The sequence below is a fragment of the Chenopodium album genome, chromosome 6 (genome assembly GCF_948465745.1).
Source record: "Chenopodium album chromosome 6, dcCheAlbu1.1, whole genome shotgun sequence".
NCBI classification, from domain to species: Eukaryota; Viridiplantae; Streptophyta; class Magnoliopsida; order Caryophyllales; family Amaranthaceae; genus Chenopodium; species Chenopodium album.
The window spans coordinates 73,382,724-73,454,000 of NC_137839.1; the positions used below are offsets into that span (position 1 = coordinate 73,382,724).

Below are 71,277 nucleotides of genomic sequence, written 5' to 3' on the forward strand. Positions count from 1 at the left end.
ATTTATTTCAAAATTTATTTAATGCGATAATAATTACACTTTTTTTAATAAAGAATTGACAACTATTTTTAAACAAATAATAGCTATTTAATCCGTGCAAAACACGAACTAAGGGTCTGTTTTCTTCAGCTTAATTTCATTTCAGTTCATTTCAGTTCCAATCAGTTCACTTCAGTTCTTAATTATCTTCTCTCATAAAATATTCATTTCAGTTCAGCTCAGCTTCAATCAGTTCAGTTCAGTTTAGTTCAGTTCAACTCAGTAAATCAAAACAAACCCTAAATTAGTTAATAATTTTTTTTTAAAAAAAAAGGAGGGTATGTATAGGTTTTTCCAAATTTATAGTGTGGTGCACACTTTCAAAAATATACTCGTACTTGAAAGTTAAAACATGAAACATATGATTAATTTGTGTAGTAGTAGTTGTGTGGACTTTAGATCCATGCATGCACGGGGGTCGTCATTTAACTTATGAGTATGTAGTACGGCTGTACGGAGCATACATTGTGTTTAATAGCAATAAATAAAAGAAACAACATGTTTTGTTAGCATGGACTTTTGATCCATGCACTGGGGTCATCATCTTATATACGATTACTATACTTGTATTTGTGTTCATAACAATGAATAAAAGTCCAAATCAACAAGTTTTAATTAATTGTGAAATTGTTCCGTGTATCCCATGGTTTTAAAAAATGAATCGTATACCTTTCAAAATTTTCAAATGCACTATGTACTCCTGATGAGGTTTGTAAATATATAAATGCACCAAATACCCTAATCCTTTAACAAATGGACGTATTATTGACTTATCAAACTAAAATCATACACACACTGACTCGCTTTTAGATAGTTAGCACTTTATATACAGTAAAATTGTCTAAAACCATAAATTATATCAAATTTTAAACTCCGTCGATCATTTTATATCCTACACATTATAGCATTTAGGGTGTTAGAATTTACTTTATTAATCAAATTTTTATAATTAAATTGTTTAGCACTATAGGGTCTATAGCTTGTAGTATATACGAAGTATTAAATTGTACTCCGTATCATAGATGTTTGAATTTTGCATTTTGTTCATATATACATCATTGACTATATTCTTCACATATGCATTAGGAGTAGATAGGTAGTAAATTATTATTTTTGTAAATGTAATAATACTTGCATTAAAATGGTAGTTGGCAAACATTTTAATAATTGGGATAGTTGCACGTAAAGTATGTATATCTGAAGATAATGTGTAAAAAATAATACTCTGTACGGAGTACTAATTAGTTTAATCTACGGTAAAAAATAATTAAAAACTAATCATTAAAAGAGAACGGATGGAGTACGATTTTAATTTAGAAATCATCAAAACATAACCTTCTTTTAGAAACGAATGAGATTGTACTTTTTTTTTACGTCAACTAAATATGATTAAGTATTTCCTATAACTTCGAATATCGTTGAAAACACTTTTATGTTTCTAACATTTATCATGCACAAGTACATAGGGGTGAAAGTAATACGAATTAGGGTTTGTTCACATTTACTAAATTGAACTGAGCTGAACTGAACTGAACTGAGTTGAAATGATTATTTTATGAGAGAAGGAAATTAGGAGCTGAAGTCAACTGAACTAATTACAGCTGAACTGAACTGATTGGATCTGTACTGAACTGAAATTAAGTTGAAGTGAACAGGCCCTAAAACATAATCGAACCAAATACCAAATAGAATTAGTAATTTGGTTTGGATAATTTGTTTTGATGCAAATTGGATCGGATTAAATTTTTTAAAAATATGGATTATGGTTTTGATTTGATTTAGGGTTTAAAAAATTGAAAACCGAATCACAAACCGAAATATCGACCAATTCATAAAGCACATTTTTCTTACAAAGTATCCCAACTCTTTTCCTCTTTCATATATAAATAAATAAAATAAAAATCTTAATTCTCAATTCTCCTTTCTCAGTATATCACTCTCTCACAAATAAAGAATGTACGTCGCAAGAAAATGTTGAATGATTGCAAGAATTTTTTGGGTGAAGTTTGGGTTTCGGGTTTGAATGTTGCGAAAGAAGGGAACAAATTTTGGTTTTGATTGGATTATAATTATATAACCAAATGAATTCGGTTTGGTAAAGACTGGACGGAATATTAATTCGGTTTGAATTTGATTTGAGAAATCTAAAACCAAATTAATTCGGATTGAATCTAATTTTGGCTATAATCCAAACCGCAAATCAAACTTTCAATTCACACCTACAACAGTACATATATATATACTCAGTATTACGTAGTAATATCATGAATTACTAATGTAGGTTTGCAAATGCATAACATATATATATATATATATATATATATATATATATATATATATATATATATATATATATATATATATATATATTACATCAATTTAGCTTTGTCACAATGGTAATGTATTGAGTTTATGCAAAAAGTCTTTGCTTAGTTTTTAAATGAAACTAGCCTTTTAGCCCGTTCTATGCACGGGTTCATATTTAGGTTATTACATATGTAGGTATGTTTTTCAGTAGTTGAAACTTTTGATATGAAATACGAAGTAATTGTTTCATTGCTAAAACTTAAAAGGAAAAAAAAGAATGAGGGTAGAACTGGGGAAAAAGATAAAGGAATTTAGTTACATATATATACATGAAGATTATAGGATATGAAATGACATATTGGTTTAAGTTATATTTTAAGTCTATTAGTTGAAAAGACAATTTTAATATAATTCAATCCATATGTTTATGTGATTAATATTAATTGGCTCAACTTTATTTTATTACGATGGAAATGAAACACTTCATTTTCTTAAATGAATTTGCAAGTTATAGAATGTATAAAGACTTAAACAAAAAGATTAAAAGGGGTGACATGTGTCATATGTGGTAGTGAGTGACTTGTGATGACATGTGTCATATGAAAAATTATGGTTAGTGTTTTTAAATACTAAGTATAGATATAGATTTTATAGAATATTCTTATTTTATGTATTTGATTGGGTGGCAACATAAAATCAATTGTTAAATTCTTTGTTACTCAAGCTTCGGTTGCATTTTTCAAGAAGAAAGTTTTGATGATAATAATCAATCTCTATATTTCTATTGAAATAATAAAATCTTTGAAAATTAAAGTACCGCAAGTACTAAATGCAGTACAAAATAACCTAAATGCATAAATTAATTAATAATACGAAAATAATAAAAAGACTAAAATACCCTTTTCCAAAATGAAAAAAATTGATTCGCTATTTCATCGGGCTTTTAGTTTTTACATTTTTTTTATTTTGCAATTCATTTACTCGCCAATTTGTTTAATTTCATTCATTATTTCAGTCACCATTTTTTTTTAAATTCATTTCATTTCACCATTTTTCTTAAAATGATTCAATCCGAGCCCTAGAGACGAATAAGTCGTTCACCGCTCATAAACCATCCGATCTTATGTTTTTTTGTTTAAATTTTTTTTGTTGAATCGTTGTAATTTTTCATTTTGAGTACCCCGTCTATGTTTTTCGAGGGGGTACTATTTACTCCCGGAAATCTTATCCGGGGGGACTAAAGACCCCCGGAAATCTTATCCGAGGGGTACTGAAGACCCCATGAAATCTTAGCCAGGGGATATTGGAGACCCCCGGAAATCGTACAGGGGGCTGCTTGAGACCTTCGAAAATCTTAGCTGTATAACATGGAAATTTTATTTCGTTTGTTTGTTTGTTCATCTATTACAGTACATAATTTTCATACCTTAAGAAAATGTCGTAGTGCACTTCATTATTGTTTATGAATTTGTATAGTATTGAATATTAAATATGATTCAAGATTGAATACGTTAGAATATGGTTGTAAATTAAATAGTAGGGTTGATTATATAGTTAGGAGTGTACAAGATTTAATTTTAATCATTTTAAAAAAGTGTAAAGGATTAAGTTAAAACAAGGATAAAATTGGAATATAATTTTTTTAAAAAAGCAAATTATTCTGCATTTAGTTAGTAATCTATATTCTTGAAAATTTTAATAGAAAAAATTAAGTTAAATCACGCATAAAAAAATAAGAAAATTTAATTCAATTTTAGTAGTAATCACCGTGCATTGCACGGAATCTAAACTAGTTATTATTATGTTATTATTTTATACTAAAAGACACACCAACAATGACACATGTTATTTCCTGTTGCGTCCCATATTTTATTTTATTTGTTTTTTTAAGAAAATCCAAATAAAAACAAATCTAATATATATATATATATGGGAGTTTTTTCCCGAGTTTTTAGAGAGCCACATAGGATCTAATTTTCTTAGTGTGCCATATAGGATTATAAATTTTAGTGGTAACCAATTAAATAGGAGATTATTAAAATCTTTTATAATTAAATAATTCAAATGTCACGTAAGCAAAATTGGCGAATAAGATTTTCCAATTTAAATTAATTAAATATAAAATATTATCTTTTGATATTAGGAATTTTATCTAAACATATAACAAATTTTAGCATGTAAATATATGTATAAAAATAATTATTTTAAAAAATTCAAACAAACCGTGCATCGCACGGGCTTCATCTAGTTTTATACATAAATAAAAGATTGAATGCGTCCTAATATTTATTGTCGGCTACTCCCTCCATTTTTAAATACTTGCTCAACTTTCCTTTTTCGGACATTTTTAAATACTTGCTCAATTTTCTTATTTGAAAAACTTTTACGATATTTAATTCATTTTCTCTTTTCTAATTATCTCCACTACTTTTGTTTTTTACAATTTTTTATTCTTTCACATACCCCACTATCTCCATATTTTATTACTTTATCCAATTATTCCTAAAACTCTGCGCATAGAGAAATGAAAGTATTTAAATACGGAGGGAGTATAAACTTAAGTATAAAACAAAATTTCTAATTTACATAAATAAAATATTTGATGTATGAATGTATCTTTTCACAATACAATACAATATATAGTCAAATACATATTTTAAAGGAAAATTTAGAAATAATAATCCCAACTTTGCTCCGTTTTGTTTTAATAATCCCAACTTTGGATTATTCTACAATAATCCCAACTTTGGGGGGTATTTTGTTTCTTCAATCCCTCTAACCGATTACCGGTTAAAAAGGTTATTTTCATTTATTTTTTTCATAAATGCCACGTGTTGAGTTCTAATTAGCCAAAAATATTGAAAAAAAAAAAGAAGAAGAAAACCCTTCCCTGACCACCCAGCCCCACCGCCCACTACCCACTGGAAACTCAATCCAGCGGTTCCAACCACCCTTATCCCCCCTTACCCACCGGAAAATCCACCCAATTCTCCCGCCGGCCAGACACCCCTCCCCCGGTCCCGTCGCTGCACTCCCCTTCCTTCCCCTTTAACCACAACCCCCATTCCCGGAAACCCCCTCTCTCTCCTCGGAAAATAACTAAAATCCACCTCCGCTACTCTAAAAGCCTACGAAACCCCTCCCCTCACCCTCGAATCACCTGGCCCAAGTGATTCGAGGGTGGTGGGAGGGGTTTCGTGGGCTGTTGGAGCGGCGGGGGAGGATTTCAGTGTTTTTTCGAGGAGAGAGGGTTTACGGGAATGGGGGTTGCGCGACTGGACACTGGAGGGTTAGGGTGGGTTCGCCGGTGCGGTAAACAAGATTTGGGTGGGTTTTCCGGTGAGGTCAGGGGGATTGAGGCGGTTGGGGTATGGGATTCCGGTGAGCAGTGGGCGGTGGTGGCGGGGTTGGGTAGGGGTTTCATTTTTTTAAAAAGTTCTTTTTTCTTTTTTAATTTTTTTTTCTTATTTTGGACCAATCACAATGTGACACGTGTCACGTAACTTGTGATAGCAGGTCATTGACTTTTGTTGACCGGTTTGGGATTGAAGAAACAAAACACCCCCCAAAGTTGGAATTATTGTAGAATAATCCAAAGTTGAGATTATTAAAACAAAACGGAGCAAAGTTGGGATTATTATTTCTAAATTTTCCTATTTTAAAATATTTGTTTGATAAATAGACAATTTTTTAATTCATTAAAATATTTACATATGTAAATTTACTTTTACAATTTTAATTTTAAAGCACGGGTTGAAACGCAAGTATGCATAACAGCATAATTATGTAGACGATTGTATTATTGGTGGAAATTGTGATGAGCTTAGAATCCTCTGGAATTTTTTGGATACGGCGTATCATGACTGTGACTGAGTGGAAAAAATTGAAAGGAATCAAGACACTCCATCATGCAATGGACCAAATGACCAGTGAGAGACGTTTGCTAGTTGAATCTCTTTTCCATTTCCATTTCCATTTCCATTTCCATTTCCATTTCTATTTCTGTTTTTGTTTTTGTTTATTTTTAAAATTTATTACGTATTTTTTTCTTTTTGGAAAGGAGATTTGCTAAAGCATTTTTTGTTTGTTCTTTTTTGGCCACAACCAACTGACCCAAGTGCAATTTTGACAACACATTTATTTTTGACAACACATTTATTAAATAAGGTGAATGAGTGAAAAAAGCCAAAAAAAATTCACATTTGCTACCTTGGGTATGAAATGGGGATGGGCCGGGGATGGATCCCGTTTGGCAGGTGGTGGGACGGGGACAAGGATAGGGATAAAAATCATGCCTACTATGCGTGATGGGGCGGGGGTGGATTTTAGGTTGTACCTAGGGCTGTCAAACGGGTTGTATCGTGTCGGGTTCGTGTTTGTGTCGATGTTAAACGCGTTGAAAAACCATTGACCCAAACCTAACCCGTTTATTAAATGGGTTGAAAACCCTTGACCCAAACCTAACCTGTTTATTAAACAGGTTATTATCCGTGTAACCTTTTACCCACATATTGTAACAAACTAATTAATATTTAATTCAAAAATAAAAAAAGTCTGACATCATTAAAGAAACTACAACAGTTTAAGGGTCTGTTCTCATTGACTGAACGCAGCTGAACTGAACTTATTAGAGTTGAACTGAACTGAACTGAGTTGCACTGAACTGAAATGAATATTTATAAGAGAAGGAAATTAAGAGCTGAACTGAACTGAAATGAATATTTTATAAGAGAATGGAATTAGGAGTTGAAGTGAAATGTACTTATTAGAGCTGAACTGAACTGAAAATAAACGTATGAGAACAGGCCATAAAGCTAGAGGTTTAGAAAAAGATACCACAAGGATGTAAAGCTTTTCGCCAAATCAACCGCCAAAAATTAAGTTACCAAAATATATAAATGGAGTCAAGGTAATTTACAAAATTATAAGTTTTAAATAAAAAAATTTAGTGTTTTTTTACTACTTAATTAATAGATTAAGCGTGTGACGAGTTGACGTTCAACCCATTTATATAATCGGGTTATGTGTGTCTGTTTCGGGTTGAAAATTTCAATCCAAACCTAACCTGTTTAATTTTGTGTCATGTTCGTGTCGACCTAATTATGTAAACGGGTCGAGAATTCTTGACCCAAACCCGTTTATTTCATGTCAGGATCGTGTCAGGTTACGTGTCGTGTCAGTTTTTGACAGTCTTAGTTGTACACGCCCCCATCCCCACTTCATTACCCCCACTGGCCCCATACACACATCAATATATTATTACATACATATATATAGAAAGAATTATATAAAAATATATACTTTTATACTATTAAACTATTTTATATAAAAATCATGTAAAATAATATAGTAAAAGTGTAATACTTTGTAATAGACTTATATTATATATAACAAAAAAAAAGGTATAGTTTAACAATGAATTTTTTAATCATTATTATTTAGAATAGTTGTATTTAAGAGGTGGGGATTCGGCAGGTCTTAGGTGGGGATTAGATGAGGATGGATATCCAAGTGGAGGATGGGACAGGGATGATTTTGGGATTGTATCCGCCAGAGTGGGATGAGGATGAATTTTGGACCCGCTGCGGGGATGGAGGTGGGGATGAAATTGTTAGGTTGGATGGGGATAGGAAAGCCAACATTCTCCCTGCCCACTTGACATACCTACCCATACCTCAAACCCTAATATCTCAATTTTTTGAGGTTTCAAGATTACCATGTAGGTTAGTTTAGCTCATACACATTTTTCAACAATAATTAAAAATTAAAATACTCCAGAGTTGAACCAAACACATAATAACATTACAAACAAAGTTTCAACAGTACATCATCGTGAGTATTATTCCCGTTTTTCATCCACTGTATATACAACTCAAATGCCATATTAAAGGTAAGGGCTTGTTATTTTAAAGGATCTTGCTAGTGAATACCCCTGAGGTGTTGGATAACCCTTTACGTACATATTTTCTAAAATGGTATTAATTTGGAAATACATGCTAAAATAACGCGTAATATTTCAAGTTAATATTTCTATTTTTAATTATCTAATCCAATGTCCTCGAAATGTTCATTAATTTTTGTCTATTTTAAATAATAAGCCAACGTTGAAAATAAGGAGTTAAGTATAAAGTTAGGATCACTTTTCACCATTTTGGACTTCCTATTTTTTTTTCACCTTTTGGAACCTATAATTAACTATTGGGTCACCTAATCCATATTTTAATTCAGTGGAAAAAAAAAAAAAAAAACTCATCAATCCCTTCATCAAGGATTTTTTTTTTTTTAAAAAAAATAAAAAATAAAAAAAATCAGTCCCTTCAGTAATTTTTTTTACCAAAAAAAAAAAAAAGAGGAGTCCCTTTAGTAATTGCAATGAATATATAAACAAAGAAGATAGGTCATGACATCTTATCTTCCAAATTTCTAGATGAAATAAAAGACAAAAAAATTCAGTTGTAATTATCCAAAATAAAAGTCGCGGGTGTTTTTTCTTATTTTTTATTTTTTACAAGGGATACAAACAGACTAAATAGTAATACTAAAACAAATAAAATTAACCGCCGCTTCCCCCGCAATTTGATGAGCACGAAGAACACGTTGACGATCCGCTTTATGGACACAACAATCCTGAAATTTCAAGCCTAGTTGTTGAATCTTGCGAATGAGCCAAAGGTAAGCCACATCACCTCGTCCATCCCCCCGCAGAAGAGTAACCAGATTAACGGAATCAGTAAAGACCGTGACAGAATGCAGCTTTTGATCGAAAGCCCAGAATGCAGCTTTTGATCGAAAGCCCATTGAATCCCATACAAGCAAGCCAAAGCCTCTACATGTAAAGGAGAAGAAGCAACCCCGAAGTTACTTCCTCCAATAATGCAGTCATCCAACGGGTCATCATTATCCAAACACCAACCCATCCATGTAAAGTCGCGGGTGTTGCAGCAGGGTTTAGCCTTGGAAAAACATGAAATTGATGGACATCCAAGCCTAGCAAAGGGTGATTATTTTCTAGCTCGTCCATGTTAATCCTACATACATTCACCAAACACAACATATGTTAAAGGTCTTACACTAACACTCTATTTTCAACTAAACCCTAACCACAGATGATCTAAGCAAGTAATGCACCCTAATTCGAACAATCACCAAACAAATATACATAATCTATACAATTATTAACACATCCAACAACTAATTTCAAAAGATCTTCGCACAATTCAAGCAAATGAGTTTATATCACTAGTAGAAAATATGTATTGGCAAGCGGTTCAAACCCCCTAATGGGAAGCGGTTCTGAACCGCATGCTTTTAGGGGGCTTGCCATTAGCCTTTTACATGGCAAGCGGTTCAGAACCGCAGTGAATGGGCAGCGGTTTTGGCGCCAAACCGCTGCCCATTATGGCTATAAAAAATATATTTTTTTTTTTTTGGTGTTTTTCACTAAAATTGATACACGAACAAACTATATGTAAAACCAATAATATTTAGATAAATTAATTGATTGTTGTAACTTATAAGTATTACATTTCATAAAAAAAAAAATTAATACAAGTAATTAAAAAAAATAATACAACAGCTTGATAAAAAAAAAACAACAACAACTCTTGTTCACTTGCTCCACCACCACCACCGTCCACATGCACCACCGTCCACGCACGCGCACCACCACCGTCCACGCACGCGCACCACCACCATCCACCAAATCCCAGCCATTTATTTTCGCGTAAAATGACCCCCACCATCCATCAGATCCCAGCCCGTTCGCCCACCAAAACCCCCACCAACACCAGATCCCAACCTACTTCGCCCACCACGACCCCCACCAAAACCCCCACCAACACCAGATCGGCCTGAAACAAATCAATTCAACCACACATCACCATAAAATTAAAAAAAAACTTTAAAAAAATAAAAATTACCATGAATTCCACCATAACCTCGAAATTGGCGAGAAATTTGGGTTTTAAGGGTCAAATTCGACCAAGAAAACTCTAGATCTAGAGTTTTATGGTCGAATTTGACCTAAAAAACTCGAAAATTATGGTCTAAACTCGAATTTGCTCGAAAAGGATGGTCTATGCTCGAATTTGCTCGAAAATATGGTCGAAAATTTGCTCGAATTTGTTCGAATTTGCTCGAAAATATGGTCTAACTCATGGAGATGGAGAACGGAGATGAGAGAAGAAAGAGAAGGAGATGGAGGAGAGCTGGAGAGAGGGAGGGCGTGAAAATGGAAAGGAGGAGGAGATAGAGCGTGAGAAATAGAGAGGAGGAGGAGAGAGAACGTGAAAACTGAGGGGAGGAGGAGAGAGAGCGTGAGAATTAGGGTTTTTTAAAGAAATGGCAAGCGGTTCATGTTCCAAACCGCTTGCCATTTACAATTTGGCAAGCGGTTCACCCTAAACCGCTTGCCATTTGGGGCTTCCCATGACATTTATTCTACTAGTGTATATATATATATATATAAACCAAATGGACTACCTTTTTTACTAACTAACCCTTAGTTACTTTTTGACCGAAATTTAAGGCTTGTTTATATTTACTAAATTGATTGGAGTTGAACTGAATTGAATTGAATAAAACTAAAATCAATATTTTATGAGAGAAGGAAATTAGGAGCTAGACTGAACTGATGAACTGAACTGAACTGAAATTAAGCTGAAGTGAATAGACCCTTATCTTAAGTTCCCAAATTGTAAAACAAAAAATTAAATAGTCCCAAAAGATGAAAATCTTACAAAGATTGACTCTAAATTTATACTTGACTATGAAAATAGAGCCCCGTTCACTTCAACATATTTTAGCTGAAATGAAATTATTTTTACTGAACTGAAATTATTTTTGTTGAATTAAATTATTTTTGCTGAAATTAAATTAAATTATATTTTTGCTGAAATTAAATTAAATTAGTTTTAATTTCAGTTCAGTAAAAATAATTTCATTTCAGTAAAAATAAGTTCAGTTCAGTAAAATTCAGTTTTCTTAAAGAAGAATTATTATAGAAAATCAGTAAAAAATAATTTCAGTTTAGCAAAAATAATTTTAGTTTAGTAAAATTAATTTAACTTCAGTAAAAATAATTTAATTTCAGCAAATATAATTTTGTTTCAGTAAAAATAATTTCAATTCAGTAAAATTAATTTAAGTTCAGTAAAAATAATTTAATTTTAGTAAAAATAATTTCAGTTTAACAAAAATTAGGTGAAGAGAACAGGACCTTAATACTCCGTATTATTTTTGTAAGGTGAAGTGAGCAGGGCCTAAGTCCAAAAAAAATAAGAACTTATTTTTAATGAAAAGAAATTACTTTTACTGAACTGAAATTATTTTTAGTGAAATAAACTGAAATTATTTATACTAAATATTCAATATTATTTTATAAGGTGAAGTGAGGAGGGCGTAAGTCCAAAAAACATATGGATGTATGGATCAATGACTGCTACTATGAGTCTATGAATATTGAACCTTTGAACCAACCACCATTTCTCTATTTCGTGGGAAAACCGAGAAAGGAAAGGCTTAACTCCTAACTCGTTGTTGAGGGCCATTAAGTTAAATGACAAAAATGCCCTTATTTGCCTCCATCGCTCCTCGGACCACCCTCCCACTAATTCCCCTCTTTCGTCCCTCTTTCAATTTCTCTAGGGCTAGTCAAAATCTTGTAGCAGGAATGAGAAATTTTGAAAAAAAAAAAACCCTTAAATTTGATTTGATTTTGAGTGATTGATTTTCATTATTTGAAATTATATACAAAATTATTTCTTGAATAGAGACCCAAAAAAAAAAAAAAAAAAATCCAATGAAAGAGATAGGAGATATAATTCCTCAGCAATGGACATCACCTTGCAGCACCCAATGCACCCACAAATTTGCTGCTCTTACCCAGATTCCCTGTAATTCCATTTCTCCTTTTGTTTTTTTTTTTTCTCTTTAATTTAATTATTTTATTTTAATTTTGATTATTTTTTTGTATTCTTGTTCTTTATTTTGTTTAATTCCTTGAAATTTTTTATGGGGTTTTGTTATTTTTTGATATGGATTGTTAAATCATTTTGTTGTTTGCTGGGATAATTTTTGTGGGTTTTAGATTATTATGACAAAACTGAGTTTAACTTTTCATGTTCTGTTGTAACTTATAATAGTGGTGTTTTGGTGATTTTAAAAGTTATTGCTAATCTATTGAAATTGGGCTAATCTTTTAAAATTGGGCTAATCTTGTATCCACATTATCACTTGTTAGCTGGAAGCAGCTAAATTTTTGTTCTGGCGAGCTTATTTGGTTGAATTACATGTATTTTGAGAGTAAATGTTCTTGAATGATCAATATTGAAAAATTGAAGATAGGAAATCCTTTTGTTAAAAATATGTGTGTGCTATGTTACTCGGACGTGGAAACTCACATTAGACATGAGTACGTGTCAAAGTGCTAGACTTGACTATATTATGAGAATGTATGATTTTATTGATCCAATATGAAGTGTTGAAATGCCCATGTACTTGAGGTAAATTGAGTATCCGAGTAACATAATGGGGATGCGAGGTATTGGTTTTGTTTAGGATGTTGTACCATAGATATGGTTTTGAAACCTGCGGGCTAATCTGCTCATGTGCCATTATGGTTCCTCATGAACCCTATGTGAGAAAATTATCCTGTCAATACAAAATTATTCTTCCTTGAATATTATGGTTTCACTAGTCATGGTGGAAGAACATAGAGTGTTATTACTTGGATGATAGATTGATAGATTCGTTGCCATACGTAAACCCTTGTGTCTTTCCAGTCATGATTATGTCCATTCTGTTTACCTTTTCTTCTTAGTTGCTATAGTCATCTACTAATCTGTATGATCTTTATCTTTTTTAGTGCTTTTATTTCTATCAAAATCTCTGTGCTGTCCATTTCCGTATAAAGTTATTGTTATTGGTCATGATGAGTACATGAATTCTACTGGTTTATTGCTGGTAGTGCTGATTCTTATATAGGAGCTTCACTGCTTCAGTGTATTAATATTGAAGATTCTGTATTTCTTTCGGCTATGGTAACATTAAAACTGAGATGCAACAAAGACTTAATCATGTCATTGTTTAGATTTGTTCATGTAAAATTTGAACTTAAATCATTATGTAATAATGCAATGGGTTAGTTAAGGCTTTTCCTCGTTCTTGCTCTATGCTGAGAGTTGGATTATAATGTTACACGTTTGCATGTTTCAACGAGAACACCAAAAGAACCTGGTTCAGTGGTGGGTTTGGGAACAAATTTAATGAGGTAAAGTAAATACATGGAAATTTTTAGAAAAGATAATCCACAGGATTCTATAGAAGATGGCACTTTTAAGGAAAACTGAGTAAAAGTATAATTTGTTTGGTATAGGGTATTATTAAGTTAAAATATTGAATTCCTTAGTTTTCCTCAATTTCTCCATCACTTCTTTTGAAAAAAACTATGGAAAACAAAACAAGCAATATATTACTTGTATATTTACCTACATCTGCTCATTTTTACTTTTCCATACTTTCCTTATCAACAACCAAACATTGTAAAGTAAGAATCCTCACATTTATTCACTTTGAAAATAGTATGGTTAATTGGTTATTATATGTTTCCATTTGAAAATTATATATTTTTCTAAAGATTCTGGATTTTTATTATGTATTTGTAAATTTTCATTTGAAAAAAACCAAACCAATGTGAGATTGCTGAAGCACATATAAGTTTACGACGAGGAGGCTGAATTAGAAGTTTAAACATTGTTAGAGTGTGATACCAATCATACCATCACACACAAATGCAATCAGCATTTATGATCTTAGATTCACAAAGTAGAAGTTACATGTTATATACACCTCAACTGATTAAATGCTGAATCAAAATAATTTTGCTGAAAATAAAATATTTTTTGTTGAACCCTCGCCTAACTAGACTCATTTTGCTAAATAACTTAAACTTATTTTTATTCATCATTTAAGTTCAATGCATGAAGTCCATGTTCTTTTTAATCTGTTCTTTAACAAGTACATACTTGTGTGTTGTGTATTAGGGTCTATTTGTTTCATTTTATTTTAACTTACTTTATCTTATCCATCTATAACTAATACTAAAATAGCGCTGACATCATCCTATCCTAAAATTAGACACATATCATGTTGTAATTAAAACATTTCCCTCTAAAACTATAAATGATGTCATCATTTTATGATTTTTATTTTATAAAAATTCTTGTCAGTTATATTATTATTTGTATCAATTTCTGAAAAATAGTGTATTCTCTCTAACAATAATAATTTAAATTTTCTTCCTCAAATATACCTTTCATCATTTAATTTTCTATAAGCTCTATTTTTTTTTTTTAAAAAAAAAAAAATATTTAATTTATTATTTGTTTTGGGAATTTTTTTTGTTTTTAATTTTGATATGAAATAAAAAAACAAATTTAGAAAATTTATTGATTCAAATCGTGCATCGCACGAGACTAATCTCAATCAATCTGAGCCTTAATCCCATAAGCGGGGTCGGCTACATGAACCAAAAGTGATTATTACGTGTAGTCATGGACTGCACGAGAGTGATATAGTTACAAATAGGTTCAGACACAATTAGACAAATTAAGTACAAATAAATTCAAGCAATGTAAATTCAGATAAATTCAAATAAAATAAGTTTAAAAAACTCAAATAAAACAAGTTCATATATGTACAAATAAAAGATAAGTTTAGTCAAATGAATTAAGTATAGGAAAAATTAGATAGATTTAGAAAAAAATAATTTTAGACAAATCAAATGAACCTAACTAAGCCTTAGCCTTATAGTATGCAAAGTGTAGTTGATGTTAGATGGCTTGATGTAGTAAAAAAAATTATCATGATCATCTTTTGGTAGAGATTTGACTTACATTTGTCTTTTAAGAGAGGTCTTTTCTTTGTCGGGTTGTGATTCTTTTGCCCCCTTGTGAAACAAATTATTTATTCTTCATTTACTTTTTTGACTCTTCTACACATATTCAATATGTTATTTAATGATTCATTGTATTTGAGGACTCAAAGTGATTGTCTATTTAAAAGCCTAGACTACTAATATGGATTTGCTTAAGATTGGTTTCATTCACTTCTAACATAGATTTGCTTCTATATGTCTCCATGCAGGAAAACTTTAATACTTAAAACCTCTTATAAGTTTGTGGTTGAACTTTTATTATATATGAGGAAGTTGTCATAGACTCGAAGCTGCAGAAAATGTGTGAAGCAACTTTAACTTCTTGTTAATGAACATAATAGTTTTGTGGTGGTTCCTTTATAGGCAACTAGTAATTTGATATCTGTCATATCTTTCTGGTTGCTTCATTTTACTTTTGAGTTTTGACTGAGAGGAGTAGTAAATTTTGTTTAAGTTCTCATTGATGATTAATGCTACCCAGACTAATGTTGTGACCATAATTTTCCGTGTTACTTTGTGTATTTTGTAGGGAGAGTATTTTGCAAAAAGGGATGTGGTGCAGATGGGGACACATGGGCTGAATGTGAGTATTACTCTTTCCTTAATCCTGGGTGAATTAAAATTTTTGATATATATACTAAATCTATAAAATGTCATCTTCAAATGTGCTTATATACTTAGTCTAATTGAGTTGTTGCATTTTATACTACACATGAATCGTTCTTTTTTTTTTTTTTTTTTTTTTTTTTATGGTTCTTGTTGTCATTGTGGAGCACGGGTATGAGGTAAACTCCATGCTTTAGTGAGTTGGAAGTTAGCTTATTGCTTAATAAATGTATATATATGGATGTAAATGCAACAATGCTTACCCTCATTTGACTATAGGTAATGGTAAATTGGTAACTATTGAGCAACTCATGAAGTGAGGAATAACTATTATGTTATCAAATTCTTACTCTGATTTAAGAATAGATTGTTTGTCTTAACAGGCTGTATAGTTATAGAAAATTTATTTTATAATGCTTCAGGCTTATGGGAAGAAGGCATTGTAGGTAGTGCAATATGACTAGTATCTTAAAGAGGGTGATAAGTGAGTGAATAAGAAGGAATCACGTTGGCGAGATAGGAAATAGGACGATAATCAAATTTTCCTTTTGTTTGGCATTTGCCACTTTGAAGCCTAGAATTGTCGGCTCAATTTGATAAATTAATTGCGTCAAATTGCAATGTACAATCTTTTATCTTCTATAACAAATTGGTAATAAAGCAAAGTTTTTATAACTTAAGATTTAGGTTATGATGTGAATTGCTACCCAGGTAGTCAAAAAGAAAGAATAAAGGGCAAACAAAAATGTTCTCTTATTGTAAATTGTATATGAAATCTACTCTTAATAAATTCTACTTCTTCCGTTCCACAAGTATTGCAACAATTACTATTTTAGGAAGTTTCACAAATATTGCAACATTTCTCTAATTGCACTTGTTTTCTCTCTTTCTCTCTCCTTATCACATGGGTCCTTATCTTTATTCATCTCTATCTCTTTCCTCTTCTCAAAATCCATTTCCTATCCCCATGTTACAATATTTAGGGAACAGGTCTGCTCTTATATCATCCGTTTTCAAAAGTTCTTTAACACTTTCACTTTATTCCAATAATTTTTTTATTTTATTTTATTGTTTTACCCTCATACCCTATAGTGTTGCACACTGTTACTCTATTTTACTTTATCCGCCTTAATTTTATATCCACTCATCACATCAACACTGTATCTTTAATTACATTAATTTGTGTGCAAATAGCAAGTGTTAATTAAGAACTCTCCAATCAAAGGTAGTAATTAGATGCAAAGGATTGTATATATTATTTTGTCATTGTGTTTATGACTCATGGTATGGGAACCGTATGTATAGCGTTGACATATTTGTTATCATACCTCTTTCAATTTATGGGGTTAAGGCTTTAATGGATTGATTGATTGACCTCTTTCAACTCTACGAAACATGGTCGTCTAAGTGGTGTAAAAATTTGTAATCAATTCGTGTTTATGTTAGTCCCTAAATAAATGCTTATATTTTCCCAATCTCTTATACTTAAATAATATACAAATGCCCTAATCACTTCTCTTGATGTATATTGCACTTAAATTATTTTAACTAAAATTAAATTTCTTTTGCTAAAATTAATTTTTTCTTTGTTGTACTTCAATAATACTTGTTGAACTTAAATTATTTTTACTGATTGAAACTTATTTTTACTTATTCGTTATTATATTTGTTATTTGAAGTGTCTAATTTTTACTGAATAGAACTTATTTGTGCCAACTTATTTTTACTGAATTGAAATCATTTTTACTCCATATTATTGTTCTTAGGTACAAGGCCTAACTTCTTTATTATTAGCCACTATATTTTTTCTCACTTCTCCTAAAACAATAAATTATTTCACATTACCTTCATATTTAATACGAAGTATTTATTTAACCTCAATCAACAATAACCCCACTAGTTCTCCTTTCTTGAATCTGCGTGCCTAGGAAAATAGGGCTCTTATTTAAGGACAAATGGAGTGCAATTTAAACCTTCTATAATTGACTTGGTCTTACACTTCTCAGCTGGACGCAGTCTGAAGTCTAAATCACAACTTAGTAGAGGATGGGCCGTAATAGAATACATATTTGCTATTATATTGATTGGATTTCCCCTGGCTAGGTGAGATAGATTAAAATTGGTCTTCCAGGCCAGAGACTTTGTTGTTTGACTGAACTTCATTGCTATTAATTTTGTTTATGGCTATGGGAATTAGAAAGTTAACATTTGTGATCTAGTGAAGTATCATATTGAGTTCGTATCTTTTTTATTTTTTATTTTTTTAATTTTAAATCTTTTAAATAAAATCTATTTCTGAAAAGAATCTGGTTTTCCCAGCTAATTCAATTAACAAGCTTATAAAGACAAAATGAAGAAATTAGTGAACATTTTGATAGAAATTTGTATTAGATGATCAGAGTACTATTTACAAATTACAACTCAACCACACTGGGGGGCATATCTCCTCCCAGTAGACTTTCTCTCACTACAATCATTGTAACTTCCATACAAGTATTTCCCTATATTTATTAAATCAGCGGCCACAACTGACTTGCTTCCTAATTTTTCCACTAACAAACTACTTTGCTGGTTACCACTTACCACTACTACCCTTCCGGACCTTCCCTCTGCCCAACTTCTGACAATAGCAAACTATTTATGCAATTCCTATTTCTGTAACTATTTAAGCAACTTCTGACAATAACCAACTAATTATGCAACTTCTATAGTGTGTTTTTTTTCTTTTTTTTTTTTTCCCTATCAGTACGTATCAGCACTCGAACTCTATTTCTGCAACTGTTTAATTTCACCCCATGATTTATAAGATTAAACTGAGATATATGGGAAGTTCTTTGAAAGACTTTACCTAACTAACTCAAGTACTCAACTGATTATTTTAGTACATGTTGTGCTTTGGACCCCTAGATAGAAGCCATCATATGACTAAAGGATTCCTTATTGAGATTTGAGATGCGGCCAGGTCTTCAACCCTGGAAAGTGCTTGTTTGTCAAATACCTGGGTAACTTCTCAATGCTAAGTCTTCCCAAGTTCCTGCAGTTCTGCAATAAAGGCATCCTTCAATTTTGATGTTCTGTGTTCTTTGTTGTACTTTGGGTTCTTGGAGAACATTCTGTAAATTTTGGGACATAATTTTGACAGTATAAAGCCGTGGACGTAGTGTCTTCCCTTTAGTTCCCGTGAAAGAATCTCAAACCCAATAACATTTCCTATTTAATATGTATTGGTTGAAGCATTGGAATATCATTAAATAACAAAATTAGGTAACTGTTGTAAATATTTCAGGTTACCGAAAGTCCAATATTGATTGTTGCTGCATATATACTCTTGTATTGAAAGGGTAATTTTTGGAAGATTGAGACATCGCTTGATCAGGCGAGTAGAATGGTGTTAAACACTAACACACCACTTATATGAAGGGTTGGGCTTGTGTATACGTTGGTTTTATTTAACGGAAGCTTTCTATAGTATCTGGCTAAAAAGCTTGATGAGTCATGAATGTCTAATGTCTATTAAGGTTAAGGGGAGTTCTATAAAGTGCGTCGCTTTGTCACCTGCAAAAATTCTTTTTTCTTTAAAAAAAAATCCAATGTATAGGCTATTTCATGCAATCATAAAAGGCAGTATAAGCAAGTAAGCAACCATTGCTAGTGCTGCACCAATGCACTCATATCTGCGTAGTATATGTCTTTTGGACCCTTTTTGTATGTCTCTCCTGTTTGGGCAAAAAGAGTGTGAATGCGCTTACATGTTATTGGTAGTATCACTACAACATTGTTTTGTACTTGTCCACTGTTTGGTGTTTTCTGACGGAAATTTGCTGTCATATATTGCCTTTTGAAATCATGCTGAGTAAGCAACTTCATTTGCAACTCCAAGGAGAAAACGGTCATTGATGTTAACCCTTATGTAGAATTACTGCATCAGTTTTAATTTATATTTTTATTATTATTTTTTAAAGCTGTTGATCTACTTTTAATGGCATTTAGGTGTGAGTGAATGTGACCAGATATGCTACAAGGACCCAGTCTTAAAGGACCAGCAATGGAGTGCTTATATCGATCGTTCTCCTGGGGATGCAAGTTACTCTGAGGTTCCTATTCTTACTAACTGCAACTTTTAATCTCATTATATGCTTTTGTTGATAAAACAACCCCCTCCTCAGATGCTACAGATCTTTATGTCAAACTGTGGTTACCTGGTAACTCAACAATCCATTTTTGTGTTTGCAATTACTTCTGAAATTACATTTAAAGGCCATCTAAAAATGGATATTATTGGGGGAATTATCAACCTTGAAAAATGATTATATAAGTGGTGTTCCATATTGAAATGTGATTTCATAGTTAACTAAAACTTCTCTTATGCGTTCTTATTGTCTGTGTTTACAGGAGTGTTTCCATGCTTGTGTCGCCGGTTGTGGTTACAAGGTCAGTTGGCATCCCTGAGCTTACTGGAACCGTGCCTTTTCCACTCTGCATTCATACGTGATATGTAGAATAATGTATATGAAAGAATTCAAATTTAATTTTTTTATGGGTTTATCCCTTGTTAATCTGTGTTGCAGTTTGAGGTGCCCGCCGAGAAGGTTAAAGAGTGCCACCCAAACAGGCCATGTAAACCTCCTCCAATGCCAAAGCCGACCAAAAAATTTGCTGAATCACAAGCACCTGTTGAGGATAATGTGCCTGGCACTTCTGCTTAACCTCTTATCTCGAGTCATACTAATAGTGAACCCATTTGGGTAAATTAGATTTAGAACACTTCTAAAAATAGGCAGACAATTATTTTTTGACAGAAAGGTTTTCAGCTGGGCCTTTCAGTAATTATTTCCTCTTCTTCCATGTCTTCATTTTTGTGGCGGGAGAAGGGATTGATCCTTTTTTCCAACTTATCATGCTTTGGCCAGCTGCAGCAGGTTCTAATTTTCTCATTTGGTTGAAAAATTTTTTTGATGGAAATTTTGTAAATTCCGAGACGTTTAGCATTATACATAGAAACCTTAGCTGATCCTCAACTCCTAAAAGTTGGATGCTTGGATTGTGTTATTGTTCCATTAAAATAATAACCGCGCTATGAAAAGAAATTGAGTATGTAATTGTGTTTCTGATACAAAGTACTCGTATATCTTTAGTCAAGTGGCTAAGGCCCCCCCCCCCCCCCCCTGAGGGACCTTAGCAGCTATTGATTTTTCTTGGTGTTTCCTCTTTAAAAAACGCAGGTTCTTCAGGCTTTCGACTGATCGGAGTGCTGTAATGCCTATGGAACCAGTACAATTCTTATTCCTTGGTGATGGAACTATAGAATAGCAGTGAATCTACCATGTGAAGAAAATGAAGAAATCTATCTTTGTTTAACAAAAATTGTGGTTATAGTCATATTGCAACTTCTTTTTTTTTTTTAACAATGATTGTCCTCACAATACATTGCCCAAATAATATGTTTGCATCAAATAATTGGAGTTCGAACTAATTTTGGAATGTCCCTTATCAAAAAAAAAAAAAAAGAAACTTATTTTGGTACAAACAATTCAGTGATTCACTTATTCATGGGCAACATAAAACATCCTTTTATAAACAATGACAATTGGACTAGAATTGGACCCTTAGGCTTTAATTAAGGGGGTGTCTGGTATGTGAGAATTGAGGTTGTGCCTTGGGAGCGGAAGCGGGAGTTTTTATTCCAAATGAAGAAAAAAAAGCGTTGTTTGTTTGTTGAGATGGGAATTAAAAGAGGTTTGAGAATGAGAATATTTAGGGTGCATTTCCACCAAATTATGACGAAGTACTTAGGGAGGGTAGGTAATAAATAGATGGGAACAAAATAAAATTTTTGGCATTAATGAAAATAATAAAATGAAATGTTAGTAAGTGGTATTTTTATTAAATTATTATTATTCTCACTAAAAATGAAGTGTAACTTTGAAGTACATTTTAGTGTTTTAACTAAGTCAAAACACTACGTCATGAATAATATAATACGGATTATTTGGGTAAGTAACGGATTAACGGTAGATTAAAGCTTAAAAGACTATAACTTTAAGCTTTCCTTAAGCTTTTGAGGTTAGTGTTTTGTGATATAAGCTAACAAAAATAGCTTTTGCACTAGTGTTTGTTTAAAGATACTCACTACAAAATATGAATTATTTATCTTTAAAACATATGAATTTCGCCTTTAAATTTTTTATCTTTCAAACTTACATACTAATTCAATAGCTAGTTTGTACCAAACACTTTCGCTAACCATCAACATATATTTACACCATTACACACTTTATATATTACATAATTTCTACATATTACATTATATTTTGTAGCTAACATCTATATAGCCACGGCTATAACTAATTTTGCCGAACACGCAGGGGCGGACCAACGTGTATACGAACATCTATATAGCCACGACTATAACTAATTTGGATAGGGAATGCTTGATTTTGTACTTACGAATGTTGCAGGAATCTGTTTTGCCTAACAATTTCACGTTTCCTTCTCTTGTTAGAGCTTGTCGCATTGATAATTGGATTTTAGAAGGCAAGCAAATTCATGCCCATGTTGTCAAATTTGGGTTTTCTCATAACAATTTGCTTTACATGTATGTGAGTTTTGGGTTTTTAGAGAAAGCTCTTCGGGTTTTTGATAAGAATCATAAGATGTCACGAAGCTCTGAAATGATGGATTCAAAATTTTTTTGGTACTTTTACAGGTCATCAAATTCAGGGTGACTCACTAGCTCCGAAATCCCGGATCGCCAACGTACGCGTAGTACATTTGTAGCTAACATCAATATAGCCACGGCTATAAGGGCCTATAACTAATTTTGCCGAACACGTCCTTAAAATAAACCGAGTCACTGCTGCTTACTTAGACAAAATGCAAAACTTTTGTAAAAAGAAACGCAGTTAAGGAATTCGAGCTTCCTCTTTCTACTCCTGCAGTGCCCAACCTTCCGCATCATCGGCATCACTGCACCATAGTAATCCAGGTTCTGTAATTTTAATTCTTATTTATACCATTAACTATTAGTATTATGAAATTTATTCAAGTTTTTTCTTTTATTCAAATTAAACCTTTTGTCACAAAAACCTAAGATCACTGACATAATTTCCCCTAATTTTGCAGAAATTATTGTTAATTTACAATGCCGCAAGTTAGAATCATAGCCAAGAATTTCATTGATATGGTTGCTTCTTTGCCTGCTGTTAAGCTCGATTTGCTTTACGCTAACCCCTTTATTTGTGAAGCCATTCTTAGGTATTCCCTAATTTTTTTTTTCTGTTATATTATGTATTTTAGTGTGTTTGAAGTTATTGATTTGATTTGTTTGAACTTATTTTTGGTTAATTGTTTTGAATTATAGTCGATTGTTGTAGTTTGAAAATGCCCTATATTGCAGAAACTTGCTTACAAGTAAGGATAATGTTTGGTTGATCATTTGTACTTGTTCTATAGATAATTGTTGTGCATTGTATTTTTATCAGTGAACATAATCAGGGCCTCTTTAGTATGGAAATAGTGGTAAAGATTTTCACTTTCGTATTCGATATCGAAATTGATATATGCTTTGCCTTTTAAGAGGTTTGGGGAAGTTTGAGTTGCTTAAAAAATGAAGTTTGAATAAGTTTGTACTCGTATTTGGTAGTTTTGTTTGATCATAGTGATATATGTAAGTATCTACATTCCCAAGTTCCAAGTAAGGTGGAAGTTAGTTACTTGCTAGTTTCCTACGGAGTACCTTTTAGCTTGAGTTAATCTTACTCCTGAAAGCCCTTTGGCTACTCGAAAGGTTTGCCATGTCTGAAGGAATCCTTGCTGTCATGCTGGAAAAGGCAGGGATTTTGGCTGGATTGGAAATCATCGGTTGGGTTGGTCCGACCAAGAAAGGCATGTATTTCTTTGGGAAAATGAATTGCTTGGGTTGAGTCTTTTTTGAACTGAATTTCCATAGGCGAGAGGTGTAAGAGTTTTTTAAGTTGTACCATGATTTTGAGTTCAAATTCTTGTGTGCCTGCACAAGAACCTCATCCCCAGAAATGTTCTGCTGATATCTAAGACCAACTGTCAAAACAAATTAAGATTTGTGATTGTATATTCAGCAATTACATATGTATGTATGTATGTATAAGACAAACTGCATCTTTTTAAATTATCTAGTAAAGCAAAGAGTATCAGTAACTGAGACGACTATATTACAATCATTTTGACTGTATATGTTTGTCAATTATTTTCATAAATTGCCTTTTAATTTGCACAAAATGTTATTTTTTAGAACGGTTGGATGAATCACATTTTAATATTTTATCCTCTCTTCCCCCTAGATTAAAGTTAAGGATAATAGGAAGTGAAACCACCCCCATCCACCCACACACACACAACACTCTACTTCAAATATAAAGTAAATGTTTTGTGTAACCTGAAATTAATGAAGTGAATGTCTTAATATGCACATATCCAAATCTATTCCAATTTTGCACTTTTTCTAACAAAAATACAACATCATTAGCATTTCATTGGGGGAAGCTTGTAATCTGAGAAAACATTACTCTAATCACATTGATATTCCTTAAAATATCCTTGCCCATGTCATCAAAGATGTAATGCCAACATTGCCAAGTGAAGTGGGAAAGATTATATGTTAGAGGATATGTGAAACATGATTATGATGGATGATTTTGTTATACTTGTGCATAGCTGATGTGGTCTGTGAACCAGGTCCTTGTCGCCTTTGGCCAAGAAGTATGTATTGCAGATGCTGTACATTGACACTCCGATACCTGCCAAGTCCTTGGAAGAGTGGGTTCTTCCAGATGGACTTTCGAAGCACAGAGCTGCTATTGATCGATTGATTCAACTAAGAGTTCTTTCTGAAACCATCGACAGGTAGTGTGCCTTTGAAGTTATAGGATGCATTTTATAAAGTATCTGTAGACTGTAAGTTTTGGTCTTTTCATTTGAGAATAAGTGAGCTTTTGAACCTTAAGCTGCTCTTTTATCTATAATACTTGCAAATGTTTACACTAATAGGTTTTTTTTGTTTGTTTTGTTTTGTTTTTTTTTTTTTTTTTTTTTTTTGGTAGATGGTTGTAGACTTGTAGTAAGAAAATTGGCTAATGATGTTAGCTTTCTACATATTCTGTTTGCAGGAAAAAGGAGACCAGTTATGAAATGAATAAAAAATTTCAGATAAACCTTCAGAAGCAGCTAATATATGGGTAATTGAAGCTTTTTTCATGATTGATGTTAGTCCTTTGTTTCCCCTCTTAATTACAATCTGTGCCTGTATGCTTAATTAAATGGGGATGGATGGGGTAAGATCGGTAGAGAAGGTGGTCACATCGCTATGAAATATAACAGCTTCTGCATTTTGTTTTTTTAATTTATATTTTTATAATTGAATATACGTTTAGTGTGGCTAGTCATTGATTAAAATTCAATGGGCTTCAGTAGGCTTTAAGTTATTAGCTTAAACCTGTGTCAGTTGTTGCTAAGCTGTGCAGATCTCTTGAGTATTATCACTTGAAAATGCTGATCAAGGCTCTATTTTAATATCTGTCTCACTATTTTTAATTGCATAAAAATTGTCAATATGTTTTTCTAGTTGGATCACTGAGTAAAGATATGTTTTTTGCTATCCTGTTTGTCTTTAATATGGCTTCAATGTGATTTTAGGAAAAATTCTTATGTGGTCCATGTAGATCCCCACTTGATTCCGGGATGCTCAAATACCAAGTAAAACTCTAATCGAATTATGTGTAAATTAAATTGGTTGTTGCAGTGGAAAATTACCAAGGGAACCAATGGCTTCAAATGCTGTGATACTCCCAAGCTCGGAGGAATTAGAGATCTATGCTCTTGAGCAGTGGGAGGTGTGTAGTTTTTGTGCCTCAAATTCCTACTATGACGCAAGTTTTTTACGATTCAGTGATGATTTTGCAATTTACATCCTGATGATCTTTCTTGTAGCCTATATTATAATTTAATCTAGGTTATTATAATTTAATTTTGTAGAGATTATTATAATTTTCTTGTAGCCTATATTATAATTTATTTTTTTAGAGGTTCCTATTATATGTTATTACGAGCCTTGGTTGTGTTAACAATGCTCGGTTTCATATCAGCGTTTCCTGCTGCATCTTATCAGCTCCAAAGAAGCAGAAAAGTTGACAAACTTCAGTTCTTCTATGATGAAAGTTTTCCAACGCGGCCTCTTAAGTCAAAGGTTAGTTCACCTCTATTATGATGACTCTAAATATCTTTTGATTTGTGTATTAAAACTTAATTGTTTGCTGACTTGGAATCTGTTTTTGTTTAATTTCAAAGAAATGCAAAAGACCTGTATCCTCGGATCTTAGTTTGTAACCCTACTATTAGATGAAGGGGATGCTTTGTCTCGTATGCTATTTCACCATACTTGTACATTTTTTGTTATAATCACAGAGAGAAAGAAGGCTCAAGGTTAACTGAGTATGGCTTCCAGTTCCTGGTATGTTCACGGAGGTTTTTTCTTCTTCCAATTATTCTTAAGATATTGCTTTAATACATAATCTGTATTTTTCACAGCTGATGGACACAAATGCACAACTTTGGTATATCATCAGGGAATATATTGCCAATGCTGAGGTAAGGACTATGTTGCCTGTTGTGCTTGCTGCTTTAATAGACTGATGTACACTCACTTTTTCCAAACAAATTTAATCTACGCATCTATTGAGTAGAACCCAAAATAAAATAGAAAAACAGAAGTAGATTTATGACTTTCTTTTCATGAACACTCAATTATCTTATTTATTAATTTGTGATTATTAAAAGCATTCAAAGATCACTGTCAATCACAATGCTTGTTTCATGTCTAGTATCACATAGGAAAGCAGAGTTTGATGGAAGACTAAAGCTAGTGTTTTACAGTTCAAAAATAGGAGTATGCGACTATGCACTGTTCATGTTGTAGATGTCTTGTGTTTCATGCAAACTCTATGGAGGGCGATGATATGAATATCTTATTTTGATGATCACTTGTAAAAACCACAGTTAAAGACATGTTACTACCCTATTATTTTGAATATTGTTAATAATATCCTCTATCATTTGGTTTCTGGATCACAGTGGACTAAATCACTATGACCATAAAAATGTCTGCTCTTCTTATATGATGTGAAGTAGTTGACAGTCGTTGCATATTTTAAGGTTGAATGCAAACAACTTCTTTGTCTTTCTCACAAACAGGGTGGAGCAGCATAGATCTAATCAGCATATCTTGCCCTATGCAGGAGCCTCTTTAGAGGCGTTAGGGTAATATTGATGTGCACACAATGTGTTCTGTACAGTGCCTAAAAATTCCTTTTTTTTTTGGCCTTTTCATCTAGGTCTGTCTAGTTCATTCCACTTATTGACTTATGATTTAAAAGTAATCCCTTATTGGCATACATATGCTACTGTTCCTTTCTAAAAGTTGGAGGGTGTTGTTGTGATCTAGCCACAGAAACACAGCATACAGATGGTGGGTTGGGGCTGATGTAGGAGAAGAATTTTTTCCATCATTGATTACTGGCTGAGTAGCTTTTTTCAATGCTTGCTATTGAATAGTTCACCACATACAGGGTGGCAACCATAATTATCATTCCATGTGCTGAATTGTCTGTAGGAACGTGGTGTAGATCCAGCAACAATAATTTCATTTCTGCTGGAGCTTAGTTTTCACGAAACAGGGCAGGTACGATTTCCAATTTTCTGAAAGCATTGTCTGAATAGAGAACTTTCCAAGCACTTGCTTTTGGAGTACTTTCTATAAGGTTTTCCAAATTTGAACTGTAGTGAAGATTTCCAAAACGCTGCTAGTATCTAAATTTTATTTCAATAATAAAGCTGGTAAAATTGGTGTTTATCTCACCTGGGGCTGATAATTGTCAGGCATACAATATCAACACATTGAATGAAGTTCAGCTTAATACAATCAAAGACCTCAGTGATTTGGGATTAGTCAAACTTCAGCAGGTTTGTTTATCTGCGTTTCCAAAGCATAGTTTAGGTATTACATGCTCCAGTGATTTGATATACATGTGATTTTTCAGGGAAGGAAAGAAAGTTGGTTCCTTCCAACAAAGTTGGCTACCACTCTTTCAGTCAGCCTATCAGATACAGCAACTAGGAAGCAGGTATCTTGCTGAAACATAACTGTAGAGTTTGGCCCCTCACCCCTCTTTGGACATAGATGCTAAATATTTTTCATCTTAAACTATTGATAATCTGTACCTCCATAATGTCCATTCCCAAAATCCCAACCTCTGAATTTTTTGTTCCATGGTCAATCTGATGGTTGTTAATCTTACTTTATTTTTAGTTCTATTATTTTATTTATTTTATTTCATCATCTCAATTAATTTATTTCTTCAATTATTCTTATTTCCCTAGGTGCTGATCTATGTTCCTTCAAAACAAAGACTTCACCTTTGGCCTACTAGTTAGCTTTAATGAGTTTTCTTTTTCCAGGGTTATGTGGTTGTGGAGACAAATTTCAGGATGTATGCCTATTCTACGTCTAAATTACATTGTGAGATTATGCGTCTTTTTGCAAGGTACTTGCAGTATGTTTTTGAAAAACAGTTCTCCCTTTTCTGTTAATTGTTCCAGGCTGCTAGGGCCCACTGTCTATTGGTTAGCAATTATGTTCCTAATGAACTTAAATATTCACAAATTGTTGTAGTGGTCCAATTTGTTCTCTGGCTGTCGATGATATCAGCTCTTGTGCTTGCCTTTTGATATTTTACATGGTGGATTTGTTCTTTGGCTATCAATGATATTAGCTCATGTGCTGGCCTTTTGATATTTTACATGGTTGTTGATATTGACCTTAAGATATGTCTTGTTAGAGTTGTTACTTTACCATTATTCTGAAAATTGCTTGCTTATATAGATAGATTGGATTCTTTGCTCTAATCTCAGCAAATATACTTCATTTTTGCAGGATAGAATACCAACTTCCTAATCTGATTGTGGGGGCGATAACTAAAGAAAGCTTGTATAATGCCTTTGAAAATGGCATTACATCAGAACAGGCAATGATTCTTTCATCATGATTTCTCTTTGGTTGAATTCCTTTGCTTTGCTTAACAAGTGTATAAAACTCCAAAATTTGCAATTTAGCCATTTTGTTTCTTTATAAAAGATTTGGCTTGGTCCAACAGAATCTTGTAAAGATTGGATACAAATGTTTGGTATTGTTATAGCCTGAGTTGTGCGCCTGAAACCTCCAAGCTACAGTAAGCAATCTCGGGAAGCTACTCTTTAAACCCCTTTGTCAACTTTTTGTGCCTTCGAAGGAGGGTGCTGGGAAAAAAAAAATGCATCTTGGATTTTCCTAATGGGGTTTTAGAAAGCAGCACTTAAGGTTTTCAGCAAAACCTTCCTCCGTTTTTTTCTAGTTGCATCACTTTAGTTTTCATGGACTTCTAGTCAATTTTTGGAATAGAGAGAGGTAGAGAGAAAAAATAAATAGTGCCCATGTGTTAGGAGAGAGATAGAAAGAATTTCTTAGTTAAAAAGGAAAGTGGTGTAACTAATTTAAAACTTCTTTTGTAGGAAAGTGATGCAACTAAAAAAAAAAAACGGAGGAAGTATTTACTTGGCTGTTCTGGTCATGTTAATATGCAGCCTTTATTAGGACCACATGCAGGAGATATGGTTTTGTTACAGTGTAGATGGTAGTATAAGTCCTCTGCCTTTTTTTTTTTTTGGGTGTATATGGTTTGAAGAGATGGCCAGGATTTTTTTCTCTGAATCCCTCACTGTTGTTTGCTTGGACCATGTAACTTGCATGTCTTTGGGCATGGGTTAGAGGTGGTTAAGAGATGTGAGGGTTCTCTTGTTGATATTGAAAGTTGGGTGGTCCCATTAACCAAAAAAAAAAAAAACAGATTTGGGTGAACATATCATTGTGATCTTTTATTGAGATATCTTTTTTTTTTTTTTTTTTTTTTTTTTTTTTTTTTGGGGGGGGGGGGGGGGGGGAGGGGAGAGAGTCTTTTTCCATATTTAGCATCAGAAGACAATTTGTGATCTATTAGCATGAGAAGACAAAATTTATGCTGTATTAGTGTCCATATTGATTTTGATTGTGATTGTGATTGTGTTAACTGATACAACCTGTTTATAACATAATCTGTGGTTAAAGGAATGCCTTGGGAGGGCAAAGCAGTAAGAGAAATAGTAATAAAAGTTTGTTAGATGACACTTGTACGCTTGAATTATAGACGTGAAATTAAGGGATTTCTGATAGGACCTAATTGCATTCCTGATGTTTGGTTTCTGTTTGCAGATAGTTTCATTTCTTCAACAAAATGCACATCCTCGTGTAGCTGAAAAAGTACCAACTGTTCCAGAAAATGTCACAGATCAGGTTTTTATATCTTGTCTTTTGATGTTGACATGTTGATGAATGCTTTACACTATTGTTTTTTCCCCCAACAACATTTACTGTTGCTCTTGGGGGAAGGTTCATAAGTGAGGTGCTTTGCTCTCACAGCCTAATTGGTATGACTTAGTAAGTTTAGGGAATTATTCTTGTTTGATTCACGCAGGAATTTCCTTCTTGGATATCTAGAGTAATGTATCTCCACTTGCCGACATGTTTTTTCTTCATTGTATTCTCATTAATAGTAATTGCCATCTAAATTAAATGGCACCATCCCCTTAATTATCTTATATTGAATGAACCATCAGTGTTATACATTAGACTCTGCATCAAGAGGACTTTTTAATTAGATACTTGTACTGTTTGACAGATTAGGCTATGGGAATCAGATTTAAATCGAGTTGAAATGTCACCTGCTCAGCTTTATGATGAATTTCCGTCTAAGGTGAAGACTGAGGTCCCATTTAAATGATTTGGCTATCTTTTCATATAATTTATTTGACTGACCTTACGTTCCAATCTCTGTTCCTCTTTGTCTAGGATCTATTCGAGTCCGCTTGTGATTTTGCACGTGAATATGGAGCTCTATTGTGGGATAATTCGAAAAAGATGCAACTAGTAGTAAAAGCTGAGCTACATGCTGAAATGCGAGAGTATCTCCGCCGCCAAAAATAATAGTCATATACATTCCATGTCAGTGAAAAACTTGGGAAAAAAGAGGTGGTTTTCCGAAAGTAAAAGGTGATTGCACCGCGGCCTTTTGTTGATTAAACTGATGGGATGATTAGTACTGAATCTGATGCAATGCTAAAAGGGGAGACAGATAATTGTGCATGAAGATGAGACTTTCTGGAGGATAGTCATTTCGCCAATATTTTGAACTACTCTGTTGTCGTCATTCATCCAAATTCATCCCAAGATTTCCAACCCCCTGGAAACTCTGCTGCAAATGCATTTTTTGAGAAACAAATCAGTTCCAAGAGCTTGTATTAAGTGTATTTTGTTGTGGACAATGCTTGTTTGTAAATGTGTAATTTTTGGGTTCAAATCATCCTAAAATATACCGTATATCAAAAGCGATGCGAGCTGAGTCGAGCTTGGGTACAAATTAATGCAAGCCCATTCATGGTTTTGATTTGATTCCAAGTAATAAAGTGTAAGTTTAAATTCAGTCTGCCTGAGTTGCCAATTTTCAGTTTGGTCATCTTGCATATTCTTTCTTTGTGGTCTTCGTTTTGGCACTAATGAAAATAACTTTTAGAATTTTTATAGTTAATTTAAATGATTAACTTGGTTCCATTCACTTCACCTTAAGAATATGCTAAAAAAATTTACTAAAAATTAAAAGCTTTAAAGAACAATTACAGTAATATGGAAAAATCATTTTTAATCAAGGTATTATTAAGTATTGGCTAAAATCAGTTCTAATCAATAAAGATAGGTTTTAAAAAGTAAAACTAATACTATGTGCTTCCTCTTAGACACGTTTGTCAATGCAGTATTAAATATAAACATCTTTAATTAGTATTAGCAAAAATTTTAAAAAAGTTAATTAATATTTGAAAAATGACATTGCTATGAATCTAATAAGATCATACGTGACTGTTTTTAAATTACAAAAAAAATAAAATAAACAAATAAATAGAAAAAATAAATAAATAATTAAATTTTTCAAAAAAAAATAAAAATAAATAAAAAAATAATTAAATAAAAATAAATTTCAAAATAAGTTTTATGAATAGTGCACAAAATTAGAACATGCCTACTAAAAAGAACTGGACGGGGTATATGTCGTAAGGATACCTAATATAACCTTAATTAATATTATTTTGAAGATTATGAAACACAACCATTAATTTCAAACGAAGAGAGTACCCTGTAAAACATTCCTTTAAGCAACCAAATCGTAGTTGGCTTAATATTTTGATACACAATCATTAATTTCAAACGAAAAGAGTACCGTGTAAAACATTGCTTTAAGCAATCAAATTGTAGTTGGCTTAATATTTTGATACATTAACAATTCATTAAGCTTGCAAAGAACAGAAAAATAAGAGTTTTGTCAATAATTTTTCATGTTCACTTTTATAAACAAAGCTCATTTAAAAAAAATAATACAAAATTAAAAGATTTGTTGCTGCCCAGGATCGAACTGGGGACCTTTAGTGTGTAAGACTAACGTGATAACCACTACACCACAGCAACTCATCTTGGGAAGAAACCCTTTCATATACTATATAATTATCAACTACATAAAAAGACATTATTTAACCAATTTCTAGGAAGTTTCTCTCTTTTAACATCTTCGAAAAACAATAAAATTAAGGAAATTTCTATGAAATTGAAAACTTTAACTTATGCAATCATTTTACTAATTTGATTCATCAACCTAACAAAATCTACATGAATATATATATATATTGGAGAGCGACCGAAAATGATATATAGCATACAAACATGTAACAATCTTGCATATCACACTTCACGTAAACCCTTTTAAGCTTATATTCATCAAATGTCAAGTTTAAAATACCCTAACCTTATTTCCATGGACAAAGCTGCCATGAATTACATCAAAGTATCATTTAAACTCACCAATTCGGTCATGGCGATGACCGGGATCGCAATTCTTATGTATTGTGTTTGGATGATTTATGTTTGCTTACGAGAATACTATAAATATCCTTTTTCTTGGTAAATTTTTCCTTCATTACAAGCATTTTAAGGGGTTTTTTTTTTTTTTTTTAATGGTACATTATTAGGGAATTATGTTAGCTTATTAGCTACAATATATATATATATATATATATTTGTAACATCTCTCTATAAAGTGGTCTAAATTTCTCTTAGATTTTTTTGTTCAAATCATGGTGTTTCTAACTTTCTTGATCATATGCAACTAAAATTCTAAAAAGATAATTGGGTTGTGTGCATTCATTAAATATTCGGTGATTATGATTGAATTTGTAAGGTCTAGTCTGGTCCGATTTGATTCTTTTATACAACTTCTTCATTCGCTTGCCTCACGATTGGCAACCATACGGCGAACTAGTTGTACAATTTTAGGACTAAGGCTTTGTTATTGTTATACGACAATTATAAATGACCCGATTGTTAGTTACTAATTATTTTGGAACATTTGCAGGTTTTTGTGGGCTTGTATATTTACCGGACTCATATTTTGTTCCACGGCATGCATAGGGCATGTAGGAGCTGATAAGAAGAAGAACAATTTTCTACTTTCCTTGGTACATTTTTAAACAAAATTTTAATTAATTCTACTTGCAACTTTAATATTCTTCATAATCTATATATATATATATATATATATATATATATATATATATATATATATATATATATATATATATATATATATATATATATGTTTGATCTAATATATAAATTCAAAAATTACTGCAGTATATAGGGATTATGCTCTTTCTTATTTTGGTGGAGAGTTTGATCACAGCAGATATATGCCTAAATGACAAATGGGATAAGGTACAAAAACGTTACGCGACATTCAATTGTTATTATTTCAATGGTGTTTTAGTAGAGACGGACTTACAATAACTTATTGCAAGCAGATTAAGCACTATGAGTTCATATTTGTAGGCTAAAATATAAAAATTATTGCAAGCAGATTAAGCACTATGAGTTCATATTTGTAGGCTAAAATATAAAAATTATTCCTGTATTGTAATAAATTATTGTAAGTCCGTCTCATATAAGAGTCCGTCTTTTTATGATTGATTGATTGATCATTGAAGTGATTATAATCAATCTTGTTTTGATGCAACAGGACATCCCTAAGGATCGCACAAAAAGATTTGATCACTTCGTGGATTATGTCGATGACCACTCCAATAACTTCAAGTGTTTAGGCGTGTTGATAGCCTTCGCTCAGGTTACATTTCGAGAATTCCACATTTAACAATTTTGATTAGAACTTAGAAGTTAGTACTCGTAATTAACAATAATATGAGTGTGTTAACAAGTTCAATCATTTGATAATTAGACTTATTAACCGGTTAAAGGTAAGTTGGTAACATGCCAACTAAAAACACAAAACGTCCACTTTCTTTTGATTTTTTTTTTTTTTCTGTTTAATAAGACTGTTATTGATCGTGTCAACTTTTGTCAACTTACAATAAATAAACTGGCTTATTATTACAGGCTCTTTCGTTCTTCCTAGCAATAGTAATTCGATCAATGCGATCCAAATCACACCGGAAATACGAAGATGAAGAAGCTAACCTTCCTTTCTTAGATCATCAAATTCAACCTCCTCCTCTACCGTATGCCGTCGGCCACCCCGATCCACAATATTATCCACCACCACCCTACACGCACGGTTATGGTTATGCCCCTTATGTAACAGGGAGTGAGAAGGGCGAGTACGTAGCTGCTGCTGCACAAGCTGCACCTAAGGTTGTTTATTGAAATTTATTATGTGATGATTTTTGTAAAATCTAATGAAGTTGTTTTTTTTTTTTGGCTTTGAAATATAATGAAGTTGTTATAGTTATACAATGTTTTATCTGATCGATCTACTAATATAGTCAGTATATCTTTTATTATATGAGCTAATATCCCTAAGTGAATTTTAAGAATTTCAAAGAAAAGATATTATTATAGTCTTATAGATGTATTCAAACCATCATAATATAGTAGGCGGGAATAAAAAATTCCTTAAAATTATACTGGAATAACAATGATAAAATGTATGGATTTAAACGTTACTCATTGCAATTGATATTTGGCAATATTTTGTATGCAACTGATGTATGTAAACAATATGTTTAATCATGTCATACAAAGTCACTGTCGCGTTAAATTTGTTGTAGTCGCGCAATTACAATCATTAATACGGAAAACTAGTAAAACTTAGTCAAGATTTTTAGTCATTGAAATTGCATTTGATGTACTCATTATTATGTGATCATATATTCATATGTTTGGTACTGAATATATTTTGGACGTGGGCATAATTTGGAGGGACCACAGCACCAATAATTTCTCTAACAAATACTGGTAACAATGTTAAACTAGTACTACTGTATGTCTGTATTGTGCACGGATATTACACCTGATCTTTAATTCTTTTGTACTTTGGAAATCTTCTACATTTTCCAATAACCACCCAACACCAATTTGAAGATAAATTCTAGATTCGCCACTGAATATGAGTCTAGCGTCCTTTCACTACACACATGAAGATAGACTCTTTATTGCCACATAATTTGGCATTGAATATATATTTGTGCAAAATTACGCATACCTCATTACCAACATCGTCATTTACTACCAACGCGTCATTAGTATTAGTACCCTTTATGTTAGGATGCTTTTTCAAACGGAACCACCACATCACCAGAGAAAGCACACGAGGTTCTGGTTGCCATTATGTTAAACTGTTAACAAAATTCGTGCTTAAGCTGGTAATATGCAGTAAATTTGTAAATAACTTCAGTCTAACTAATACGGAAGTCATGTATGATTTCAAACTTACACTATCAACACGACTATTAATAACAAACAAAGTGGGCAGTTCAATTGGATATTCCGTAACCAGCAGAGCGATCATGGTGAAAGAATAAGTAGATACAAGTAAATATGAATGAAATAATGAATACATTAGCATCCTCTCTGACCTACAGATACAGCATACGCCTATGCCAAACCCTTCAAGATTTTACATTTCTCAAAAAAGTGTGGAAAAATGTCAACAAATCATAACTAGAATAAGAGATAACAATTCAATCAAGAAAACAGAACCAAAAAATCAACAAATCAATCACTACTCTGATTTCTTCGGTTTTCTCTTCATCCGGCTAAAAGGCCCCACTGTTCTATCCATTATATACATGTATATAACCTGGCTCCAAGATTTGTATGACTCTAGACCTTCATAGTACTCGGGTGCAATTTCTTTCACCTTGTGGAGCTTTGTTCCTGGAATCCTCGGAAAGTCATGGTGCTCGTTGTGATAGCCAACATGCCATGTCAAAAGATTCAAAGGGCCGTAGTAAGAGTATGTTTCTTGATCGGGATTGAAGACATAATGCTCGGAGATGAAGTGACCGGCCATGGGATGCATCCCACCTCCAACGAAAGTTGAGGCAATCAAATAACCAAAAGATCTCCAGCCATATAAGTAGACCATGGAGGCATCAAGTGCCACTTGGATGGTCAAATTAGTGAATTCCCACAAACAAGGCGGCTTTGGTTTGAGAAATAAAGGCCGGAGAGCATAGAAGAAGAGTTGTAAGACTACCCAAATGGATTTGGTAAAAGCATTTCGAACCATATAGGCCTCAGCTTTGCTTGGAATGTCCATGTCCAAGCCATCAACACCTTGAAATCTATGGTGCTCAAGATGGTATTTTTGGAATGTAATAGACATTGGCACACCAATAGGCAGGTTTGCGAAAATTCCAAGCCAACGATTGTAAGATGGGGTAGAGAAAGCTAGGTTATGGCTGAGCTCATGGACGGCCAAGAAAAGGTTGTGGTTAAGGAATGATCCAAAAAAGTATGCTACTACTAGTATTTTAAGAAAGCTTGCATCATGAAGTAGAGTAGCAGTTGCAATCTGAGTCAACACAACCATCGTAATCTGCAAGTGCCAAAAAAACATTAAAAGGTTAAAACCTAAAATGAGGTAATTCCATATGTCAGTCAGATTGATCATAACTGAATCAGAAATAATTCACAATAGAACGTTGATTTAGCATGAACAAAAATTGAATTGGTTTAGCAAAACACTAAGACCTGTTGGTGATTACAATTTACAACCGAAAAAAAAAACCTTCCAAGATTGCTACTTTCAACCTTCAATATGAAACAGTTCTATAACTGGAGTATGGCAATCAAAGATCATCACAAAAGAATGACATCGTCATCAATTTGGTTCATTTCAATCCTTCTGACAATTCCATTATACTACTCTCTCCCATGAATTTAAATGCCACAATAGAGATTCACATTAAATCATCAAAGTGACTAACTTTGGATGGAAGGTGAAGTAATGAGTACATTACACTAGTTTGACCTTGTTAATAAGAGAAGTCCTTGCACACTTGATTGAGTACATTACACTAATTTGACCTTGTTAGTAGAATTTCCTTGCGCACTAGATGGAGCGCGGAGATGAACCATATGCAAAAGAGTGTTTTTGAAGAATGAGGTAAGAAGGGGAAAAAAAAGGATTTAGATCTTTCATTGATGCAGAGGAAAAATCGATTCGACAATCAACTTCATTACTCGAAACTCACCCAAGAATAGGCATCAAAGCAATGGAAATCCAATAAAATTCACTCAACACCCGTTACTTTCAACAGCAATTCAGCTAATTGTGATTTAGCAACAAAATGAGCAAAAACACCACATAATACTTTAGACATATTTCCTATCACATAATGCCCAATCAAGTGCAACTCCTTTACAACCAAAGATGAATCTAATTAATCATATAATCAACTATATTAATCAGCATTAAATCCAAAGATGCTACATTTCAATTTCCCAATCACCAATGGTCAATTAAACTAATCCAAATAACTAACAAATTAATCATAATCAATGTTTAATTCCATCACTGAAGATCTAAACCAAAGATGAATGATAAACTTTACAGTGTCCAATAAAACAGAGAAATCTCACCCCTATTACATAACCACCAACAAAATTAACCAATGCCCATCAAAAAATACACAAAAATCAACAAAATTAACCAATACCCATCAAAGAAATCATACAAAATCACAAAAATAACCAACACCCATTAACTCGGATCTAGATATGAATGAATTAAACCCAATAAAAACCCAAAAAAATAATTCAAAAAATATAAAAGATTGAATCTTTAATAACCTTAGCAAAAGCCCAAGGATCAGGGCCAAAAAGCTCTTTAATTTGAGGATATTGAGAGAGGATCTGGCGCCTTCTAGTAGCATGAGGTTCATCTGTGTATGACCAGAAGAAATCTTCCGCCATTGTTCCTTCTTTCTCCTCCCCTAATCCTGCCCCCATCTCCCCCCTTCCCTTTTTTTTTTTTTTTTTTTTTTTTTTTTTTTTTTGTGAAATTGGGATTTTATTTTTTGAAAAAATTGTTGATATTTAGCCTTCAAAAAGAAAGAAAAAAAAAAAGGTGGTGGAACTATATTTGGATAAAAAAAAGGAGGGAAAACGTCGTGAGTTTATTATAATGGACGAAAAAATACAAGTATTTGTAAGAAGAATGAGCAAGATATCACGTTCATCTTTCGCTTTCAATCATGTGAGGTGGTTTGCTCTTCTCAACTTGGGTTTAATAGCTAGGGATTTTGGGTTATTTTCACCTTTAAAAAAAAGTATCTTATTCTTATTCTTGTTTGATTCGATTATCTTTTGTATGGTAATGGACTAATGGTAAGTTGTGGAAAAGATTGGTCTTTTTTGATTTGTTACAAGTTTAAGTTTACAACTTATAACAACTTACAAGTATATGATAAGAGTTGCATAACAATTTTTTTTGTAATAGATATTTAAAGGGTAATGTTATATGTAGCTTTAAGGGTTATATATAAACATTAAATATACTCTTGGAAATTGTATAAAATTAGATATTCATGACAAAAACACGCGTAAATCAGTGTTATTAGTGTTTATATTTTAATGATTTCTTAACTTTTTACGATTTTCAAGTATAAATTTAATGTTTATATGTAGCTCTAAGGGCTATGTAGGGGCCTTTTTTTTTCTTTCTTTGTTGTGTTAAGCGAGTCACAAACACGGATGATGAATATCTATTCTACTTTCTAAAAGTGGGAGGAAAGTTTCTAACCACTTGAGATATCCTTGAAACCGGGAGGGATGATGAGAACTTGGGGGGCTTGTTATTAGATGATTTTTTTTTGTAAAGGATAAAAAAAATGAAAAACATAATAGGTGTATGAATGAGTTTTCCATATATGTTACTAGTAGTGAATTAGTTATAATATTTATTACTTCCTCCGTTTTTAAATACTTGCTCCATTTCTATTTTTTGCACTATTTATTTGTCCTACTTTGACTAATGTTTATGATTTATACATAAGAAAAAATATACACTTGTGGGTACTTGTTGGAATCATCTCAATGAATAGATTATTAATTTTCAATTGCTAAAATTTATACATATTAATAATTAAAGGTATTAGTGATCAAAGATTAGCATCGACATGCGTGTCCAAGAGAAATGGAGCAAGTATTTAAAAACGGAGGGAGTAAAAGACAAATTGTTCACTGATGTGTGTCAGTTAAAGTGATGCACTCATTTTTAAATAAAGGTACTATTATTAGATTTATGACGCATCTCCAAGATAAGGGAAAACATGTCTCAAATCTTCAACATATTTAATATGAATTCGTTATCCCTACCCCTAATACAATCACAAATATATGTTAATATATCATACCTTGGAATAAAAGGTACATATTATGGAGCTCAAAATTATATCATCTTCAAAGAGTAGAATTAGAAGGAACAAACTAGAAGGAAACCATTTAATTATTAGTAACTTATACTTCCTCCTTTTATTTTAGTTAACACCGTTTGACTTTTACACTATTCGCAAACTACACTTTGACTTGCTTTTTGTGATTTATATCTACTATAAAATATAATGAAGTGCATCTTGTTTGAATCGTCTCAATGTATATTTTATTAATATCCACTTTATGATTTTACAATGACGAGAATTAGAGATACTAATTGTTAAAAAAGTGCGTTAACAAGCATGATAATAGAATAGTGTCAACTAAATTAAAACAGAGATAGTACTTTAACAAAGCCCTTGCGGAGTAATGTGATTGAGTGAGAGGCAGGGTTTATCAAAATTTGTATCAAAACACAAGTTACACAACTATATACATTTCGTCAATCAATCGACCACTAAATTTATATTCATAATATGAAACAGAGATATGTCAGTTTATTGACCACAAAATCAATGTACCATCACAAAGGAATTTGAATCTACAACTTTTAATATCCACTAAAAACAAATAAAAACCCAAATCAATTCCAAGTATTCAAAATCCATTTGAATTTGGATATTCCCTTTATAAAACACCATCAAACTCATTTTAAAACGAGGTACGTGTCATTGCTCTTAACCCCATACATTAATTTGAATCCCATACACTTTTGCTAAATTGATTGCTTACAATACTTTCAAAAAAAAATTTGATTGATTATAAAGTGTAAAGGTGTAATATACAGTTTACAAACTTGCCATTGTCACTCAAGCCTAGAGGCGAATCATTAGAGTACTAATTATCTTCTATGGTTCGTTAATAGTTACTCCGTAATATCTCACTTGAGAAGGTTTTTTTTTTACGTAATAGAAGTGTAAATTAGGTAAAAGTTATACAATCATACTGAAATGTAAATTAAGTAAGAGTTCTACAAAAACATACGCCGAATTCAAGTGAAGAGAACAAGTACTAGACCTTAATAACTTTAGGCCAAACCACCTTGTAAAAAATGTGACATAAAATCTCTACAGGGATTCTCTTCTTAGGAATTTTCAAAGTTTGATTAAAGCACTTCTACCAAATAAAATCAGGAATCCTATTTTATAATCAGAAGTTTTCAGATTTCCTAAATTTGGAACTATCAATACAGTACAACACATCTATAATTTTTGTATACCCAATTCGCCGCCCAGGACGAATAATTTTTACAGCCTTACACGATATCTTGGCGAGCTCAGCATCATTGGTGGCAGCAGAACTAAAGAGATGAAAGGCATTTGATCACAACATAATATAGGAGTGCCTTGGGTTCCTGCATTGAATTATAAACAAAAGAAAGAAGTTCTCCTTTCTTTCTACCCTTTTTTTTTTCTGAATAACAGAGCTGTACAAGCATGTACACATTTACCTACATACAAATTTACGGAACCCTTAACAGGAAACCACCCCAACCTTCCTTCTCTTGCCTTAGAATAAATCAGGCATGAGATTTAACCACAGAATAGACAGCAAAGTCATTTAAAAGAACATTTGCACTTCTAACTAATCTAAACAGACCATAGTCTATAAGCAACTGTTGCGACAGCAAGAATACTGTAGGCTAACCACAGCTGCGACAGCGAGAATACTGTAGGCTAACAGACCATAGTCCTTTCCCTCATTTCAGGTGTGAATCATATGCATCGAATAGGGATTCCGGAACAATCAGGGGCAACTTCTCTATATACATAAACAGCCTCCTAAGATTCTCCTTCGTCAATGTTGTCATGTCAACCACGTCTCTACTATCAGTGAACACCCATAGATCTCCAGAGTTCACCCTCTTCAAACTATCTCGGCAAAAGGGGCAGGATTGTGATCTTGAGCGCCTGCAACATGTAATAATCACTCTCAATTCTGCTCTGAAGATAACACAGATGAAAATTTCAAGTGATCAGGGGAGAAATAACTATCAAAGTACACAGCAGAGATTATAAAATAACAAGGTCAATCTTCTTAGATTAATTATTTCTACTTCCAAGTTTCGTCTATCCTAATATAAATACAAAGGTTGCCAAAATTCATTTAAATAAATGGCCTTACCATTTTGTAGTAGACTGATAAGTTCACTCAAAAAAACCTTCATATACCAATCAAGTCTTTTAACCCATTGACAACAGCAACAAGGAAAATGTGACTCAAAATGAGCAGCCAAAAAAAATCAATATGTGATGATCTTGTATAATTAATATACACAACATAATTGTATAAATACGGCACGCTGTGTTGCATGCCACAGATCAAGGAACTAGTGGTGGATATCTGCAATAAACTGGTGTTCTAGCTTAGTATTTCTGATTTAACAAAACAAATGAAAAAAGATGAAGGCTTGATAATTTGATTGACAATGGCTGAAAGCTTACAAAGGTAGTAGGTTTAGCCTACAACTCTCCTATTAGCAACTTGAGGTTGCCACTCTCTATTCCAATAACCCAATTCATGCCTGCTATCTATTTATACTAAAGCTAAGGACTATAAACCTAATAGTACTAGACTTCCCGACTTGCCCCTCTTAAGATTAGTTATAACAATATCATGGGGAGGTTTGTTATTTCTTAGGGTGGTACTCAATGGCTATTCAAGTGAGATGCTATAAAACTTCTATTCTATAACTTTTGAAACATCTGAGGTGACCTTTTTGCAACAAAATGGCCTGTGACATGTATATTGGATGAAGTAATACATAAATACCAGACTAGCAACCCCTGCTCCCCCAGGAAAAAATAAATAAATGAATACATAAATATTATTTTGACCATACAAGCTGAATAGTAAAACTTAAAAAATTTCTAGGCCTCAAGAACAGTTGCAGGCATGTTAATCCAAGATCCAAAATTAGCTCAAGGCCTCACCATTTAAAGGACAATATACCTATATACCAACCGTGACTGGTGTACCTATGTCAGTTTACTCTATAGTTTATAAAAGTAATTTGGCGATGCACAAGCAATATGCTTGACATAAAAATACTGATTTAAGTATATGGATTTGCATGAGCATGAGGCATTTGATCATAAGGGATGGAGGAGGAAGATTTTAGTGGATGACTATACGGAATAATCATATTTGGTTTATATAGCCAACCCCACTTAAGGGATTAAGGCTTTGATTGATTGACTTCATCCTCATCCTTGGTTAACATCTTTGAACCATCAAGTACATCACATTTTATTTACACAGCTTCAGCCTCCTACTTCTAAAGTCAACTCAGCTTCTCACATTGAACAGCAATGATACCTCAACATAAAACTTAATAGGCCTATTACTACAAGATGTGCAGCTGTTATGATTTATGTCACGGCAAACAAAGGCTCCGAAGAAAAGGAGATAATAAAATAAATTTATGTTACAAAAGCTAGGCTGCTGCAGTCACCTCAGTTTGAGCACAAGAATCGCAACAGTGCCGTTTTGTAAGCACTTGAAGGTAAGTTAGGTAACATATCAAAGCACTTCAATCAAACCTTGAATTGTAGAAAAAACTTCCGAGGTAACAAAGAGTTGAAGGAGTTCCAAACCTTAATATAATCAGTTCATGTACTTATACCCCAATATCAGGCACGTAGGTAACACTTAAGTAACCAAGTAGAGGACAAAAGAACAGCCATCTCCATCTACAGAATTTTAGAGCTCCCTAGCCTAGAGTCCCTGCTCTCTACTACTATAAGCGCATATTCAACCACTTTCTGGTAGTATAGTTAAAGCTGGATACGAGAAACAGCTCTAGGTTATAATTTATAAACGAGAGAGAAAAATCCACTATAGGCGCAAAGAGGTTACCTCAGCATTGAATCATGGGCTAGGCCAATCTGTCCATTTCTTGACAGGCCAAAAATACCTTTTTAAAAGATCCTTCTCAGCAATGCAGAGTTGGTGCCTCAGAAAAAACATTTTTATAATAGATATTTTATTATAGAAATGCAAAGTTGGTGCCTCAGAAAAACAAATTTATTTGAAAATCCACCTATGAAAAGCTACACCTCTATTCGATAAAGTCAGACAAAAATGGGAGGATTAAAAAAAAAGACCAGTCAGACTTCCAACAAGTAGCATTGACGGGCACTATTTTTCAACTAATAGCTCTAGTGCTCCATTTGCACTAAAAAACAAGTTCCCTTCACTTCTTCCCTTTCCCATTAGTAGCAGTGGCACAGCATCGTCAAAGCCATGACCTAACTAGAGCAGCAAAAAGCAGCAAAAAACTCTTTCTCATAAATACATGATGTCATGACCCAATTAAACAACTTGGAAACAGAATCAGTAAGACATACTCCACTCTTAAGTCCCAACTACAGATGATTTATTTAGCAAGATCAGGTTCAACCACCCAAGGCCCCTACAACTTGATCAGTTAGCAACCTCTAATAAGATAAATTCTCCGACTTTAGAAGCTTGAAAAACACCTGAAAATAGCTACTTCCCACCTTTATCTCTTTCTTATTTCCCTCTAACATCTAGCATGGATAACTTAAGCTGACATCCAACAAGCATGCAACAAAAATCCAAAATCCTTATACAAAATCTCCAGGAAGAAACTGTCACCCTAGGACCAACACAGCAAGGCAGCATGCCAAAGCAGCTAACCACTATTACAACTGGGAAGACATAATATATAGAGCCTTGATATACCATCAAGTCAGGCTTGTTTCCAACAGAAGCTTCGAAGGATCAGGTAGCTTTGGAAGACCTCAATGCCCTCAACTAAAATAGACTAATGTGAGAGGAAAAAAGAAAAGGGATCAACAAAGATATGTTAAAAAAAAATAGAGATTATCTCGAGAGATGTTCCAGTGTTAATGTGGGTGAACAAAGGACAGTGAACATGCATCATTTCTATAACGTGACAGATCCACCAAATGAGCCTCAACAATCAATAGACAGAGAATTAAAAAATAAAAAACCCCAATAACAAATTGACAGCAGAGGTTCTGACCTTGACCGATGTAGCAGAAAGCACCATCACCTATAAAAACTTTTCTACAGGGGAGGCAGGAAGTGGAAACAAAAATACTCTTTTCGGGCAATGGTGATGGTTTTGGCAAAGAGCATGAGGATGTGCTAATATTTGCAAACTATATGTTTTTTAAAAAAAAAGGTTTGGGCCTAGAGAATGTCTTCAAGAGAAGTAAGAACTGCAGCTGTCTTAAAGACGGACTAACATTGAAGGCTTCACAGCTGTTAGATTAGCTGGCTAGACTCTAATTGAAATTGTGTATACAAAACAAAATAAATTCTCAAGAAATCAACTTTTCCTCAAAACCCTCCAACAGAAAACTTTGAACTTACCATTCTCGATAACACTTTAGGCACATGACATGGTTGCAATTGGGAAGCACAATTTTGCTGTAATTCTCCATGCAAATACCACATTCTTCCTCTCTTTCAATGTCCATATCTGTATACTGCCTATATTCCTCTTCATCTCTTTTCCGATATCTCTCCATGCAAACAACTTTCTGTTTTTTATCCTCAGTATCAGTAACGCCACTTTGAAGTTGTAATAATGAGGGATATATTACCGCTGTCAACAAGAAGGAACATAAGTCATACGAAAGAAGAGGTAAGCAGCCATATATGTGGCTCAAGGTTTGTATTACACTAAACTAAAATAGCACACCTACCATAAAACTCTCGGATACTTGCTTTTCTTTCATGTGTTGACATGGTAGTGGTGCCATCCACATAAACCTGCATAGAAAGAGGGCAGCTAAGCAACAAGCTAAAACATTGCACATAGCATTAAACAGCCACTCTGTAAAAACCAATTTAGAAGATTAAAAGCCAACCTTATAAATTAGAATTCTCAACAAACCAAGTGCCCCTGCTAAGTTGCAATCAGTCCACTGGACCAAGAAAAGCAGGAAATGGGCAGCAGGAGCATATGACATTCTCATTTGAAGGCAAGCACCATCATATTCTCTAGGAAATTCTGATGCCCTGCAAAACCAATAACAAAACAAAAATCAGATAAGAAAAAATATATATTTGTCAACCTAGCAAAATATCAAGCATCGCTTTACATAGATAATACTTGAACTTGGTCAACTAAGGAATTTGCACCTCTCACTATCTTTGAAACAGTAAATGACCACAAAAAGATAGCATATTAGCATAATGCTGAAGATAATCCGACAGTTGAATAGGCATCAGCAAGCATTACTAGCTATAAATCCATAATAAGTTAAAAGTCCAAAACCAAAAACCCCAACTAAACCCATCATTAAAATTTAAAACTTAATCTTATACAAATACCAATTTCAGTGACATTGATCACAATCACAATATGTAGTACTCAAATTCAGTGATATTGATCATATTGCTCAACAAAACACATGCTCTACCACTCGATTCCAATGGGACTGCAATATTGAAAACTCTAAGCAAATGCAGATTAATCTCCACAAAGTTACCACAATGGTCAGCATTATAATTGCACAATTAACTTAAAGCACCAAACAATTACGGCACCACCGCGATAACACCATAAGTCCATAATTATGAAACTTCTAAAACAAATCTCCCATGTCATTATCCTCAACAACCCCACTTCATTGAAAGTTCAAACAGTTAGGTAAGTGGGGTATGCATGAATAACTCAAAAACAATGAACATCATCATCATATTATCCTTAACAATTCATCAAACCGACAGCTCGCCGACTGCACCGTCTCACAAATATCCATCTTTAAGGAAGTGAATTCATTGTTAATTGTGAAAACTAATGAGCTTAATCAATAGAATACAATTCACAACAAAGTGTTGATCAAAAGGTACTAAAATTTTGTAACCAAATATACCAGAAGAGCTGATTAAGAACAATCTAAAACCCACAAATAAAACTACAGTACACTAAAATAACAACAATTCAGTGGATAAGAGCTTTTGGTTAAAGCCTCGGGGGTGGTGCCTATTGCCCAGGACCCGGAATCGAATCTCGTCTATATTTACATCACTGTCCTTTGCGACTCTCTCTACACTAAAGAAAAAATAAAAATTAAAAAATAAAAACAACCCAGAATCACAAGATTCATGAGGGTAAATGGGGAATCAATCATTAAAAAATCCCAAAAAAGAAACTTTATCCAGAAAATTCAGAATATATCCCAAAATAAAATGAATTTCTCGAATAATTAAAAAAAAAAAAAGTAATTGTTGATGGCTTACAGAGTATTAGCATGTTGAATATCAGCTTCTAGAACTTTCAGAGAATCCTTGAACGACTTTCGCATGGGAGAAGCCACATACATTTCCAATAATTTCTATCTCCTCAGTTTCTTCTTTAAAACCCTCAAATTTAACCCCAGAATAATAATAATCAAAAACAAAAACAAAGTAAAACCCAGAATTTCACCATCAAATTAAATTAAATTTGAATCAAACCCATCAACTAATTGATGATTTTCAACCAAAAATCCTTCAATTTAATTAAATAAAAATTTCAAATTCAAAAACCCAGAACAAAACCCTAACAAAAAGTACACATGAATTTTATTTTATTTTCTCTCTCCAGAATTGAATGAGGTTTCTCTCTCGAAGGAAAGCTTAGCCCTTTTTCTGGGTTCTTCTTTGAGCTTCTTTTGTAATTTTGATTTTTTATTTCTTTTTTAGGAGAAACAAAAAGGGTGGATGATGTGAGAAGTTGACAAGTGGAATTATGCAATAAATGTCATTGTGAGGTTTTACTCAAGAAAAAAAAAAATCACCTGTCAGAAAATATTTTAAACAATAATTATTGATGTAATAACAATAAAATGATAAAGATAAAATTGATAATGATAATAGTGATTATAAAATAATGATGAAGGGTAAATAAATTAGTAAAATAATTATGATGGATAATGATAAAATGGTGGAATTGCCTTATCCAAACTTTTCAAAACAAGCCACCCCACTATTTTAGTGGCTTGATTTTTAGCTTATCTTTTGCTTTCAAGAGCTCCTATTGTTGACTTTTACTTGTACTATTTTAGATTTTTAGGATATATAAATATCTTTTGGAGAAATATCTTAGACAAGTGGTGACTAGGATGCTTCTTATTTTTATGTGAAATGTCATATAGTTTTATATAAGTTGTTATTCTGTCAACATAATTTATAAATTAGGGTGAGTTTATCCCCAGATTCGGACCCAAACTTCAGACTCTGCCACATCAGCTTTCCTTTAACTTTAAAATACTTTTATATTATTCAGATTCATACAAGACTTTCTCCAAATTTACACATTATCCCAAGACTCACTCCAAACTCAATTAATTCTTTTCAAAATAATTTTCTTTTTTGTAAAATATCTTTTTTTTATTTTTAAAAAAATTATTGTAAACTTTTGGTTGGTGAGGTGGCTAATTTTCTTTGGCCTTGCAAAGTCTTGACATGGGTTTGGATTTTCCAAACTCCATGTAAGACTCACATGAGTCTTAGATGAGATTATTGCAAGAATCTTGAGTAAGTCTCATGTAAAGACTTTGCTCAAGACTTGCAATAAACTTACCCTTATACTTTCATCGAAATTCTTAATCATGTCTATGGAGATATTTATTTGGGTCTATTTCTATCAATAAAGTGTAATGCTTACAAAATTTTGTTTATAATAGGAAATTTTGTCAGAAACCACCCGTATAAAACTGTTTTTTGTCAAAAACCACCCGAAAAATTTTTTGTTGTCAAGGACCACCTATTATAAAAAATAGTTGTCAAACACCACTATGGGCTGAATTCCGGCATTGACTGGCCAACTCCGGCGTTGACCCTAGTCACGTGACTTGCACGTGACTTTTAATGAACCCCCCCTTCCCAAATTTTTTTTTTTTTTTCCTTTCGAAAATTTCATACTTCCCTCTATAATCTCTCTCCTCTTCCTTCTCTCTCCCCTCTCTGTTCTTCCTTCCTCTGTCAGCCATTAATACCTCTCAAAATTGCAGGACCGATTGGATATCATCCTTAATTGCGAAGGTAAAATCAAGTAATTACAAGTTGTTGGAACAGTGATTTCGTGGTTTTAAAGGTAAATTTTTTTCTACTTTTGCCCTAATTTGTACGGAGCTTCTTTCCTTCTTTTGCTATTTTTGTTATCTGGGTAAATTTCTGATCAACTTGAGTCATAATCAATGGGTAAAGGTACAAATGGCAAACGCAAGACACAATCAGATGGGGGGACCAAATGGGAGATAGTTCATAAAGCAAGGTACGATTTTCTGAGTATTAGTATGGGTTAATGGAGTATTTTATGGGTAATTTTAAAACTGAATTATGTCCTTGTACCACTAATTACGTGTGTTTACCACTAATTATTTGATTAATTTGAAAATTGGGCAAAGTGAACTGTTTGAATTGGTTTCATTAGTTGAAGCAATTAAATATTGTGAATTGTGTTGCTTTATTGGTATTTGAAGCTATATTTTGATATTGTTAATTGTTGCATGTTGATTATCTTATTTAATTAGTAATCTAGTTATCCTTTATATAGTACTTGTAAATTGTAGTTAGTGTGATAATCTAGTTATCCTTTATATGGTACTTGTTAATTGTAGTTACTGTGATAATTTAAGTACAATCTGTTGGTTTTTGTTGTTGTGTATCAGGTTTAATGGGCAAAAGTTTATAGGTGTACCTAGGTATAGATTAAAAATTGGGGAAATGAACTTTAGACTGTATTATGGTGGGGTTTTTGTCACTAATAAGAAGAGTAGACAAACCACTTATGAACCAGGGCCTACTGGTTATCATGGACTTAGTTTACACCCAAATGTAGAGGAATGTTGTTACTTTGAGTTTGCCTACTGGATTAGGCAGGAGTTGAAGTATGAGGATGTTGGTGAGATTTGGTTTAGGAAAAATAATTGTACTTTATTCACTGGGAGGAAGCAATTAGAGAGTGACAAAGAGATTCCTGAGTTGTTGGAATCCCCTGAAAGTGATGGTTGGTACAACTTGTATGTTGTACATCATGAGAGAGTGGATAATGTTGGGGGAGAGAAAAGCCAAGAGGAGGGGTCTGCTGACTGTGTTGAGTATGGTGAAGGTGACTATTATAATGAGTATGAGAAATATGAGAATCTTGATAATGTTGAAGAGTGGTTTAACATGCACCAGCTGTTTGGTGTGAACAATAAAGGAAAGGGAAAAGCTGGTGAGTCAACAAGTCAGAGGGCCCCACATGTTGCACAACCTAACCCTAGATCTGAAAATACACTCTCACTTATTTCTTCAACTACTAACCAACCTTGTAACCCTTCCTTTAGCCAAAAACAGCCACAAAAACATCCTTCTTCACGCATTAAAGGGAAAGCTACTGCTAGATCTAGAAAATGGCAAATTTGTGAGGATCTTGGGAATGCAGAGACTGTAGTTGAGGGGGGTTTAGGGAAGGAGCAGGAGGACTGTAGTGGTTCAGATGATGACAGTGATGTGGAATTAAGTGATGATGATTGGGAGGATCAAGAAGATGATGATTTGTTTGCAGCAAATGTTGATGAAACAATCACTGAGAGAGTGACTAGAAGTCTAGGTGGTAGTCAGGCAGTGCAAGTATACCAGCCACAAACAGAGCAGGTCCCTGTTACAGAAGAGGCTGGTTTGGTGGACTTGGGCTTAGGTGATGAAGTTGATTTATGTGAATCTGATGATGATGTTGAGAGCTTGCCAGACTCAGATGATGAGAGAGGGATACATTATCCAGTTTTCAACCCACAAGTGGACTTCAAGGACAAGATAAAGCTGAGTAAGGGGTTGAAATTCCCATATGTATCCATACTTAGGAAGGCTTTGAGGTATCATGCAGTTGAAAATGGATACAATTACTATTTTCTACATAATGACAACAAGAAAGTGACTGTGTTCTGTGTCAATAAGTGTGATTGTAACTGGAAGCATTCTAGGATTGTAAAGTGAAGTTGTGATAGCAAGAGAAAATGCAAGTTTAAAGTACATTGCAAGAAAGTCAAAGGTGAGGCTACAATTCAGATCAGAACTATAAACTTGAGTCATGTGTGTGGAAGACAACATGAAAACAACAAGGTTACTGCTCTGTATTTAGCTGAGAGATTTTTAGATGAATGGAGGGACTCACCTACTTGGAAGCTTAGGGACTTTATGCTTAGAGCTAGGAGAGTGATAGGAGTTAGTCTTGGGTATTACAAATGTTATAATGCTAGGCAAATAGCAATGAGAATGATTCATGGAGATGCTGCAGATCAGTATAGGAGGGTTTGGGACTATGCTGAAGCCATTAGACAATATAACCCTGGTAGTACAGCTGTGGTGAAGTGCATTGGAATAGAAAATCCACCCCCTTATTTCAGAGAATGTACATATGTTTGCAGCCATGCAAAGAAGGTTTTATGGCTGGTTGTAGACCAATTTTGGGGGTGGATGGATGCCATTTAAGGGGTGCAGTTCCTGGGATTTGTTTGACAGCAGTGGGAAAGGATGGAAACAACAATTTGTTTCCTGTTGCCTAGGCCATTGTTGAGACTGAAAACAGAGAGACCTGGGAGTGGTTTCTGGAGCTGCTTGTAAAGGACTTAGGGAGTGTGGCTCAGGATTTGACATGGGTGAGGCAAGGAGAAGAGTCTGTGACTTATATGTCTGACAGGCAAAAGGTCAGTGAAACATTTGATTCTCATTTGATTTGTATTGACTATTTGCTTGAAACTGGACTTATGTGATGTTGCAATACATTGTGTTTGTAGGGTCTTTTGGATGCTTTCAACAAAGTGATTCCTAGAGCTGAAATAAGGTTTTGCTGCAGACACATATGGGCCAACTTCAAATTGAAGTTTCCTGGCCAGCTTTACAAGCAATACTTTTACATGGCAGCTAGAGCATCAACAAAGGTAAATAATCTCATTTTCAGTCAACTGCTTGAACATATGATCTGTTAAGTTGTTTACATTTCCTTGTTTTTATTGGTGCTCTATGTGAATGTCAGTTTCATTTCAATCAACACATGGAAGCAATTAAAAAACTGTCTCCAGATGCTTACAACTATTTGAACAACATTCCAGCTTGTCATTGGTCAAGACATGCATTTAGCACTAGATGCAAGTCTGGAATGTTGCTCAACAACTGCTGTGAGAGCTTCAATAATGTCATAAGGGAAGCTAGGTCTATGCCTATCCTAGGAATGTTGGAATGGATTAGAAGGTGGGTTATGAAAAGGTGTTGTGCAAAAAGAGATGGGTTACAAAACTTTCATGGTATGATTATGCCATCAGTGGTTAAGATGATTGATAGGGCAAGTGAACAAGTCAGCAAGTGTGATGTTACACAAGCTGATGTTCATGAATTTGAGGTAGATCATGTGTCAACTGGTGAGACTTATGTGGTTAATTTGCAAAATAGAACTTGTGGTTGTTTTAGGTGGGAGTTAATGGGGATCCCATGTTATCATGCCTTGGCATGTATTGCAAAGCAAAGGTTGAACTGGGAGGACTATGTGCACCCAGCCTATCATGTCTCTACATATGCTAAGTCATATGCTCCAGCCTTCCACCCCATGCCTGGTAAAAACCAATGGCCAAAGACCACATTCCCAGAGCCACTGCCACCAGCATATAAGAAGCTGCAAGGAAGATCCAAGGGTAAAAAGAGAATTAAGGAGCCAGAAGAGGGAGAAGATGAAAATTATGTTGTCAAGAATAAAAAGCAATCCACTTGCAAGAACTGTGGTCAGTTTGGGCACTACCAAAAAACATGTAAAAATCCACATGTTCCACCACCATCACCTCCTCCTGTCAATAAGGGTGGCAGACCAAAGAAGGGAGCAGCCACCACCAATGCATCACCTACAACAACCACCACTACTGCAGCAGCAACATCCACCACCAATGCAGCAACAACAACAACACCACAACATTCCCTGCAACCAGCCTCAACTACAACCACTCAAGCAACAACAACTCCTTCCTTCAGCATACCAGCACCAAAGTTTGCAAAGTCTGCAAAAACTACTAAGCAGCAGCCAAGGTGCTCAAAAGCACCACAAGTTTCTACAAGAACAAGCTCAAAAAGACAGAAGACCAATGCAGAATCCTCAGCCTCAGTGTTATGTTCTCAAGCAAGCTGCACAGCACAACAATCTCAAGCCTCAAACACAAACTCATAATTCTGATTGTTGTTTATACTGTCATGTGAACTCAGTTTATTAAGCTATGATTATCTTTTGCAAACTTGATACATTCCTATGTCTTTATTGTTGTTTATGCAAGCATTTGCAAAATATTAAACAAGTTGTTAGTTTTGGCAACCATAAGCAATGCATTTCTATATTTGTGCAAACTAATTTAGACAAAAAGAAACCATTTCATTCATTACTTAGTCAATATGATTACAAACTTACTTGCTAAACCAGCCTTAATACAAACTACTAACCAGTAGCACTACATTAGGCTACTGCATTCCCAACTTAAACTACATTAGGCCACTAGTTTCACCATGATCAAACTAAGCAACATAGACATCACAACACAAACTACCATAGTCATTCCAAAGTTGTCACCATGTTCAGTCCTTCTTTTCTTCAACTTTAATTTCAATTTATCAACTTCTTCCTTCAACCTCTTCTTCTCATTTTCTGCACATCACAACCTTGTTTGTAGAACACTGACTTCCCCCTTTCAGAAGTTGTTTGTCAGACAAAATTAGGTTTAGAGCATCTCGTTGCCAATTTGTCATTTCCTCATCGACCCATCGAAAGAATTTGCAGCCCCTATGGTTAGTGTCTGGGTTATAGAACTTACAGGCTTCAAATCTACGACCAGGGTTCTCATGAGTCCAGGACTTTGACCTAGCAACTGGGACGCCACACCCGCACTTAGTGTATGCCGAAGATTGCGACATTTAACCTGAAATTTGCCCAATTTCAATCAATTAGTAAACCCTAAATTAAGCAAATTGGGGGGGGGGGGGGGGAAGGAATACAACCATGACAATGACACTGTAGGTTTCGGAATTATCTAAGGTTGTTGATACTAATTTCAAACCTTTTCGTCAATAACAATGGAGCTTTTACAGATGGATGAGAGTGAAAGAACAGAGGAAGGAAGAACAGAGAGGAGAGAGAGAAGGAAGAGGAGAAAGATTATAGAGGGAAGTCTGAAATTTTCGAATGGAAAAAAAAAACAAATTTGGGAAGGGGGGGTTCATTAAAAGTCACGTGCAAGCCACGTGACTAGGGTCAACGCCGGAGTTGGCCAGTCAATGCCGGAATTCAGCCCATAGTGGTGTTTGACAACTATTTTTTTATAATAGGTGGTCCTTGACAACAAAAAAAAATTTCGGGTGGTTTTTGAAAAAAAAACAGTTTTATACGGGTGGTTTCTGACAAAATTTCCTTTATAATAACGACTATTATCAACTTACTAATTCACGTACATTTGACATGAGGGATATGGATAAGAAAGATAAAAATGAGAAAATATAAGAAAATTGATGAATGAATAAGGTTAAAACATGTATTATCGATCTCATATTTGGTGAAGTATGAGTTGTGAATAAGAATGTAATAAGTAGCAAGGCTAAAATATATTTTTTTTCCTTTTTCTCTTCCTTTAATTTAATTTCCAATCCTTCCTTTACTCCTTATACCAATCACACTAATACTCCTCTCTAGTTACAGGGTTTAATTTGAGAGATAGGATATACTTTCTCATCCCTCCTTTAATCCATATTCCCTTTTATATATACTTTCTCTGTTTTTATAAATGCATCATTTTGATCGGTATATTTGTAGACGTAAATTTAACCACTAATATTTTAAATTGTTTATTAGTAAAAATTATAACAAAAATATTTTATGAAAGTAGACAATGTGACGAATCTAATAATATATTATATAATAACATTTATTTATTTTATAATAGCAAAAAAATTAAGGCAAATATAACATATGAATAGTAAAAAAAAATCAGATTGAAGCATTTTTAAAAAAAATATTACACTTATTTTATTACATCGTCGGTATCTCTATCCGATCCCTTTCCTTTTATCACTCTCCTGCGTTATTCAAAAGTGAAATTTAAGCATTTCAATTTTAGTAAGGATGTTGGTAATAGACATAGATAAATGAAAAGTTGAGTTGTCATCAGTTTGCATTGTAGGAGTAATACAAACACTAGAACTAGATAAATCCTCTTATTTACTTTGATTTCCACTCCTTTTATCAACCTAATTCTATAGTTATAAGGCCATGTTCACTTCAGCTTCAGCTCAGCTCCAATCAATTCAAATCAGTTCAGTTCAATTCAGTTCAGCTCTTAATTTCCTTCTCTCATAAAATATTTGTTTCAGCTCAGCTCAGTTCAGTTTAGTTCAGCTCAATTTCAGTTCAGTTCAGTCCATTTCATCTCATTTCAGTAAATGTGAACATCCCCAAATTCATCGAATATTGTACTCTCACGCTCTAAGATATTATTGGTAAAAACCCTTATTAATTAACATTTATACTAAGTGATACACTTTAAAAAAAAAAAAAAAAGAAGTGGGGTATCAAATGTGTTTAATTACTTGGCCAATTCCTTTAAAACTCAAAATTATAAAGTTATATATGAATTAATATTGCGGAGTACTAGCTAAATGATTCAATCATTACAATATTATCCCAAAATACAATATCTTCTTAAAACTAGCACAATTGCACTCGGCAAGTCGGCAAACATACAAAGACATGAGTCATGCATGCATGCACCTTTGCTGCAGCTATTCTTTGGATCCACCAAAACCATGAATTGCCCAACCAACCACTCGCAACTCAAAATCACCGCACCGTTTATTCTAAAACTCATCAATTCGCCAAATTAAGCTAGATTATGTGTCTGTTCTCATTGATTGAATTGAACTGAACTAAACTAAACTGAGCTGAGCTTAATTGAATTGAACTGAACTGATTAGAGCTGAACTAAACTGAACTGATTAGAGCTGAATATTTTATAAGAGAATGAAATTAAGAGCTGAACTAAACTAAACTAAATTTATTAAAGTTGAACTGAATTGAAAATAATCGTATACCTACATTATATTCATACTACAATTTAATATAATTCTAATCTATATATATAATATTAAATTGTAGTACGTACGTTATTTTTAGTAGTTGGGTTGTAAATTACTCAATCATCATTATACCACCATTGGAATTATAGAGAATTTTGGATCATAATGAAGCACATGCATGATGCATGTTTGATGTTTCTTAATCAAAATTAAAGCAAATTATGTATTACTCCCTGTTTAGTGATAAATAAAGTTGACATTTCTTCTTGTGGGCGCGGTTAGGTAACCAAAGGCGCACAGATTTGGTATTAGGGTAAAATTTTTAAAAAAAAGGTTTTTTAAAAAAAAAAACAAATTTTTTTAAAAAAATTCTCTTCGTTAATTGCTAAGATTGGCACACATGACACGTGTAATGTACAACTTTGACTATTATCAGTCGTAATTACATGAGTAATACTTCATATGTAGAAAATATAAAAGTTGAATATATAATGAAAATGTAAATAAAGACTAATCCAAATAAAGTTTACATGTTTCATATATTGGTAAAAATTATGATAGTCAAGGTAAATATATAAATAATGCAAAAATCAAGTAATATAACTAGGGTTGCGGACTAAAATTAAAGAAGGATGAGTGATAGATTTTCAAAATTTATTAGGTTTATTAAATTAACTATCAGAATTTCATCATAAATACAATATTCTTTATTATAAAATCCATTCATCAAAAACTATTTTACAAATTCAAATATTAAACATTCTTTAACTACTTTTTATTTTTATTTATTTATTTTTAATGGCATCTTATTCAAAGATTAATTAATAAATGCAAGTCAAATTAAACAAGGAGGATCGAGAATATACTAGATATATACAACTAATGTTGCGGTTTGTTTTTGTCAACTTTGCGAGGTGTCCAAATGCCATCATCTCTGACGTCTTTTTTTGACATACTACTTTTAAAAAAAAAAATCGAATTTTTTTAAAAATTTTGACGAAAAAACAATTAATAATCGAAAACAGGAGTTCATATACACTTGAAACCAGCAACCGCAGTTGGTTTAATTTAGGATTAATTTGGACATATATAATTGGACATATATAATTTTGGATTAATTTAGTTGTGGGTGGCAGATAGCTCACCACTAAGTACAAGCACATTAAGTCACTAAATCACTTCCTGTCAAAAAAGTCACTAAATCACCTAATTAATTCCAATTTGTCTTTCATTTCTCATAAAAATTCCAGTTTTTCCGGTGTCTAAATTTTTATTTTAAAATCCCAAATTGTCTTAGTATAATGCACAAGGGCGATCTACTAGTCTACTACTACATACTAGTAGATGATCTTCTTCATTTAATCATTTTCTCGGATCCAAAATTTGGATTGGCATATAAATCATAAAAATTCAAACCTGTATTATAAGAAAATACAAAGGAATAATGAGTAATTCAACTATGTACTTACAATGTTTGGTAGTAGGGAGGATATGGGGTTTTTGTGACTTGTTTAATCTGACTCTCATTAAAGCCTTGTTCACTTCATCTTAAGAAAAAATACTATTTAAGTAAAAATAAGTTCAGTTCATTAAAAATAACTTCAGTTCAATAAAAATAATTTCAATTCAGTAAAAATAAGTTCGGTTCAGTAAAATTTAGTAGCTAAAAAGAAGAAATATAATAGAAAATCGGTTAAAAATTTAATTTCATATTAGTAAAATTACTTTCATTTCAGTAAAAATAATTTAAGTTCGGTAAAAATAATTTAAGTTCGGTAAAAATAATTTTATTTTTGTAAAAATAATTTTAGTTAAGCAAAAATAAGGTAAAGTGAACGGGGCCCAAACCCTCTTTAATTATAATATAGAGAGTTGTAAAGCAATTAACGAAATATTAATCATATATTCTACGAGATTCTAAAGATAAATGTCGCATATTTTTTTTAATATAATCTCTTTATTTACATATATTTGATACCTAAAAATTAATAAAATTTCGATGTCAACATGTTTGTAGTTGATTAACTCTATTGCCAATAACCACCTCCCCTCTTTATTTTTCGCTCTTCTCTCTCTTCCTCCTTTAAAACCCTTAAAAAAACCTTGTTCGAGAGGCTATCGACTTTTTGGTTGATGATAATAAGCCACTAATTTTTTGTTATTTTATTATTTATTTGTTTTAATTTATGCATATATTTTCTTCATTTTCTTAGATGCCTTTTTTATAGGAGGCGTTAAATACCGCAAACAATTTTATCAAAACCGTCAACATTTAAGGTGAACGGACATTAATATCCTTACTATACCCCCCCACCACATCTCCCTATTTCTCTTATATTTTTTAATCTCTCTCATCACCCATAAAGGCCATAACCACCACTTCCCAACCAGCCGCAGGCGAAGAGAAGTGGCGATCGTACGTCGGCGGCGACGAGGAACGGAGGTGATGAAAGGGCATCAGGTGCAGTGGTCGGAAAAACCAGTTCATTCGTCACCTCGCTTCGATCTCTTTTTTTTTTTAATAATTTCAGGCGCTCAGCACTGGCACGCAAAACCGATTGAACATCAGGGTAACCGATTTTGGACACCGGTCAATCGCCGTGCAAAAGCGGTCATCCGGGACGATAACCGGTTGACCGGTTTTGGACGTCGGTTATCATGGTCACCGATTACCACAAATTTTAGAGATGTAGATTAAAGAAAAAGAACATTCTATGTGATAGAAATACAGATTAAAGAAAAATAAAAGGTAATGCATCTAAATTAAAAAATCCATATATAGAAAGTGGCGTATCGAATAAAATGGGTTATTTTTCCCACGAATTTAAAAACATAGCATCAAACTCTCACTAGGAGGGAGTTAAAACGCGTTTTATTTTATTTTTTTCAGCACAAAAAAAAAAAATTAAAACCGGTTTTATCTCCCTTCTTGTGAGAGTTGACGCTATGTTTTTAAGTTTACGAGAAAAGTTGGTTTATTTTTTATTAAGGATCAAAGGTGATCAAGTGATTAGAGATTCCTTCCCAATTTCATATCGATTTTCATCACTCATCCTTATGGCTCTCTAAACACCAAGAACAAAAGACAAAGGCCAATTCTACGACTTTTATAGACTTTTATTACCATAGTATTACTTCACCTATTGCTATATATTTAAAATTATTATTTATTTTACTACCAACAAAAACACAACTACAAATAGATGCTGCTACTCCCTTCATACTTTATTACGTGTTCCACTTTCATTTTGCGGCCGTATTTTATTACTTGCTCCGTTTTTTTTTTTTTTTTTTTGGAAACTTTTAATAATATTTTACCATTTTCTTCCCCACTAGGGGTCCTTTTATAACAATATAATTTATTAGTATTTTCATACTCTCTCTTGTCTACTCATAACCACTTTTGTGTTTTTTAAGGTTTTTTTTTTTTTTTCAACCAACCCCACTTCCATCATATTTTATTACTTTTTATTTTTACTAAACCTCCTAAAACTCTACGCATGGAGAATGGAACAAGTAAAAAATAAGGAGGAAGTACCACTTAACGGTTTTAGTCAGAGTTCCATTAGTAGCCAGTCATTAAATTTTTATCCTCGATTTGCGTGCCAAAAAATATTTCATTAAGATATGGGTCATTTTGGACCTTAACGATCCAAATTGAGCTTGGAATTGACAAAAAAATAATACATTGTTTGCGTATAATTATTCTTTTTTCTAAGAAATTTTCTCAATCTAAATATTTAAGCCCGATTCTGTTCAGCTCAAATCAGTTTAGTTCCTAATTTATTCTTCTCTCATACACAATTCATTTCAGCTCTATTTAGTTTAGTTCATCCACAATTAGTTCAGTTTAGTTGTTTTCAGCAAATCGAAACAACCCCTTAAGGGTCTAAATTATGAGTGTTCATTATTCAAATTAAAACCGAAAATCTGTAAATCCTAATCGAATTACTTATTCAAATTGGATTGAAATTTTTTTCAAATTTGGATTTTCAAACTGGATCAATTGACCTTGTTTGGATCCAAAAAATCGAAATATGAAAGTGTTATTTTTTTAAAAAAAATGTCTATATTAATCATGTAAAATTATGTTTTAATTATATAATATTAAACAAGTAAAATTTTGTTTTCAATATTTGTATTAATCATGTACAACTATATTTTCAAGATTTGAAATTTTATAATCGCATTTTCATTTTTATAACCGTATTAGGCCTTAAAAATTTGTCACATATTTTAATTCGGATTTTCAAATCGGATCCAAATAAACGAATTTTAATTCAGATTGATTTGATGAGGAAATTTTGAATATATTGTATTTGAAAATTAAAAACCAAATTTTATTTCGGATCAGTTTGTACTTGACCTAAATCCAAACCTTCTTACACATAAACATGAGTTGAGCCAAGACTCGAGAACCGAGGGGCCGGGTGAGACCTTACCTATTCATTTCGAACTTGTGACTTGTAGAATTGTGGTGTATACATGACATACAATAATAAATGTTTCAACCAGTTAAGCTACCAATTCAAGCCTCATCACCTACATTCACTTGGGAGTAAAGGATTACTTTACTTATTTCCTCTACTCTCATACGCTAACCTGCAAAGATGGGGTAGCTAAACTTATAAAAGATGTTGGTTCGGCAAGATCTTTCATCTTAACTTTAAAAATAAAAGTTAGGGGCGTTCTTTAGGAAACTAAGAAACCAAGAGTTGAGTGGAGGGGTTGTGTCATATTTAGAGGTGTATTGTCAAAACCGAACCGACCCGAAAAAAATTATCCGTTTCGAACTGTAACAGATTCGATAAAATCAAGACCCAAACCCGATATATAACCCAATCAAACTCGACTCGAATTCGAACTTGACTCAATCTGAACTTAACCCGGCATCGATTTGATCCGAACTGAATACAACCCGAATCCGATTTGACCCTACCTGAACTTAAATCGAACCGATTTTACCCGACCCGAGCTCAACCCGATCCGAAATTGACCCGAAAAATAACCAATCTAATCTGATCTGTTTTGACCCGAACTGATATCAACCCGACCCGATTTTAACTCGATTTGATTTTTACCCGATCCGAATTTAACCCGATCACAATTAATTATCATCTTTTTTTATTCTAGTTCTTATACTACTATATTTACTAATTATTAATAAGTTAACTTATTCTACTACAAATAAATAATCTGGAGTAACAGGTTTACTTCATGTACATACCAATCATATAAAATTACTTTCTAAGCTTTATATTCGTCTCATCTAAAAGATGACATTGAAGATTGTACAATTGAAGATTTATAATAACCTTGAAAAGATGACATTCTTTTTTGTATACTATATATATATATATATATATATATATATATATATATATACCACCATATGTAACTATCATTTGTCAATATATCACTAGCTCATTATTTATCGTTTCACTTATATAGGTATTATAAGTCATCAATAATTATACAATTTCAATTTGTCTCAAAGATAGAAATTACACATAACTTGATCAAAGGAGAAAACTAAAATTTCGTAATTAATAATCAAACGATAAAAATATATGATACGACTTGATACTAACCTAATAATAAGGTAAAAACTCAGTAATAACTCTAGTTTAAAAATAACCTTATTTGGATATGAATTTGGTCAACTCGACTAAAATCCAGCCAAACACAAAAAGGAATTGAATTGAATTTATTTTTTATTTTTTATTTTTAAAAAGAATTGAATTGAAATCGAACAATAATGAATCAATGGTATGCATCAACCTTATCTTAATCAAACCGAACTTGACTAAATCGAAATCATCCCGGCCCAAATCCATCCGACTCGAAATAACCCGGTTAAACTCGTTCTGAACCCGATTCGAATATATCCGAACCGAAAGTGAACCGATCTAGAGTTGACTCGACCCATATCCGACCGACAATCGATTGACCATGACTCGAATTTGATCCGACCCGAATTTGACCCGATCTGATCCGAGTTAAAAGAATAATTTTGACCCGAATATATCCGATCCGAACAGACCTGACCCTAATAGACCCGACCCAAACTCCATCCGGTTATCCGAATTGACACCACTAGTCATATTAACCTACTTTGTACTCCGTATTTAATTAAAAAGAATGTAAACCTTTTACGGGTAAATTTAAGTTTCTCTCTAAATACTTCTCCTCTCACAGTCTAATAATTTTCTTTTATATTTTAAATGATAAAAGTAAAATAATAGAGTGACACAAAAATCAATGAATAAAGTTGTAAGAGAAGATAAACTAGAATATTAATACAGAGTATCATAGATTAAGGGCCTATTCTCAACTTCTCATACGTTTATTTTCAGTTTAATTCAGTTCAACTCAGCTCCTAATTTTCTTTTCTTATAAAATATTCATTTTATTTCAGTTCAGCTCATTTCAATTCAATTCAGTTAATGAGAATAGGCCTTAATTGGAGCTCCCTCAACCCTTAACATCAAACCATTATTTCTGTATCACAATTTTTATCATGTTGTCGTGTCATATCAAAGGCTGTGATAATTGATATGTTGTGCTAGGACCAGAACGGTTGGTCTGAAAAATGAATAATACCATCCTAAATTCCTACGCAATGTAATACAGGAACTCTCACTACCACCGGTCCACCACCACCACCTTCAAATGAGGACTCTAATTTCCCACCACCTAGAACCTCAAATTTTCACCAAATTTCCTTCATTTTCTCTGAAATTCAGAAAAGCCATCTTCATTCTACATTATAGATGCCTCTCGAATCCTCAAAATACCATCTTTAGCTCAATCAGAACCTCTTGTACTACAAATTCAGCTGCCTCTTACAATGGATGGGACGATTACAGGATCTGGGTTGATTCAGACGAGTTGGGTGAGTCCAATTACTTCAAAAAATTTCTGATTTCATCTGGTATTAATGATAAAAAGTATGTGTTTACGTGTATACTGGGTTTTGTATGTGCATTAGCCATTTCTAGGGTCAGAGTTTCATCGATCATTGTTTTTCCTGCTGCTGCTATTGTTTTTGCAATTGGGTTTTCTTTTGGATTTTCTAATGGAAAACCCCACAAAAATTTGAGTTTAAATGGGTCTAAAATAAGGGTCTATGCTGAAAAATTGAAAAGTTTAGTAGAGATTTTTGATGGGTTTGATGTTAAAATTAGTGATTTAAAGAATGTGATGAAGGATGCAATTGAGTATGAGAGGATTGATTTTGGTGATTTGGAGAGTTATGTGAATGCAGTTGAGACAATGGATGGTTTGATTGCAAATGCCAGAAATTTAGTTGAAGATTGTGTTGGTGGTATATTGATTGAAGGACAAGAGAAGGGAAAGTATCCGAATCATAAGAACGGAAGGAGGAAGAAAGAAAATGGTGGTATAGGGTTTGATTTGTTTGGATTTATGGGGAATTTTTTTAGAAATAATGCTGGTGGATTGAAATCTAACAAAACTAATTTTGTCAAGAGGGAAAATTTGGCCAAGGATGTGGCTGACCGAGGCAAAGAGGACTCGCGAGCTGCTGAGGGAGCACCGGACACGGTGGTGCCTACTGTGGATGGTAGTGTTCCATATAGGGCAACTGTAATTAGTAATAGTAGAAAGAATAGGTTAGATGGTAAAGACCAAGAAACAAAGAGAAATTTGCGAAGAGGGAAAACGAATACAATGGATGCATATATGGATACTAAAGATCTTCACAATTCTAATGAGTATAATTACCAAAATGTAAGGTTCACTAGTGATCAGCGGTTCAGTTTTAATATGTCAGAATTTCAAAATTGGGTGTCAGAGGATAGTATGAGTAGAAATACAGAATTTGACTTTACAAAAGAACATCTGGAAAATGAGGGTTCCTTGAAGAATCAACAGATTTTCGAAAATCAAAATGGAGCTTATGAATCTTTTGAAGGAAGGGAAGATATTAACTTTGGCCGTTTCAGAGAGAGGTTGCATGAAGAAAGGATGAATGTAGATGATGAACTTTATTCGAGAAAGTATCGTTCTCAATCAAGAAATGACACAAGTTCCTTTTCTTCATCAGCAGTTTCAGACGATATGTTGTTTGATAAATGCCTCAGAAAAGCTACAGATCTTTTGAAACAAGCCAAGGAGTGTTTGAGGGCTAGAGATGATGAAATCCTCGCAGAGGAAATGCTTCAAGAGTCTGCCAAGTTGCTCGGTCAAGCTATTGCATTGAAACCTATGAGTTTACTGGCTATAGGTCAGTTGGGAAATACTTACCTTCTTCATGGAGAGCTGAAATTGAAGATTAGCAGAGAATTGAGAGCTCATCTGTCTAGTAGTAATGATTTTGATGTACAAAGGAGTAATTTATTCATTTTAGAGGAGAACAAAGATCGTATTGAAGATAGTCTCATTAGTGCATGTGAAGAGTGTGAATCACTTCTTGTTGAAGCAGGAAGGAAATATAGGATGGCTCTGTCAATTGATGGAAATGATGTGAGAGCCTTGTATAATTGGGGGCTTGCTCTTTCCTTCCGCGCACAACTGATTGCTGACGTTGGTCCAGTAAGAACTCTCTCATAAGTCACCCATTTTTGTGCATTTATCTCACTCCTATATCTATTTCTACAAGTTTGTTGTTCTATGATACACGGTTTATTTTTCTCCTTAAGATACTTATCTAGACACTCTACTCTGTATTCTGACAAGAGTATGACACTTGGGCTCCATAATTTTCACCTAAAATTACATATGTAGACTTATGTTAGCTATTGAATGAACTTGGAAATCTGATTTGAACAAATGCAAACTAAAACCTTTCTTATTTGCTGAGGTGTGAATTACAACATCTTGACACTTGGGCAATAGGTCCCAAAAATGGGATGATCAAATGATTCTAAGCTTCATATGTGTCACTTGCATGTCGGAAAGTCCATTGAACATGCATTTTGCTATTAGGTAGATCATTGATTATAGATTTTTGTATTCTATTAAGATTTTAATATGGGTTTGTCTTTTCTGCCCCAAATTCAGGAAGCAGCTCTTGATGCTGACAAGTTGTTCTTGGCTGCTATTGACAAATTTAATGCTATGATGTCGAGAAGCAATGACTATGCTCCAGAAGGTAAGCAAAGGTTCTGCTTCCTTTATGTAGATCTTGGAGCCTCTCAAGTGTGAGTCTCTGCATGTTTGTGTGATTTATATATGTTTACACGCCGTATGCATGTATATATTAGTTTTCATCTTTTCTTTGTTATTGTTATTGTTATTGTTCAGTCACAATGTTATTATTATTATGTTTTTTGAGTTCTATATGTTATTAGTCACAATGTGTGTGGATTATGCAGGTGAGACATCTAGATGGGCTCCTAATTACCACCTCTTAATATATTTAATTATTATTTTTGTGACGTGTGCTATGTTTGTGTTTGTAAAGTTAAACTCGAAGATCATAATAGTGTCTATGATTGTCATAACTTATAAGTTAGAGCGTTTCTTACTTATTGAATAATTAGATTATGATTGACTTAAACATGTTCTCTTTCGTGCATCTCTGTTAGTCTTTGGTAGTGTTGGCATTCTGCACATTCATGCTGCTTTGATTGATGCTCAAGAAGTGAGAATCAACCAGTCAAAAAACTAGATGACCTCTTTAGTGTGATGGGTACTTCTGTTGCTGGGGTATTTGAATTCTTTAGTCTCGTTTCAAGATTGCTTTTGAAGATAATTTTGAAAACTTTCATGACAATGTTTCCTGTGGGGCTTTGACACTAATTAGGCAACCTCTGCCAACAAGCTTATAATGTTATGTTCAAATTCTGTGAGGTTTGGGTGAATGTTCGTCTCAAATTACCAAGAACTTTTATTTACATAATAATTCTAAGTTTCTATTTATTTTACAAAAACGCTGCAGCTCTGTTCAGATGGGGTATGGCCTTGCAGCAAAGGTCTCGCTTGCGATCAGACAACATTAGGGACAAGGTGAAGCTATTACAGCAAGCTAAGAGGCTTTATGAGGATGCTGTCAATATGGGGTCTAATAATCTCCAAGTAAGAAAAGCCTTATCTTCATGCATATCTGAGATCAATTTTACTGACAAGTGATCTTCGTTCAGATCACAAGCCAGTAGTTAGTGTTGAGCTATAGCATCTTTTACCACACTCCCATGAGTCTCGTCTGCCAAGACCTCCATACTTCTTTCCCATTCTTCAATTCCAGTCGGTATTTGTCGATATCTCCATGCTAGCATGGTATGAAGCTAGAGATATACATCATATACACATAAACATAGGTAACAAGTATACTGTAGAATAAGATGGACATATCTTGAGCACTACTACTGCTGGACAAATTAAGTTCTGGCTGCTGCTCGAGCCTCGAGATAATTTAATTACTCCATAACAGGATTTCTTTTGTGCAGAATAATTTTTTGGTTAAATATTGTTATAGCAAACTGTATTTATGATGGAGAACAATGAGTAAACATTTTGCCAGATCTTGCAAGTAAACATTGCACTGGTTTGTTATAAGATGCTCGTTACTTTAAAACTATACATAGATATTTAGTTTGTTACATTATAGATTATCCAATTTAAATCACTCTTCTTTTTCCGATGAACTGTTTATTAGCTGAGTAGCTCTATCAAATGTCAATTACACCATTTTCTTTTATCTTAAGCTCCAAAGGGTCTTGATGCAGACAGTATCTATCTGATATCTGAGTGTCAGCTTGGTATACACTATTGTCTATTTTTAAGTACATCTAATTACTATATTACTAGGGAGAAATTTTGGCTCTCCATTTGTTCCTCAATATTTGCCTCATAAGCCGCCTCGACTTTCAATCTTTAACATGTGAAGCTAGATGTAAAACTCGAAAGGATAAACTAACAAGGAACCAATCAACCAAGACAATTTTTAAGGGACGGATTTGTGTGTATTACTACTCATAAAAATATCTATGAATTGGATGAATCATGAATGTGTGATTAAAACACTGCTTCTGGTGAATCTGATAAATGAAAGAAAAAGACTGAGATGTATTTAGGAAGATCTCGAATTTTCTGGGATAAATGTTCTAGGAAGATCTCGAATTTTCTGGGATAAATGTTTAGCTGTAAATGGGTTTTTTTGTTGAAGATGACAATTCAGTTTTGTACTATTGTCAATCAGTTACGAGTATGACAGAAACCTAACAAAGAAAACGAGAGTTCAATATTAACTCAAATATTGAAGATGAAGTTAGAAAGGAGAATGACATTTTGAGTTACTTCTACAATGTTAGAAAGGAGGATGACATTTGGAGTTACCTCTAAAATGACGACAAAAGCTTTTACGGATGAACTCCTCAACAGCAACAGCACAATATCATAATCATATCGTACTTAATTCGAACAAATAATAATCAAACAATATTAATAATACAATAAATCTCGTTGTCATAATATGACAGGATTAACGGTTGATAAGTCGTAATGAAAATCAGGAAAAGGAATTAACACGATCCCGGAAAACTTTTAACATACTAGTAAAAGTGACAATGCCGACCAAGCTATAATCTTCTTCGACAACCCATACGTGATTCAAACGATGTGACAATGCCTGTATCATCACCGCAATCAAAGAGCTCCCTGGATGGCAAACAATGGGCTCAGTTCCCCTAGCAAATCGTGCTGAATTTGATCTGGAGCGCATGCTTTTTACAACAGCTTCATCATCAGATGAGGAAGAAGACGTTGAACTTAAACAGGAAGAAACTGACAATGTCGAATGATCATCTTCTAAGAGCTCCAAGAATCCATCTAATTTCTTCTCTTCCAACCTTGCCTTCACCAACTGAATCAGATCTTCTGGCGCACCACCATAGTCAATGTAAGCCATCAGATCGCCAGCAGAAAGGGTCGCAACTGCAGGAGCAACAGTCTCGTCACAGCAAGCGAGAGTATAAAGTGAAATCTCACCAACCAATCTACCCTCGTCGTCTACCACTGCCACAGCAGTTTGACCGGAGAGTGAGTTGTTGATTGCTCTGAGGGCAGACAAGGCTGGATCGTCGTAATGTACAGATGGGATTTTCTCCTCAATTATGTTGACAGATTGGATTGAGTTAAATGGGATGGGAGAGAAGTGGTTGATGGAATTGAAGATGAAGCGAATTATATCTTCTTGGGTGATCCAACAGTATGTGCGGCCCACAGAAGGTTTCTGAGAAAGCTTCTGCCTTGGGCTGCCAGAGTTGCGGCTCTTCCTTGGAACAATGAGACTCTGAGCTCCTTCGAGGATGCAATCTACAGCATCGAGAATACTGCAAGTTCAAAGGATAAACAAGAGCAATGTCAGGATAAAAATTCTGTGCATACAAGTATAAACATGGTGATCCAGGAGAAATTTGCTGAATTTCATCTTCACAATTAGAGGCTTGGAATAATTTAGCAGATTAGCACAATATTTCAAAGGATGATAACTGGTCCCTCCATCCGAAATAATTGTCACATTGTCCCAATTGATCATAATTTTAAAGGTTTAATTGTAAAGGTTCAATATACAATTTGTAATAGTTGTGTAGGTGTGTCCCTTCCCACGGTATACTCCTCACTTATTCCAAGTTCGGGTGTCATGGGAATCCAAGATCCGACAAGTGATATAAATCTATGAAATATCGCCTTAATTTTCAAGAAATTGGAAAATTGTACAAGTGACAATTACTTCAGGACAGATGGAGCAATTGAAATTCAAGTACTACGAGAAAAATGCAAGAAGACGTACTTGAACCAATGTAGGATGCACCACCAGACTTTCATAAACTAGCCTGATGGCTTCTCTCATATTTGGTTACTATCTGATGGAAATGAAGAGGAAAACTCCCATTAAAGCTAGCATAAATCTTCCATACAAACAGATGAAATGAAATTTTGTTTTTCACAGCCACAAATGTTGCAAAATTTCAAATCATACATCAAAGAATTGTCTTCTTCTGGTATGATACACAGCTGTCATTATGGACTTTTTATGAAATTTGGGAGACAGTTGACAGGGAACATGATGCATTCATAAGACAAGGTCACTGATTTTTTTGAGATTGCATGTCCTTTTTTCTTTTATGTTCCATCATGTGAACTTTATTTTTTGTGGTACCACATCCAAAATTACAATATTTATCACTAATTTGACCCAAAAGTCACCAAAAAGCGAACCACAACAACAATAATTCAAATTGTGATAATTTTGACCCAAAAAAGCCTTGAAAAGCCAATTAAAAGATGTACAACAAGTATTAAAGGTTGAACTTGATCCAATGATCCCCCATCACTTATAATAAGATTATAATAAGTGGGTGTACCCAGAGCGTAGGTACACCCTATCGTAAATCTAAATAAGTGTCGTAATATTTTTTAGTCTAAACAAGTGTCATAATAACTTCGAATCTAAATAGCTCTTTAAAAACATATACAATCATTAAAATTAATACGGGAACATTGAAATTAAAAAGTTTTTTAGATATGAACCTAACTTGCACTAAAGCTAAAAATGACATTTATTTAGAACTACTAATCTTCTTTGTGATCCATTGCATGCTTGCACATTAAAGTGATATAACCCATCAAATCACTATCAATTAGGTCTAAAGCTACTTTGATAACACCATTTTAAACCTAATAATGTAACTGTGTCACATATCTTGTAACAGAGGTAGTATAATTACGTCCATAAAAAGCCTAGTCAATTATCCCGTCTAATAATCGACTCACTATTCCGAATTCACCAATAAATCTCAAATATCAATCAATCTATATTTGTAATCAATTTCAACATTAAAATATAGGTCTCGATATGTAAAATCAAACTAGTTCGCATTTTTTAAATTAGTGATACGGAGTAGCTAGATCAAATATTAAATCACTATCGTGATTTTATCGTGCATTCCTAAATCAATACGAGTATTAATTTATGAAATATATTACTGTGATTTTTTATGTATGCGGTAAATTATATCAAGATCACACAAAATTAAGAGTGATAAATGTTATACGAAGTATACAAGTACAACGCATTTAATAATTATTCATAATACTTCGAAAAATCAAACGCATCGCATCAAATCCAATCAAATCAAATCTAACATCGTAATCACAAAAATTAAACACCAACAAATTCATTTCTTAACAAATCTCAAAACAAAAATCACAAATCAATTAAAAAAAATTAAGAATAAGAATGCAAAATACCTAGATGTAGGATCCAATTGCTTGACGAGAGGAGGACCGTCAGGAAGAAGAACAGAAACCGGAGAAATCAAAGCAACAAAAGGAGTCGAGATATTCTCTTCCTTACAAAGAAAACACAAAACATCAACAATCGAAATCTTGCCAATGCACTTGGAAGCTTCTCCGGCGACCGGAGAAGACCAAACGCTGAGCGAAGGATCGCCGGAAGATCGCCGGAAAAGTGAAAGAGCGTCGGCGACGGTGGCGGAGGCAGGGAGAGGCCTCAGCGGCGGCTTCCCGAGACAGAGGTCAGATATTTCATGAGAGAATAGTTGTACTGCCATACACTACAGAAGAGAGAGAAAGTGAGAGGAGAGAGAAAGCTTGAAGAAAGGATTAATGGCGGAAATGAAGCTTGGAGATGAAGTTTTTTTGTTTTTGTTTTTTTGTTTTTTTTAGAGGAATTGAGAATTTAGAGGAGAAATGAAGAAGGATATTTATAAATGGGGGTTTGGGTTTTTTTGTCACAGGGTGGACGACAGGTACGTACTACGGTCATCAAAGGTGTGGGCCCTTCTTCTTGTAAACATTTTTTTGGGCTATTTTTTAAAAATTATTTTTAACTATTGTTTAATTTAATTAATTAATGTACTAATGTGTTGTGTTCATGCTAATCACCTTCGTTTTACTTGTAAGTTTTGGAAATGGTAATAGTGTTATACGGAGTAGACGCGTTTTCGATCAAGGTTTTATTGCTAGGTTTGTTCTTTAATATTTTAATCTTGAAACTGAAATCCAATCGATTAAAATTAAATAAATTATGATTATAAGTCAGATTGATTTGAACGGGTTTGGTTCTCTTTTCGACTTTTTTCTTTGATCTAGTCTTGATTAAAGTATGTATGAACTTGTTTTTTTCATTATTAACTTTAGTTTGACCTTGTATTGTTTGGCAACCTACTTATTGTATATCAAATCATTTGGCATAGAAGTATAAAATTATAAAAATATAAGAGAGATATATAAGCGTGTGTAATAAAGATATAAAATTGGTGAGTGGGATAAAAATAGAAATGCAGAGGATAAGTAAAATCCTAAGTTTGATATGAGTTAAGAATAAAAATGATCGAGATAAGTAGCAAAGTTACTAATACACCATATTTAATGCATTCCTTCTTTCTTCCTTTACTTTTCATTAAAGGCATATAAGACCTTTTATTCACAATCCATTTCCCTCCATATAACATACATCACCTCTCCA

At 33.3% G+C, this 71,277-nt stretch overlaps 7 protein-coding genes and 1 non-coding gene across 9 annotated transcripts; 4 read left to right on the forward strand and 4 right to left on the reverse strand.

The window, feature by feature from the left end:
• Positions 1-12,004: 12,004 nt before the first annotated feature.
• On the forward strand, positions 12,005-20,980 carry LOC145635232 (uncharacterized). The gene is made up of 5 exons (XM_081686522.1): positions 12,005-12,239; positions 15,810-15,863; positions 19,877-19,980; positions 20,279-20,317; positions 20,455-20,980. The coding sequence occupies exons 1-5, from the start codon at positions 12,146-12,148 to the stop codon at positions 20,590-20,592; spliced, it is 429 nt and encodes a 142-aa protein (XP_081542648.1). The 5' UTR covers positions 12,005-12,145; the 3' UTR covers positions 20,593-20,980.
• A 1,739-nt stretch (positions 20,981-22,719) lies between these two features.
• LOC145635233 (general transcription and DNA repair factor IIH subunit TFB2-like) lies at positions 22,720-31,464 on the forward strand. The gene is made up of 16 exons (XM_081686523.1): positions 22,720-22,871; positions 23,009-23,140; positions 24,599-24,766; positions 25,030-25,098; positions 25,662-25,752; positions 26,005-26,105; positions 26,324-26,369; positions 26,447-26,506; positions 27,528-27,596; positions 27,794-27,877; positions 27,955-28,038; positions 28,373-28,458; positions 28,848-28,938; positions 30,198-30,278; positions 30,664-30,738; positions 30,834-31,464. The coding sequence occupies exons 2-16, from the start codon at positions 23,028-23,030 to the stop codon at positions 30,966-30,968; spliced, it is 1,353 nt and encodes a 450-aa protein (XP_081542649.1). The 5' UTR covers positions 22,720-22,871; positions 23,009-23,027; the 3' UTR covers positions 30,969-31,464.
• A 961-nt stretch (positions 31,465-32,425) lies between these two features.
• Positions 32,426-32,498, reverse strand: TRNAV-UAC (transfer RNA valine (anticodon UAC)). Its single transcript has one exon. It is a non-coding gene; the product is annotated as a tRNA-Val (tRNA).
• A 212-nt stretch (positions 32,499-32,710) lies between these two features.
• Positions 32,711-34,829, forward strand: LOC145635234 (tetraspanin-19-like). The gene is made up of 5 exons (XM_081686524.1): positions 32,711-32,987; positions 33,439-33,541; positions 33,717-33,797; positions 34,099-34,203; positions 34,473-34,829. The coding sequence occupies exons 1-5, from the start codon at positions 32,809-32,811 to the stop codon at positions 34,737-34,739; spliced, it is 735 nt and encodes a 244-aa protein (XP_081542650.1). The 5' UTR covers positions 32,711-32,808; the 3' UTR covers positions 34,740-34,829.
• Positions 34,830-35,868: 1,039 nt separating this feature from the next.
• Positions 35,869-38,567, reverse strand: LOC145635236 (sphingolipid delta(4)-desaturase DES1-like). Its single transcript, XM_081686525.1, has 2 exons — positions 38,172-38,567; positions 35,869-36,915 (listed from the first exon to the last, which is right to left on the reverse strand). The coding sequence occupies exons 1-2, from the start codon at positions 38,328-38,330 to the stop codon at positions 36,097-36,099; spliced, it is 978 nt and encodes a 325-aa protein (XP_081542651.1). The 5' UTR covers positions 38,331-38,567; the 3' UTR covers positions 35,869-36,096.
• Positions 38,568-40,751: 2,184 nt separating this feature from the next.
• On the reverse strand, positions 40,752-47,407 carry LOC145636279 (E3 ubiquitin-protein ligase AIRP2-like). Of its 2 annotated transcripts, none has more exons than XM_081687794.1 (5): positions 46,998-47,407; positions 45,620-45,770; positions 45,455-45,521; positions 45,120-45,354; positions 40,752-41,665 (listed from the first exon to the last, which is right to left on the reverse strand). In XM_081687794.1, the coding sequence occupies exons 1-5, from the start codon at positions 47,078-47,080 to the stop codon at positions 41,455-41,457; spliced, it is 747 nt and encodes a 248-aa protein (XP_081543920.1). In that variant the 5' UTR covers positions 47,081-47,407; the 3' UTR covers positions 40,752-41,454. The 2 variants fall into 2 exon arrangements, with proteins under 2 accessions (XP_081543920.1, XP_081543921.1); XM_081687795.1 differs by lacking the exon at positions 46,998-47,407 and adding an exon at positions 46,631-46,820.
• A 14,965-nt stretch (positions 47,408-62,372) lies between these two features.
• On the forward strand, positions 62,373-66,341 carry LOC145636280 (uncharacterized). The gene is made up of 3 exons (XM_081687796.1): positions 62,373-64,376; positions 64,845-64,935; positions 65,725-66,341. Exons 1-3 carry the CDS (start codon positions 62,493-62,495, stop codon positions 65,913-65,915), a joined length of 2,166 nt encoding a protein of 721 aa, XP_081543922.1. The 5' UTR covers positions 62,373-62,492; the 3' UTR covers positions 65,916-66,341.
• Positions 66,342-67,179: 838 nt separating this feature from the next.
• LOC145636281 (CBS domain-containing protein CBSX5-like) lies at positions 67,180-70,479 on the reverse strand. The gene is made up of 2 exons (XM_081687797.1): positions 70,038-70,479; positions 67,180-68,116 (listed from the first exon to the last, which is right to left on the reverse strand). Exons 1-2 carry the CDS (start codon positions 70,358-70,360, stop codon positions 67,294-67,296), a joined length of 1,146 nt encoding a protein of 381 aa, XP_081543923.1. The 5' UTR covers positions 70,361-70,479; the 3' UTR covers positions 67,180-67,293.
• Between the last annotated feature and the right edge of the window lie 798 nt (positions 70,480-71,277).

Excerpts from the sequence above, each read along its gene's own strand:
- LOC145635232 (XM_081686522.1), top strand. The coding sequence starts at position 12,146 with ATGAAAGAGATAGGAGATATAATTCCTCAGCAATGGACATCACCTTGC. Across the intron at positions 12,240-15,809 it reads TGCTCTTACCCAGATTCCCT|GGAGAGTATTTTGCAAAAAG; the intron begins GTAATTCCATTT and ends TGTATTTTGTAG. Across the intron at positions 19,981-20,278 it reads GGGATGCAAGTTACTCTGAG|GAGTGTTTCCATGCTTGTGT; the intron begins GTTCCTATTCTT and ends CTGTGTTTACAG.
- LOC145635234 (XM_081686524.1), top strand. The coding sequence starts at position 32,809 with ATGTCAAGTTTAAAATACCCTAACCTTATTTCCATGGACAAAGCTGCC. Across the intron at positions 32,988-33,438 it reads TATAAATATCCTTTTTCTTG|GTTTTTGTGGGCTTGTATAT; the intron begins GTAAATTTTTCC and ends GAACATTTGCAG. Across the intron at positions 33,542-33,716 it reads ACAATTTTCTACTTTCCTTG|TATATAGGGATTATGCTCTT; the intron begins GTACATTTTTAA and ends AAATTACTGCAG.
- LOC145636281 (XM_081687797.1), bottom strand. The coding sequence starts at position 70,360 with ATGGCAGTACAACTATTCTCTCATGAAATATCTGACCTCTGTCTCGGG. Across the intron at positions 68,117-70,037 it reads CAATTGGATCCTACATCTAG|TATTCTCGATGCTGTAGATT; the intron begins GTATTTTGCATT and ends TTGAACTTGCAG.
- LOC145636280 (XM_081687796.1), top strand. The coding sequence starts at position 62,493 with ATGAGGACTCTAATTTCCCACCACCTAGAACCTCAAATTTTCACCAAA. Across the intron at positions 64,377-64,844 it reads TGATTGCTGACGTTGGTCCA|GAAGCAGCTCTTGATGCTGA; the intron begins GTAAGAACTCTC and ends CCCCAAATTCAG. Across the intron at positions 64,936-65,724 it reads CAATGACTATGCTCCAGAAG|CTCTGTTCAGATGGGGTATG; the intron begins GTAAGCAAAGGT and ends AAAACGCTGCAG.
- LOC145635233 (XM_081686523.1), top strand. The coding sequence starts at position 23,028 with ATGCCGCAAGTTAGAATCATAGCCAAGAATTTCATTGATATGGTTGCT. Across the intron at positions 26,106-26,323 it reads CGCGGCCTCTTAAGTCAAAG|AGAGAAAGAAGGCTCAAGGT; the intron begins GTTAGTTCACCT and ends TTATAATCACAG. Across the intron at positions 26,507-27,527 it reads AATATATTGCCAATGCTGAG|GAACGTGGTGTAGATCCAGC; the intron begins GTAAGGACTATG and ends AATTGTCTGTAG.
- LOC145635236 (XM_081686525.1), bottom strand. The coding sequence starts at position 38,330 with ATGGGGGCAGGATTAGGGGAGGAGAAAGAAGGAACAATGGCGGAAGAT. Across the intron at positions 36,916-38,171 it reads ATCCTTGGGCTTTTGCTAAG|ATTACGATGGTTGTGTTGAC; the intron begins GTTATTAAAGAT and ends TGGCACTTGCAG.
- LOC145636279 (XM_081687794.1), bottom strand. The coding sequence starts at position 47,080 with ATGTATGTGGCTTCTCCCATGCGAAAGTCGTTCAAGGATTCTCTGAAA. Across the intron at positions 45,771-46,997 it reads ATTCAACATGCTAATACTCT|GGCATCAGAATTTCCTAGAG; the intron begins GTAAGCCATCAA and ends TTGGTTTTGCAG. Across the intron at positions 45,355-45,454 it reads AAGTATCCGAGAGTTTTATG|CGGTAATATATCCCTCATTA; the intron begins GTAGGTGTGCTA and ends TCTTGTTGACAG.